The following is a 60,850-nucleotide window of genomic DNA, read 5'->3' as shown; positions in this document are numbered from 1 at the left end:
TGTGCGTGTACATGTGTCTGTATGTGTGTAAGAAAGAGGGAGAGAGAAAGGGACGCGAGCACAACGCCTCTGCACGTGATACAATCTGTTCACATGGCTATAAATACTTAATGACAGTGCTCTTGCTCGCGTCGCACGGCAATCCCGCTCGAGAAAAAGAGCTTATATATATAGTGCGGGTATCAAATATCGAACGCTTTTGTTATAAGCGATGCCAATATTGACTCGCCGTCTGGCTGTGATGGACCTGATGTACATGAGAGGCATGGGAAGCGTCCGCTATAGCCCGGCTCTGTTACGTAAGAGCGGAGAGTCTGCCGCTCTGCTCCTCACTTCGTTCATCATGGACCAGGCATGCCCTCCCTCCATGGGTCCTATAGTGCCATGTTCAGCACCACAGCACATTGAAGCGCCAGCCCCACTCATTCACGGGATCAGAAATCACTGTGGCTCTATGAAATGAAATCATGCCTCTTGATTTTACTCAGATCTTACATGTTGGCACTGCAGTCCATTACAATTCGAGCGACATTGGCCTACATGTACTACAGAGTGCCTCGAACACATGATTTCAGATTCATCCAATGTTTTGTGCGGTGCTCCGATTGTTGATTACAAAACAATGCATGGGTTCATCGTCACGTTTCATCCAGACCACACGAGTAACATGGTGGTATTTTCGCCTCATGTCAATCGCGGATTCCGTGGCGTATTTTACCATAGCATAGAGCGCACACATTGGCAAAACGCACGCCTACTCCCGGGCTCGTATCTCCTTACTATGCACACACAGACAAGCCAACACAAGCACACGCACTGTCCTACCGCCCCACTCACAGAACCTCCATGCGGAAACACGCATCTCGCCCGAACCAAGATCACTAAATCAAAATATACTACGAGAGATGACTACCATTTTAATTTGTGTGATCCATTCAATATCCCAGCGTGTGTTGTTGCACAATCAGAAGCGTATGTCTGTTTCTCGCGGAGAGACACGTCCGCGGATCATGCTGCAAGACAGTAGGCTACAATCCCTTCACATCAAGCCGATTGTAAAATACTATGGGGCCGTGGAAGGGGGGAAGAGAACACACACAACCACGATGACAATCACGAGAACGCACAGAGACAGACATTCGAGGCTGAGATTCCTTGCGTGCAATGCCAAGCCTATTTCGGTATGGCAAGCTTTATTTCATAAAGACGCTGTCCTGCCGACATCAGCACCAGGCTCAGCACCGCGGACAGCTCTTCCTCCCTCCCGCTCTCCACACGCTCGACAGCGGCAACGCGAACGTTCCACAGGACGGTGGATAAACCATTTCTCCCATTCAGCACCACATCTAATCTAATCATTCTCCTTGTTTCCACCGAGACACACATCTGGTTAACACCGCATGACACATCGAGAGGATCTCGTCGTATTTAAGCAGAGAAAATGATCCAGCACATCCCGGAGCTCTTTACCTATTCCCGGCCGTCCCCGGGCCTCCGGTACCCATCCCTCCTCCGCCCGCTGCGGTGCCGTTCAGCGGTTTGATGGGGTGGCCGGTCCCCGGTCCTCCCGCCACCATCGACCCCATCATCCCCGCGGATGCTGGGTCTCCGGGCTGACCGCCCTCCATGCTCGCCTCGTTCCCCATCTCGGTCTCGACTCAGGAGACGGATGGGACCCGGGTTGGATTGGTCAAAAGCGAAGATCTCAGGGGCCAACACTCTGTATTGTTTCCAAGTACCGTATAAAAAAAAAGATCCGAGAGAGCAAAGTCAACGATGCTCCCTCATCATCATCATCATCTTCTTCTTCTTCTTCATCACCTAGTTACCGTGATGGAGTAGGCTCCTTCCTGACGTCGTGGCGGGAGCGCGCTGCGCGGTCACAACGGCAGCACGAGAGAGAGAGGGAGAGAGAGAGAGAGAGAGAGAGAGAGAGAGAGAGAGAGAGAGAGAGAGAGAGAGAGAGAGAGAGAGAGAGAGAGAGAGAGAGAGAGAGAGAGAGAGAGAGTCGCGTGCTAGACGGCTCGGTACGCAACGGCGGACGCGAGCCTCCCCTCTGGAGGAGAGAGGAGAATCAAACGAGGCAGTCCTGGTGGTACGTGCGCGTGCACACACACCGACTCGTGTCCTGTTTTACTCGATGGAGGAAAGGAGGGTTTACGTGCACGCGCAGTAGTGTCGAAATGATGAATCGGCTGCACTGGAGTTGTGCATCACGTGTTGTTAGAGCAGCCCATGAAATTGCACACCTGGATGTCCAGAACCCACACCTGGATGGCCTAGCACCTGCGAGCGCGGTGTAAAATGTTGAATTAAACTGAATTCATTACTCTTGGTCTGTACACTTCTGTTTAAATTAGCTTTGTGTGCAACATTTTAATATTTTTTAATGAAAATTAGATTTTGGTATGTAAAAGTGATTACAATTGTATTCAGGTATCAATATTCCATCGTATTTTTTTCTGTAGGTAGATCCTTCTGTCTGTCAGGCCATTTACGATGGCAGGCAGTTGAATTTAATTAATGTTAAAGGCACCCAGTGCAACTTTCGAGGCTTAAAAATAAACATTCAATTTCTAGTCTTTTTTACACGTAGTAAGTTTCAATAACTCCATACCATTACATACCGACATTCAAGCAGCAAAGATGAGACGTCGTTGTGTGGTGAGAACTGATAGAAAATCGATAACAACAACAATGCCGCCATTTTCTTTATTTTTTGTAACCTACAATAAATAAAGCAGGCTTCCAGTCAATGGAAAAATGGCTTCTCCCCACCAGCGATTGTTGTTGTTTACGATTTTCTATCAGTTCTCACCACACAACGACGTCTCATCTTTGCTCCTTGAATGTCGATATGTAATGGTATGGAGTTATTGAAACTTACTACGTGTAAAAAAGACTACAAATTGAATGTTTATTTTTCATTGAATGTTTACATAAAGTTGCACTGGGTGCCTTTAATATTATTAATGTTGTACATGTACTTTTGTAATCAGAACATCATTCTCAGAGAGAACTCACAAGTGATCCACACCGTAGCATCAACAGCTATAACTCTTGTCGTTATTAAGTTTACAGCTAAATGCATAACCTATCAAAACATCTTGTTTCTCATTAAGAATGGAACAACAGGAGAGAGCACACTGTTGTTCATTTGAACACACTGCCGTTAGTAACCATGCATGGGGAGAGAACGAGAGTAACCTCGTGACTGGGTCCCCTGAGAGTTTGGGAACTACTGCTAGGGAGCAGGAGAACCCATTCCTTCTGACAGACTGGCACCTTGACGCCATCAGGGAGTAAATACTTAGCAGATTAAACCGAGCACTATGCCAATATTTTCCTTTCCCCCTCTCAGTAACAGCGGAGAACCCTATTGGCCGGCTCCCCAGCAATTAATGGATTTATGAGCAGGGCATGCCTTGACAGGCACAATGCTGCCCGAGTCGATGTGTATAAAAGCGATATGGCAAAGTGTTCATCCTGATCTGATTTTCACACAGGTGCTTTCTAAGAAAGAGAAGCCCAGATGCATGCTGGGTTGTCTCATCCCCAGCTGTATATGGTTGACTCCTCCTCTATAGGCAAGATAAAATAAGTCAAACTACAGTGAACCAGCCATAAGCTAGTAAGAAACGAAGCTACTTCGTTTTTATTTATTATAGAGAATTAGTAGAGTGTATAGTTCAGAGATTAATTTAAGAAATTCAAAGTTCAAGATTAGTGTTCTTGATTTGTTTTTTGTCCTTGCATTTATTACCTTATTTGCCTCAGTTATACCTTATAGTGGCCTTCAATCAGGGCTTGAAGCTACTCCTGCACAATAATGCATAGTTTGTAATCAAGAGATTGCTAATTCGGGAGATTTATCGTATTACCCACACTGCATTTCATTAATAATATTTAACTCAGGGAAGAAATAAGTTTGTTCATTGGTATATAAGCATAGATCTTCCATTAAAACGCCTACCAGCTATGGTTACAGTAAACTATAGCTTTGTTCTTATTTTGTTCTGTTGTTGTTCTGAATCCATGATTGGAGCATCAATCGGAGCATCCTGTTGGAATAATAGACCTGGGTAATGAAGAACGGGTCACTGTTCCCGCTCTGCACAGACGCCCATGCAGCAAAGTACATAGATCCCAGCAACGTGATGTTCTCAGCCACGGTGCCCCTGATTTGAAACAAAACACCAAACAATTAACAAACTCAACCGAAAGCACTGTGGGTCGCTTAACACAGATCGTAACACAGTATGAGGCTTTCGCACAAAACGGTCTGACATGGGGTGGTATCCATCAAGGCTTGTTACAACGTCCCGAGACCTCGGAGCAGTGGCCTGGTACAGCAGAAGAAGGGCAATCATATGATCAATTCATATAAATGGTAAAACATATATTTGATATCTTCTGTATTTTAGGAAACAGCACGCTGAGGTAAACAGGCGTGTATGTGTGTATGTTATGGGGCTCCCCAGATCATGCTATTGCTGCACAATCCACACCTGGATTTGGATCTTCCAATGGGCTGATCCATGGGATGCCTTGATAAATGCATCCTAAAGGAAGAACAGCCAAGGCCTCTTGGCTAGAGAGGATGGACCCTACTGACCAACGTGAGTAAAGTGGAGGGGAACACAAACCGAGCTACTGAGGCTGAAAAAACCCAAAGGATGGGCCTGCTTTGTCAGGCTACATGGTAACGCTGGCTGTCATGACCGTAGGACTCTTACTCTTAATGCCTCCAGTGGGTCATTGAATCAGAGGCAGAAAAACATGCAGATATGGAAGCGAGCCACACGGGTTGATTAAAGGTCTGATTGTGGCTGCAACGGGCAGATCATCGATGCAAGCGGACAATGTTTGAGACACCAAGATGGTGTCTCAAACATCAGACCGCTGCGTTGCTTCTCTTCGCACCGTTCTCCTGTTGCAGAGAGTTAGAGACCAAAGAACAAACACCTTGATGATGATAGTAGTTGAAAGTGTATTTCAAAGACAAGATGACCTGGTGTACATGGAATTGGTGTGCATGGAACTGCGTCACACTATTTCTGAGATTGCTGAATGACAATGCAAATAAGTGATGGTACAATTTCATTTCCAGTTTATTTGAATCCCCTGGTTGCAAAGCATGGTATTTTGATGTATTTTTCCAGGTGTAGCGTTAAGAAGCAGAAGTGGTGGACTTAAAATAAATAAATCACACTTTGGCTCGCTGTTCTCTCTTCACTGTTCTCATTAGCAAGTCATATTATGGGAGATATTTTCAGCACTTGTTTTTTTTTAGCTGACAGGTTTTGGCTGTTTTATCCGAACCAGCCGCTAGATTCCACACCCCAAAAACAAACACACCATCATGAACCTCCCAGACAGCCACTAGGGACCCTCTATGGCTAGGACTCACAATCCTCATTAGTGGCTATTGATCTCACCATAAGTTCAATTAGGTCGCCTGCTTAAAGCTTATCACTCCTTCTGGCTTGTGTTGGTCTTACAATTGACAAGGCCCTTGCAAACACAGGTGGAATGCATTATGCCATAGACCCATTTCACAGATTTGTCATCGTAGTAGAGCAAAATAATACCTAAATAATAATAATAATACATTTAATTTAGAGGCGCCTTTCAAGGCACCCAAGGTCACCTTACAGAGCATAAAATCCTCAAAAAAACGTTTAAAAACAAGACATTGTGAAAAAAAAGAAAAAAGAAAAAGTCAAGGCAATGAACAGTTAGACGTTGTGTGCGAGCACCTCTGTGGTATAGCAGGGAGCTGGCCAGCACCTCTGTGGTATAGCAGGGAGCTGGCCAGCACCTCTGTAGTATAGCAGGGAGCTGGCCAGCACCTCTGTGGTATTGCAGGGAGCAGGCCAGCACCTCTAGGCTAGCCTAGCTGCTCTAGCCTGGAGGGGGAAAAAAAGAAAGACATACTCCAACACACACACACAAAAACATAAAAAAAAATTGCAAACTGTGCAAAAACAAGAATGAGATAAATGTGGTCAAGTGGCCCAGCAAACCAGTACTCCTCCACTATGTGCTCACTGCTCAGACAGAAGTTGCTTAAATCTCTTTGTCATGTGCCCCATCATCCAGCTGAAGATTGGATTGTAAACGTTCATCCAAACTGTTGAACTCAACATCCTATTGGAATAGACACATGATTCAGAGGTGCTCTATGGAGGAACTAAACTGTACTAACAGTTGTGTTGGATGGAAGATATTGGTGATCAGCGTTCTGCTCTGTTGGACAGTGACATCTGGTGCCTGTACAAGGAATCTTGCTGACTGGTAGGGCCGGCAACATGGACGCATAAAAGAATGGACCAAGGACTGAACAATGGCCCACCATTAATTCCTATGAAAACTGCTCAATGGCGCAGGTTCATTCTCATTAACTAGCATTGTTAGCATTATAGCATCATGAGCGAGAGGTCTGAACGAGCAGTCACATTGTTTACCGACCATGGAAGTATAAGTTAATAATGGTTGCATTGACAGTTTTAGTCGCTATATTGTTTGGATGGAGGCCTACACCACAAACAATGACCCCGGGGTTATTGACGACTACCTCGTGTCATCCGCTGCACGCTGGAGGATGCCCGGAGCGTCTGCGTGCTGACAGAGGAACGGAAAATGGACAAGTCGAGATTAAAGTCGATATGATGTTTCAACTTTATTCTCGACATTTCGAGTTTAAAATCGACGCGTCGAGATTAGAGGCGACATGAAATCTCAACTTTATTCTCGACATTTCGAGTTTAATGTCGACATGTTGACTTCAAAGTCGACGCGTCAACTTTAATCTCGTCACGGCAAAAATATTTTTTTTCTTCACGTGTGGCCCTAATACTCCGTCGTATAGCTTACTAACCAGCAATACATTAATTCATTTATATTAAAATAATTATGTTTCTGGAATTTGTATCCATTATTATCAATTGTATTTTCTTCTCTTCTATTCTTCTGCTTTACCGCGTCTCTCGTGCGTCTTCGAGTAGTGTCGGTAAGCTTCGTCAGTGGCATGTTGCTTTCAATATTGCCGCCGTAAAGAATTATGGGATGCCACTATCTCCTTTCGCAAAGGAAGCTCATGTGTTGATAAGGTTTATTGGACTACGTTACCCAGGAGGCTTAGCGCCAGCGTGTATAGTTGTTGGACTGCTAATGCAATAAAACATGGCAAGGAACTAAACATGCTGCTGCGCCCGGTTTGTCATATATATAGAAAAAAACATAACAGCTCATGAGGAACTTTTGCTAAAGAAGGGTTAAAAGAAGCATTGAGGCTCCTTAGAATTCGAACCACCTTTCCTTCAAGCACTTCCGGGTCATCTCCATAGGAAAGGAAATTCAAAAATTAAAAAGAGAGAATTTGTAGAGGCTCGTGGTGTCCGTCCGAGGCATCTGGATCAAACCTTAAAACTTTCAGACCTAGTTCTTTTCGACCGCTCGTATTTTGTATTCTATTGTGGGTTTTTATCCACCACAGTATCCATTTGTTAATAAACATGTCACCGTGCGGCCCAACTTTGGAAGAACAGCTTTCGTCCATAATGGATGTACTTGCGAAAGGTGCTGTATCTGAGATTAGCCAACTGTTCTTGGAAGGCTCGGCTACGATTCGCTTGCAATTAACTCGGAGCATGAAAGAAAACCAAGCGCTGAGGAGGAGGATGAAGATGATGAAGAGTAAAATGTTTTCTTTGCGGCTTCAAACGAGATCAAATGCATCGTGTGCAGCCAGACATTTTGCCCTGGCTCGAGCCATCGTCTGCAAACCACAGACTAAACCACTGGGAAATGGTGAGTTGTGTCCCGGCTGTGAGATGGGTGGAAAACAAGACGGTTCAGGGGGCACTACTATTTTCTACATTTGTAGCAATTGGAAAAAGTCTTAATAATCATGATTCCAAATTAATAATGACGTTAATCCCATTTCCTGTCTTTGAATGGTCTTGGATGTAATGTATTCCTCGTCCTCGTCATCAGGCCTAAAGCACAAGGCGGTTGGAAATTCCACAAATCTTACAGCACCCATAAATTCTAGGCTGACTGCTAGATTCGGCCTGCGCTAAAAAGCCTGATGGTCTTTTGCAAAACATGACCAGAGTCCTGATGAAACACGAGTCAGATTTGGGAGTTGCATTTCGAAGATGGAAACAGTCAGGAGCCCAGAAGGGTTTCAAGACAGATGCCACATGAGCTGGTTTATCATTCTTATCACATAATTAGTCTTTTCAAATTCAATAGACAGGAGTATAATCTGCGTTCGAGTAGGTATATTCAATAACATGTCCACTGATAGAGACAGAATTTGGAAAGACTGATTTTACTTATAATGCACCAGTTGCTGGGAATGAAATTCAGAGATCACTCAAACGTGCCGCTTTCATTTCACTTACCGAGTTGTAATATCTCAACCAAACAATTCAAATTGTCTGCTCCTATTTTTAATTTCTGACTTTGTCAGAAATTTTGTCCCTATTGATTACCTTTGTCTGTCCTATGTTAATTGTGTGCTGCTACCTCGGCCAGTGCTCGCTTCTAAAATAGATACCTCAATGTGATTTCTGCCTGGTTAAATAAAGGTTGAATAAACAAATAATCTCAAACATCATTAAATTCAAAACGTAAAAATGTTAGCTGATCAGCCTACAGGCAATGACGCGTTGTCGCTTGTTTTTGTAAACTATAATAAGTGTGCCCGTCTTGCATGTCATGTTGTGCCCATGTGATTTTGCACTGGTGTTCGATCAGTGTCCTCAACCTGGTCACCCGCTTGGGCTTTGAGGGAGCTCCAGGAAGGAGTTGGTAGGAGGAGACATCCCTCTCAAACTCTGAATCTGTGTTTGCAGTACACAATTATACCCTCTGTGTCGATGTTACATGACGATATTTCTAAATAGTTTCGTTCAAGTGTACAAATGCACATTTTCTCCTTTTGTGCAAATAATGTATCGAAACAATTACTTTTTATCATTTTTTCCCTCTCTGCAGAAGACTGCGATGACTGTGGAGACCGCAGCACACAGCGCGGCGCCCCCTCAGATGGTCTGCATGTGGACGCCCCTGGCTCCTCCCACATGTCCAGTCACAGCGAGGAGCTGAGGATCCTGAGCGTCCACGGAAAAGGGGAGGGCCCACTGGCGCTGCACAGCCATGACGACCTCTTCACTTCGTCCAAACAGGAGGCTCTGAGGTCGCTGTCCACGGAACACAGCGTGGTCAAGAGCCTGGAGCGAAGCGAATGGCTGGTCCGCCGCGAGGAGCTGACTGGGCAGGTTGGAAATCATCTTCTCATTCACCATCCAAAAGAGAGGCGTCCTCTGCTACAACTCCAACACACACCCATAGAAAGCACCCACCTTTATGATTCAGTGTGTCGTTAACGGGGATTGACAACTATTCTGTGCTAATTAGGGGTGGGAATTGATACGTTTTTATCAATATCGATGCCATTGTCGATTCTGCCTATCGATCCAATTCCTTATCAATTCTCTTACCGATTCCTGAGTAGTTCATTGAGTGGCACAAAAAGAGTTCTACAGTCTTCTGCACCAAAAGTAACCATTTTAACCAACCAACCTGACGCAGTCTATTCGTACGCCGGTAAACAAACCCCAAGAAGCCCAATCCCTACGAGAGCTCCCCGCGCTACGGCCATCCGGAGGCGCACAGAGCTTTTGGCCGTGATCATATTATACAATTATATTATATTATATACTATCATATAAAGAGCTCCGGGAGTCGCAAACGGCAACAATCACTTTCTCCTCCATGCTGCATTTCACCCCGGACTGTACTGCACTGAGTTGGCCGGTTGAACGCTGATTGGCTGTTACGTTACACATGTCACTCAGTGGCCAGGCTGTTGAACGCCGATTGGCTGTCGTCACGAGAATTGTCATTGATAGATTGCGGGGAACATAGGCTTTCCCCAAAAGGGTCCTATGCTCCCCGCTATGTATGGCTACAGGTGAACATAGGACCCTTTTACGGAAAAACGGGGAACTTGGGACCTTTTTTTTTTTTTTTTTAAAGGGTCCTATGTTCCCCGAGCGCTGCACAGCCATGACGACCTCTTCACTTCGTCCAAACATAGGACCCGGGGAACTTGGGGATGACCCCCTTAATTCCATGCTTGGTAGACAAATGCTTTAGCATGTTGCTGGTGTTTGCACCCTTACACGAAATGATAGCATTGCACTGATTACATACGGCAGAAGTTTCATTGCGTTTGGTGAAATGGAGCCAGACTTGCGATCGCTTCCTACTCTCCACGATGCTGACTTGTTGTTTGAAGGTTGTCTGCGCGAGCAGGGTCGTCGCAATTTTTTTGCGTAAACCGGAAAACGTGTTGCGGATTCGGAATCGTTAAGAAGAATCGATAACGTTGGAGGCGTACGATTCCGATGGAATTGGTTAGTTGGAACCGGTTCTGAGTAGGAACCGGTTCTCGATTCCCACCCCTAGTGCTAATGAAAGATTATGTCTTGTGTGTGTTTCCTTCTTTCTGTGGAAAGCAGCAGACCGCAGACACCATTTTAATCAAGGATGAAGAGGATATTGGTGGAGGCATGCCCGCTGTAGGTTAGTAATACACATTGCATATAGGGGGTTTATTTGTTCATCAACACGGTGGATGCGAGCGCAGAATGATCATAAAAATAAAATTTGTTTGACCGGTTGCCATGGTTATCTCTGTGTGGTTACTTCTACTAATCATGCTTGCACTTAAAGGTTGGGTATGGATTTCGCTTTTTTGGCCATTTTTTTGCAAAATTACTTGAAATCCTTATCATAACCCACGTACAGCCACTGTGTTAGAAGTACTGACATGAAAATTAAACAAGTCAACCATCTGTGGAACGGGCAGGGCTCGAAAAACTCCAGCCAATGATTTCCAGAGCCACCGAGTTGCATTGGACAGTAAGTACGTCAATCAAACGGTCGCACTGCACTCCCCTTCTCCCCGCGCGACCCCTTCCGCACGTACTCAAAGCTTGTGACCCAGAGCAAGCTTCTATTTGTTGTTATCCTGCGGTAGCTACAGGAGCTAGCTAACTAGCTAATGACTCGCTCTCGCGCATCAGTGTTCACTCGTGCATGATTGCTCGTCAATGTACTTGGAATGGGTTGAGTCAGAGTCAGCGTTGAAGGAGAGGGGCTAGGACCATTTGAGTTGTTTATTTTCAAAATCTGCTGGCGTTTCGCAAATCCCATACCCAACCTTTAAATGCCTGGTCCTCTTTTGAAAGTGCATTATGACCAGAGCCCCGCTAAAACACAAGGACTACTTGTACAGTTTATAGTAGAATGATTTACATCTTCTTCATAGCAGACAGGTGGCAGGAATGCTCAGATCAGCTCTGATTCCCAATATAACTACAGTATTGGTAAAACAGGGGATAGAAAACAACAGATCGTCTGGGTTTTGTCTTCATGACCTCCCCACATCTTTAAAAGGGGGAGACGTAGCGGTGCTACGTCTCAAATGGATACATACTGTATCCCTTTGTGCAAATTATTAATTTAGTACAATTAGTACAATTACTTCCTGCCTTTATTCCCTCTGCAGAAGACTGCGATGAGTTTGGAGACTGCAGCGCACAACACGGCGCCACCTTGGATAGTCTGCATGTGGAAGCCCCTGGCTCCTCCCACATGTCCAGTAACAGCGAGGAGCTGCGGATCCTGAGTGTCCACGGAAAAGGGGAGTACCCACTGGCGGTGGACGGCCATGACAACATCTTCACCGTGTTCAAACTGGAGACTCTGAGCTCGCTGTCTGCGGAACACGGCGTGGCAAAGAGCCTGGAGCGCGGCGAGCAGCTGGTCCACCGTGAGGAGCTGACTGGGCATCAGGGCGGCGGCAAGGACCAGCCCGCTGTGTTGTCTGGCGAGTGTTTTCCCGACAAAACCAATATGGTCATCCACAGGCGTACCCACACCGGCGAGAAGCCGTACGGGTGCGACCAGTGCACGGAGCGCTTCAAACTGAAAGACAGCCTGAAGAGCCACATGAGGAGGACTCACTCCGGGGAGAAGCCCTACAGGTGTGATCAATGCGTGAAGTGCTACTATAGGAGCTCTCACCTGAAGAGGCACATGAAGACTCACCCCAGGGAGAAGCCCTACAGGTGCAACCAATGCGTGAAGCGCTTTATGAAGAGTTCCAACCTGACGGCCCACATGAGGACTCACTCCGAGGAGAAGCCCTACAGGTGCAACCAATGCGTGAAGCGCTTTATGAGGAGTTCCAACCTGACGGTCCACATGAGGACTCACTCCGAGGACAAGCCCTACAGGTGCAACCAATGCGTGAAGCGCTTCTTGAGGAGTTGCCACCTGAAGGTCCACATGAGGACTCACTCCGGGGAGAAGCCCTACAGGTGTTACCAATGTGGGACTAGTTTCAATCAGAGTACCCACCTGAAGGTCCACATGAGGATACACTCCGGGCAGAAGCCTTATAGGTGTGACCAATGTGTGAAGCGCTTCAATCAGTGCTCCGCCCTGAAGAGACACAAGAGGACTCACTCCGGGGAGAAGCTCTGAAGGTGCAACGCCAGCCTCAGTGACCCTAGAAATTTGCGTTGGCACATGATCAAGCACAGGGGCAATGGGACCTTTTAATTCACACCTCTAACCTGTTTTTGTTCAGATTTGTCTGTTATAGTTATTTTTTATTCACGATTATAGCTCTATAGCTCTGTTCCAGACTGTTCCCGGGAAGAAGATTCCTGCGCCAGGTTTTGTTGTTAGCTTATGCAAGTGGTAATAAAGCCTTAATCTTTCAAACCTAGTCCTTCTCGACCTCTCGTATTTTGTTACAGTATTCGATTTTTTTATTTTTTATCCACAACTGGGTAAAATATGTTGATAAACATGTCGCCGTGCGGCCCAACTTTGGAAGAACAGCTTTCATCCATAATGGACGTACTTGCGAAAGCTGCCGTATCTGAAATTAGCCAACTTTTCTCGGAAGGCTCGGCTACCCTTCGATTACAAATAACTCGGAGCCTGAAAGAAAACCAAGCGCTGAGGATGACGGTGATGAGGAGTGCGCTGTTTTCTTTGCGGATTCAAACGAGATCAAATGCATCCTGTGCGGCAAGTCGTTTTACCCTGGCTCGAGCCAACATCTGCAAACCACAGACTAAACCGCAGGGAGATGGTGAGTTGTGTCCCGGGCCGTGATGGGTGGAAAACAAGACGGTTCAGGGGTCACTATTAGTTGTTACATTTGAAGTAATTGGGAAAAGTTGATGATTCAAAATGAACAATGAATAATGACGTTAGTCCCATTTCCTGCTCTTTGAATGGTCTTTGATGTAAAGTATTCCTCAGTCATCCGGCCAGAGACACAAGGGGGCGGTTGGAAATTCCACTCATGTTACAGCACACATGGATTCTAGGCTGACTGCTAGTTTCTACCTGGTGCTCTTTTGAAAAGCATGAAGACCAGGGCCATGATGAAACACGAGTCAAACTTGGAAGTTGCATTTCAAAGATGGAAACTGTCAAGAGCCGAAAATGGTTTCCAGACAGATGCCACATGAGCTGGTTCATAATCTCAAACATCGATTCATTCAAAACCTATAAATGTTAGCTGATCAGCTTACAGGGAATGACACGTTGTCGCTTGTTATTGCCAAAATAGATTAATTATGCTTGTCTTGCATGTCATGTTATGCTCGTATCATTTTGCGCTGGTGTTCGTTCAGTGTCCTCCACCTGGTCAACCGCTTGAGCTTTGAGTTGAGGGAATCTGTGTCTGCACTAGTGCACATTTTGAACCCTCTGTGTTACATAAATTTAAATAGTTTCTTTATTGACTCCTTTTCTGCAAATAATGTTTCGAAAAGATCACTTTCTGTCAATTTTTCCCCTCTGCAGAACACTGCGATGACTTTGGAGACCGCAGCACACAGCGCGGCGCCCCCTCAGATGGTCTGCATGTGGACGCCCCTGGCTCCTCCCACATGTCCAGTCACAGCGAGGAGCTGAGGATCCTGAGCGTCCACGGAAAAGGGGAGGGCCCACTGGCGCTGCACGGCCATGACGCCCTCTTCACTGCGTCCGAACCAGAGGCTCTGAGGTCGCTGTCCACGGAACACGGCGTGGTCAAGAGCCTGGAGCGCGGCAAGCAGCTGGTCCGCCGCGTGGAGCTGACTGGGCAGGTTGGAAATCATCTTCTCATTCACCATCCAAAAGAGAGGCTTCCTCTGCTACAACTCCACCACACACCCATAGAAAGCACACACCTTTATGATGCAATGTGTCGTTAGCGGGGATTGACAACTATTTTGTGCTAATGAAAGATTATGTCTTGTGTGTGTTTTCTTCTTTATGTGGAAAGCAGCAGACCGCAGACACCATTTTAACCAAGGATGAAGAGGATATTGGTGGAGGCATGCCCGCTGTAGGTTAGTAATACACATTGCATTTAGGGGTTTATTTGTTCATCAACACGGCGGATGCGAGCGCAGAATGATCATAAAAATACAATTAGTTTTGACCGGTTGCCATGGTTATCTCTGTGTGGTTACTTCTACTAATTATGCTTGCACTTAAATGCCTGGTTCCATTTTGAAAGTGCATCATGACCAGAGCCCTGCTAAAACACAAGGACTACTTGTACAGTTTATAGTAGAATGATTTACATCTTCTTCATGGCAGACAGGTGTCAGGAATGTTCAGATCAGCTCTGATTCCCAATATAACTACAGTATTGGTAAAACAGGGGATAGAAAACAACAGATCGTCTGGGTTTTGTCTTCATGCCCTCCCCACATCTTTAAAAGGGGGAGACGTAGCGGTGCTACGTCTCAAAGGGATACATACTGTATCCCTTTGTGCAAATTATTAATTTAGTACAATTACTTCCTGCCTTTATTCCCTCTGCAGAAGACTGCGATGACTTTGGAGACTGCAGCACACAGTGCGGCGCCACCTCAGATTGTCTGCTTGTGGACGCTCCTGGCTCCTCCCACCTGTCCAGTAACAGCAAGGAGCTGCGGATCCTGAGTGTCCACGGAAAAGGGGAGTACCCACTGGCGGTGGACGGCCATGACAACATCTTCACAGTGTTCAAACCGGAGGCTCTGAGCTCGCTGGCCGCGGTACACAGCGTGGGAAAGAGCCTGGAGCGTGGCGAGCAGCTGGTCCACCGTGAGGAGCTGACTGGGCATCGGGGCGGCGGCAAGGACCGGCCCGCTGTGTTGTCTGGCGAGTGTTTTCCCGACAAAACCAATAAGGTCATCCACAGGCGTACCCACACCGGCGAGAAGCCGTACGGGTGCGACCAGTGCACGAAGCGCTTCAAACAGAAAGGCGGCCTGAAGTGCCACATGCTCACTCACTCCGGGGAGAAGCCCTTCAGTTGTGATCAATGCGTGAAGTGCTACTATAAGAGCTCTCACCTGAAGAGGCACATGATGACTCACTCCAGGAAGCCCTACAGGTGTAACCAATGCGTGAAGCGCTTCAGTCGTAGTTCCATCCTGAAGGTCCACATGACGACTCACTCCGTGGAGAAGCCCTACAATTGTGACTATTGCCTGAAGCGCTTCAGTGAAAGCTCCACCCTGAAGGTCCACATGAGGACTCACTCCGGGGAGAAGCCCTACAGTTGTAACCAATGCGTGAAGCGCTTCAGTCGTAGTTCCATCCTGAAGGTCCACATGAGGACTCACTCCGGGGAGAAGCCCTAGAGGTGTAACCAATGCGTGAAGCGCTTCAGTCAGCGGTCTAGCCTGAAGCACCACATGAGGACTCACTCCGGGGAGAAGCCCTACAGGTCGGTGTGACCAATGTGGGAAGAGTTTCAGTAAGAATTACCACCTGAAGGTCCACAGGAGGACTCACTCCGGGGAGAAGCCCTGAAGGTGCAACGCCAGCCTCAGTGACCCTAGCAATTTGCGTTGGCAAATGCTCAAGCACAGAGGCAATGGGGTGCTTTGACACAGGCAATGGGACCTTTTAATTCACACCTCTAACTTGTTTTTGTTTAAATTTGTCTGTTGGAGTTATTTTTTATTCACGATTATAGCTCTATAGCTCTGTTCCAGACTGTTCCCGGGAAGAAGATTCCTGCGCCTGGGAGTTTGCAAACCATTTCAGGTTTTGTTGTTAGCTTATGCAAGTGGTAATAAAGCCTTAATCTTTCAAACCTAGTCCTTCTCGACCTCTCGTATTTTCTTACAGTATTCGATTTTTTTATTTTTTATCCACAACAGGGTAAAATATGTTGATAAACATGTCGCCATGCGGCCCTACTTTGGAAGAACAGCTTTCGTCCATAATTGACGTACTTGCGAAATCTGCTGTATCAGAAATTAGCCAACTGTTCTCGGAAGGCTCGGCTACCCTTCGATTACAAATAACTCGGAGCCTGAAAGAAAACCAAGCGCTGAGGATGACGGTGATGAGGAGTACGCTGTTTTCTTTGCGGATTCAAACGAGATCAAATGCATCGTGTGCGGCCATTCGTTTGGCCCTGGCTCGAGCCAACATCTGCAAACCGCAGGCTAAACCACAGGGAGATGGTGAGTTGTGTCCCGGGCCGTGATGGGTGGAAAACAAGACGGTTCAGGGGTCACTATTAGTTGTTTCATTTGAAGTAATTGGGAAAAGTTGATGATTCAAAATGAACAATGAATAATGACGTTAGTCCCATTTCCTGCTCTTTGAATGGTCTTGGATGTAAAGTATTCCTCAGTCATCCGGCCCGAAACACAAGGGGGCGGTTGGAAATTCCACTCATGTTACAGCACACATGGATTCTAGGCTGACTGCTAGTTTCTACCTGGTGCTCTTTTGAAAAGCATGAACACCAGGGCCTTGTTGAAACACGAGTCAAACTTGGAAGTTGCATTTCAAAGATGGAAACAGTCAAGAGCCGAGAATGGTTTCCAGACAGATGCCACATGAGCTGGTTCATAATCTCAAACATCGATTCATTCAAAACCTATAAATGTTAGCTGATCAGCTTACAGGGAATGACACGTTGTCGCTTGTTATTGCCAAAATAGATTAATTACGCTTGTCTTGCAGGTCATGTCTATGCTCGTATCATTTTGCGCTGGTGTTCGTTCAGTGTCCTCCACTTAGTCAACCGCTTGAGCTTTGAGTTGAGGGAATCTGTGTCTGCACTAGTGCACATTTTGAACCCTCTGTGTGTTACATACATTTAAATAGTTTCTTTATTGACTCCTTTTCTGCAGATAATGTTTCGAAACAATCACTTTCTGTCATTTTTTCCCCTCTGCAGAAGACTGCGATGACTTTGGAGACCGCCGCACACAGCGCGACACCACCTCAGAGAGTCTTTACGCCCCTGGCTCCTCCCACATCTCCAGTCACAGCGAGAAGCTGAGGATCCTGAGCGTCCACGGAAAAGGGGATGGCCCACTGGTGCTGGACGGCCATGACACACTCTTCACCGCATCCAGACGGGAGGCCTTGAACTCACTGTCTGCAGACCTCAATGTGGTCAAGAGCCTGGAGCGCGGCGAGCAGCTGGTCCACCGTGAGGAGCTGACTGTGCAGGTTGGATATCATCTACTCATTTACCAACCAAAAGAGCTCTGCTAAAACTCCACCACACACCCATAGAAAGCACACACCTTTATGATTCAATGTGTCGTTAGAGGGGATTGACACCTATTCTGTGCTAATGAAAGAATATGTCTTGTGTGTGTTTCCTTCTTTGTGTGGAAAGCAGCAGACCCCAGACACCATTTTAATCAAGGATGAAGAGGATATTGGTGGAGGCATGCCTGCTGTGGGTTAGTAATACATATTGCATATAAAGCAAGCAAGAAAACGCCCTGGATCAACTGAGAATGTACTCTGCTGCTAAAAAAACAAGGACTAATTATACAGGTTATAGTAGAATTATTGACATCTTCTTCATGGCCAGGTGTCAGGAATGTTGAGATCAGCTCTGATTCCCAATAGGGGTGTACCGATACATGTTTTCGTATTGAACCGAATCACTACGGATGTCACGGTAGTGATTCGGTAGCATTTCCACCCTCTGGTGGAAATGCGCAATTTCTGTTTACTTTGCAGTTTCATAAATAAGACATGCAGAATTTTCTGTTTTATAACTGAGTCTGGAGTCTGGAGGTCAAGTTTAGTACTTATTGTTTACTGTTTAAATCACAGTTCAGGCTGTTGCAGCTAGCTTAGGGGAGAGACTGTATGACACTAGGTGGTACAACCTGAGACAATAAAAAAGAATTGCCTTCTGCATTTTTGTTTTTTCTTTCCCCTTCATTGTACGGAACTCGTACCGAACTGTGATGTCTGCACCGAGGTATGAACCGATCTGTGACTTCATTGTGCCGTTACATCCCTAATAATATTATTCCCAACATAACTACAGTTTTGTTAAAACAGGTGATAGGAAAACAGATACCATGGGTTGTGTCTAGGGATGTAACGGTATGAAAATTTAACCTCACGGTTATTGTGGCCAAAATTATCCCGGTTTTCGGTATTATCGCGGTATTTTTAGACACCCAAAATATGCCCATACTTCAGACTTAGTCCTCTTAGAAGGTAGGGATGGGCAACGATCGTCGAATATCAATAATATAATATGACTATAGTTATTTATTACACGGCTCTTCTCAATGCTGTTGAACACTCTGTTCACTTTCATGGTCCGTCACAACTTCTGGTGGTGAATTTTTTTTTAATAATTCACCGTTGCTAAGCATGTAATGACCGCTGTCAAGGAAGGTAAAAAAAACGACTTCTCTGCTGATCAAAACTACGACTGCTGGTAACAAATAAATTGTAAAAATAAATAAATAATAATCTTTTTTTGACGCGTCTAGTTCACTGTCATGCAGGCTGTGTTCAGTAAAATAAATAAATGAATAGCGATCTGTCTTCGGCGCATGTAGGCCTATCTGCCTAAGCCCACGTTGAAATAATTTGGATGTTGAATGTTGACGGGCAGTTGTTGAAATTAACAGATTGATTTCATACAAATCATAAAAGCCTCTCTCTCTGTCATTGTGTGTGCGTGTATCCGAGTTGCGTGCGTGTGTGGGGGGGGGGGGGTGTCTTGATTTTCGAATATTGAATAGTAATTTTGCCAGAAATGCACATTCCTATTAGAAGGCTGATGGATGTCTTGAGCGCTGTCGTCTCCTCCTTCCGCCATGATTCCAACTTCAAGAAACTTAAAAACATTATGTGTAGCTCCCAAGTAGTACACACAAGACCAGAGGTCTTTGTTGGAGAATAGGGTTTTATTTTCCAGGTCGAACCAACCCGTGAGAATTGGGTTTATAGAGAAAAATAATTAAAATGAATGAATACAATTGACAATATGCGAATGTAGGTTTTTACAGCAGCACATAAGGTGTTACATTTACACCAAAAAACACTGTGCAAATAATGAATTAACGCAACTACATTCTGTCATTCTTTCCCTCTGTAGAATACTGCGATGACTTTGGAGACTGCAGCACACAACACGGCGCCACCTTGGATAATCTGCATGTGGACGCCCCTGGCTCCTCCCACATGTCATTTCACAACAGGGAGCTGCGGCTCCTGAGCGTCTATGGAAATGGGGAGGGCCCACTGACGGGGGATGGCCATGACAACCTCTTCAGCGCGTTCAAACCGGAGGCTCTGAGCTCGCTGCCCGCGGTACACAGCGTGGGAAAGAGCCTGGAGCGCGGCGAGCAGCTGGTCCACCGTGAGGAGCTGACTCGGCATCGGGGCGGCGGCAAGGACCGGCCCGGTGTGTTGTCTGGAGAGGGTTTACCCGACGAAACCAATATGGTCGTCCACAGGCGTACCCACACCGGCGAGAAGCCGTACGGGTGTGATCAATGCGTGAAGCGCTTCACACAGAGCTCTCACCTGAAGGAACACATGAGGACCCACTCCGGGGAGGAGCCCTACAGGTGTGACCAATGCCTGAAGCGCTTCAGTAGGAGCTTTCAACTGAAGAGGCACATGAGGACTCACTCCGGGGAGAAGCCCTACAGGTGTAACCAATGCGTGATGCGCTTCAGGAATAGTTCCCACCTGACGGTCCACATGAGGACTCACTCCGGGGAGAAGCCCTACAGGTGTAACCAATGCGTGAAGTGCTTCAGTCAGAGCTCCGCCCTGAAGCGACACATGAGGATTCACTCCGGGGAGAAGCCCTACAGTTGTGACTATTGCCTGAAGCACTTCAGGGAAAGCTCCGCCCTGACAGTCCACATGAGGAGGACTCACCCCGGGGAGAAGCCGTACGGGTGTGATCAATGCGTGAAGCGCTTCACACAGAGCTCTCACCTGAAGGAACACATGAGGACCCACTCCGGGGAGGAGCCCTACAGGTGTGACCAATGCCTGAAGCGCTTCAGTAGGAGCTTTCAACTGAAGAGGCACATGAGGACTCACTCCGGGGAGAAGTCCTACAGTTGTGACTATTGCCTGAAGCGCTTCAGGGAATGCTCCGTCCTGAAGGTCCACATGAGGACTCACTCCGGGGAGAAGCCCTACAGGTGTAACCAATGCGTGATGCGCTTCAGGAATAGTTCCCACCTGACGGTCCACATGAGGACTCACTCCGGGGAGAAGCCCTACAGGTGTAACCAATGCGTGAAGTGCTTCAGTCAGAGCTCCGCCCTGAAGCGACACATGAGGATTCACTCCGGGGAGAAGCCCTACAGTTGTGACTATTGCCTGAAGCACTTCAGGGAAAGCTCCGCCCTGACAGTCCACATGAGGAGGACTCACCCCGGGGAGAAGCCCTACAGGTGTGACCAATGCGTGAAGCGCTTCAGGAGGAGTTCCAGCCTGAAGGTCCACATGAGGACTCACTCCGGGGAGAAGCCCTGAAGGTGCAACGCCAGCCTCAGTGACCCTAGCAATTTGCGTTGGCACATACTCAAGCACAGAGGCAATGGGGTGCTTTGACACGGGCAATGGGACCTTTTAATTCACACCTCTATCCTGTTTTTGTTTAAATTTGTCTGCTGTAGTTATTTTTTATTCATGATTATAGACGCTTTCCAACTTTTCGTTCGTTTCGTTTACTCTTTTATTGTTGTAAATAATTGATTTCTGTGTGAAGGTGAGGGGTATTGACCAACGTGGAGATTTTAGGATTGGCCAGAGGAGCGACCAAGTTGAATTGCAATACACTGTGGGTGAAGTGGAGTTGGCTGCAAGACAATTAAAGGAATCTACAACAAAAAAGTCACTAGATTGGCCAAAGTATCAGACTTGGTGGCTACAGTTGCAATGCAAACTATAACAACACCTTTCATTTAGAGAGGACAGGAGGTATATCTAGGTCCAAAGAGAATGTATAGAAATCCCTTTCAATTGGCTATATACAATATACAATTGTAAATTATAATTAGGTCATTCATGCAACGCTCAATGTAGCTGCCAGCAGAAACGGTTGCATGATTTTGGATATTATCAGAATAATTTTAAGTTTCATAAAATAATATTTTTAAAGGTCCCATAGCATGCTACTTTATGGATGCTTTAATATAGATATTAGTGGGCCCCAAATGCAGTATTTGAAGCCTTTTTCTAAATTTAGCCGTGGTGCAGAATTACTGCCACTACGAGCCAGTCGCACATTGAGCTTTCCCCAAACGCATCATTTCGGTGTCTGTAGCTTTAATGCAAATGAGGAGAGAGGTGGTTCAAGGTGGAGGGTGGGGGTGTGGCCCTGAGCAGCTTGCTGCCACGGTTCCATGCGCTCCGATTACAGTGGATGTATCGCAATGGCGAGGCGCACATAGCCTTTGGCAGTGTTCTGTAAATATTCTAGAACACTCCGGGTGCTCTGGGGGGAGTCCTGGAGCTCTACATCTAAATAATATATTATACATGGATATCTATCAAATAATATATATTATTACGACCAAAAGCTGGGCCTCCAGAAGATATTATGAATCACAAACGACTACGTTGGGTTCTCTGACCCTCTGGTTCTTCCACGTCCACATCAATCTGAAATAGACTGAACCACGACATGGAGAAGAAAGGGTTTGTTGAGCGTGGTTGTCTCCCGCTGGAGCCTCGCTGCCGAGGGACCACCTTCTCGGCAGTGGTCAGCGCTTAGGCACCACTGCCTCCTGCAGTGGGCAGCGCCGACACGGTGGTCCCTCGGCAGCGGGAAGAGGGGCTCAAGCAGGGGATATTTGCGGGCAACAATCCCTTTCTCCTCCATGTCGTGGTTCATGTACTTCAGGGAGTCGAAGCCAAAGTTCCTTTCCCCCAATTCCTTCTCAAACATGTCTGAGATAACGCCCACTACAAGTCTCGTTGTGGAAATACCAGAAACGAGAGTCCGACGTGTTATATGCCATAACAGGGTTCCCGCGGATCCTTAATGTCTTAAAAAGTCTTAAATTCATAAATCGAAAAAATAAGGCCTTAAATAGCATTAAAAAGTCTTAAATCCATCTTTCAAAAGTCTTAAAAATGTTTACATATGGTAAGTAGGATTTTATGATTGTAATTAGTCTCAAATCTAAGAAAGAATAGTTAAAAAAATGTATATATATAAATTAGGGCTGTAACCGAAACCGAAATCGCGACACTCAAACCCATGGGAGAGTGAAGGGAAAAGAAAAAAACAATAATGCAGAAGGCAATTCTTTTTTATTGTCTCAGGTTGTACCAATAGTGTCATACAGTCTCTCCCCTGAGCTAGCTGCAACAGCCTGAACTGTGTAATCGAAGATTTAAACAGTAAACAATAGGGCTGTAACGATAAGAGTATCGAAATCGCGACACTCAAAGCCAAGAACCTGTCTCACGGTTTGAGAAGGCCGAAGCGCGATACGCCCTTTCTAACTCTCCGGTCAAATTGTCCGATTTAAATTTGCTAATAAATTGTCTAAATAATAGTCTGCTGACACCGCCCCCTCTTATCGATGCCATAAGTTTGCGACGAGATGCCCAGTGATGACCGCTCTCCGTGGCTACGGAGGATTTCATTTCTCCACAGCCGTCGAAGTCCTCATATGCGATATGAACTACATTTATCCAGAGTGGGCCAAGCGCGAAAAAAATTGCCTGCCCCTGTCTCTATTGTTTTGTGTGATTTGACCGGCAGTTGGTCTGCTTATAGGTCGGAATGAAGCGGCCACCGATTATTGACAGGATGGGTACTTTATTCTACCGGACTCGTTCGCTCTCCTTGCTCGTCTACTCACTCGCTGACGTCACTCACACACACACATACGCACACTACCATTCTCGCGCACACACATACGCTACTCGTAACACTATGCCTCGTTATTTCGACGTTCATGTTTTTTCCCATCTATTGAAAGTTAGGCTATTAAACATTTTTCATTCTATACGGCTTGATTATGTCATTATTTAAGTTTCATAGCCTAATAAGAAGCGCCAATAGGATATTTGACTAAACCTCCAAACTAGTTGAGGGTTTTTGCTCCAACTACAATCTTTGGTTATTTATTTATGAATTTAGCTATACTTTAATAGTATTCTTTCTGTTCAAATCTGTTCAGTGTTCCAAATTATTTGTTATTAAATGTGACATTAAGTTAATTGTTATATAAGTGTTGTTGAAATAAAATGCTTTTTAAATTTAAAAAAATCGTGGGATGTATCGAATTGTGGGTCAAAAATCGTGATACAAACCGAATCGTGAGTTGGTGTATCGTTACAGCCCAAATATAAACGAATAGCAGTATTGTTGCGCAATCACGAGAGCGGAACCAACAAAACATTTGTTTTGCGGCCGTGACTCAGATACACGTCGTTCAGGTGCGCAAGAGGTAATTTTTGTTTCTGTCCAAAAAGCCTACTGAGAGTGGAAATATGTTCAAATACATTTTTCCACTAGTGTTTATTGTGTCGTTGGTCTTAAATTTCCTTTCAAGTGGCATTAAAAAAATCTTAAAGTCTCAAATTTAACTTTCATTAAGCTGTAGGAACCAACACCAACAGCAGACCGGTTATCCAAATAACAAAGAAGTGTACCATACTTGCGTTACAGTATGTGTAATCCAGTGGCGGCTGGTGGATTTTAAAGTGAGGGAGGAAGGACTGCGCGCTTGGTTGCCATTGGCCTGCCTGCACTGTTGGTGTATGGTGGCATAAGAATGTGAGACTCAAGTTGTTTCAGGGTGTTTTGGTGAACTACAAAATAGCAGGGAGGGAGTTATGTGAACAAAATGTCTACAAAGCCACCAGTGGCATCACTGTAATTTGAGAAGGAAAGGATGCAAAGCATATTAGTCTAATCAGGCCTACTGTTGATTTGTAAAAGTAAATAAAAAAATCTGGGCCTATTATTGGGCCTATTTTTGCCCTCACTGACTGAAGTTATTTAGCTATGTTTATTTTCAGTTACAATTGCTTGTAATGCTACCAGTAAGTCATGCGTACCTAGCAAACCATGTAGCACTCACAACACTGAAGTTGCCATTACTTCTGATGACCTTGATTTTGGGAAGTGGTCTACCTCTTTCTGAATGAATGGAATGGTTTTTGTAATAAGACGTTAACAATGTCCTCCGTTTCCAATGTTTCCATTGTGCATTTAGGATCTCGCTATCGCAGATTTCACTTGCTCTGCGTCTCTCAGACTGAGCATCGCGGCAATGCAGAACGGGTTTGTTATCGACAGCGTTGCCAGATTGGGCAGATTTCCCGCCCAATGATAATCTTTCCAGCCTAACATGGTTAAAAGTAGCCCAATTGGGTGGGAAATCGGACCAATCTGGCAACACTGCTCAACATCCAGGGATCCTGCTTATTGGTTCATAGCGCAGACGGATAGATTTTTGCGCGAATCAGACCCCTTAAGGTCCCACCCACTCAGAGGAGGATTTTCCTCCTCTCTCCCATTGAAACCCATGTTATCCACCGGCCGCCAGTACTTTCGGGAAAATGAATGGGAGTGAACGGCGGCGGAGGGAGGACGTTCCTCCCTGAAGTAATTGTCAATAGGCGATAGGGGGTGCTAATGTCCCTTTACCCAGGGAAACGAACATTATATATTCAAAGGCAATAAAGTAGTCATATTTAAGGGCATTAATTCATTACAATAGTCGGGGCAATCTAAATTTTTTATTCTCAACAATGTTAGGGAGGATTTTCCTCCCTCTCCTCAATGGAGAAGCCTCCACTGGTGTAATCACACACACACACACGGCGCTCTCACGGGCGTATCTCATTGGCGGGCTACATTTTCTGGGCTGGCAAGGCAGAGAAAGGAGGGGTTGCATCTCCCCTTATGACGACACACCGGGAAAATTCCAAAACGGCACGTCTGACCTTCGTTTTTTCAATGGCGGAGCAGAATGCCTAGTGGTCGTTTTACACCCAACAAAATTTCTAGCTACTAGGGGAGCAGGTAGGCTAGGGGATCTCATATTAATGTTAGAAAACCTCAAAGTGAAATTTTCATGACATGGGATCTTTAATAAGAATGACACCACATTTAAATATATCATATATTTATCTGCATTTCTTTTATTTTGCAATATGTTTACAAGCGGACCTGTTTATGCAATGTATAGCGGAACTCGATCCAAGCCAATCAAATGTATTCAAACTTTGTCGCATTGTCTATTAGTTTAACTCTTCCATTTATTTGTTTCCAACTTTTTTTTTTAAATGGTGTGCAGGTTTACATTGTTTACTCCATTTAGACCAGGGATGGGCAACTGGCGCCATCGGGCATGTGGCCCGCGGGCATCCTCACTCAGTCAGGCCCGCACATAATTAAAAAAAAAAAGAAGATTTTTTTTATTTTTTATAATTGATCGAGTTACAGAAAACTCGGTCAAGAAAGATGAGAAGAATTCATAGAATTCAAAGGCAAACCCATGCGTCTAGTTTGCTTAGAAAGGATATCAGTCATTAAAGATATCCACATAAGTCGCCACTACAACTACTACAACTGCAATGAATATCATGCTTGTTGGGTTTGAGTTCATTGAGTTGTTGCACTTAATGTTGGGCCACTGTTTTTCAGCTTTGTGACATCATTGAATGATGATATATGTGAGCCCTTTGCACTGATAACAATACTAACCATTCATGTGGCTGTTTGAGCATGCAAAACATGAAATGAATTGTTGGTTAAATTAACATACCGTACATAGGTTATGATTCTGGAAGATTTTTTAGGCAGTGGCCATCCCCAAAATGCACAAGAATGCAGGAAATCATATCTACCAAATTTGAAATTGTGTAGCTTCTCTCAGCTCACGTTTAGTTGAGTGTGCAGTCATGTGGCCCTCTGATGGTTATGATGAAAAATGTGGCCCTCTTTATCATGAAAGTTGCCCATCCCTGCCCTAACCCATAGGGTTAGGGCGTGACTGGGCTCTGGTAGAGCTCAGTCACGCCCCTTACGTTAGAGCCCATGGGACCTATAAAATCGAAAAACATGAATGGGTTTCAATGTAGAGAAAGTAATTATATTCTGGTCCCAGTCTTTATATGCTCCGGATTACACATATGTTGTTCGTGGATTTAAACGATACTTTTTCAGCCAAAGAAAACTAAACATTTTCGTGAAGAATTTTGATAATGTTAGGTTTTTTCCAAGGGGAGGATGAAAACATCAGAAGAGGTGAAAACCATTATAAATTGGGGCATGTGGAGAGTTTTCAGTAATGCCGATGGGGAGATTGACGGTCTTGTCCACGCCAGCGTGACGTGACGGCACATACAAGACATAGTCTTTCTCAGTTTTTTTTCTCTACAGCCTTTAACTGAACAATTACACAATAAACAATCAAACTCTTGACATGAAAAATTCAAGTTTAAATCCACAAACATCATATGTGTAATCCGGGGCATATAAAGACTGGGATCAGAGGATAATTACTTTCTCTCAATTGAAACCCATTCATATTTTTCGACTCTACCGGAAAGGGCGTGACTTCGCCACTCTATGGGTCCATGACATCCAGACTTTTCCCGGGAAGAAGATTCCTGCGCCCGGGAGTTTGCAAACCATTTCAAGTTTTGTTGATAGTTAATGCAAGTGGTAATAAGCCTTAATCTTTCAAACCTAGTCCTTCTCGACCTCTCGTATCTTGTTACAGTATTCAATTTTTTTTTGTTATCCACAATAGGGTAAAATATGTTGATAAAGATGTCGCCGTGCGGCCCAACTTTGGAAGAACAGCTTTCGTCCATAATGGACGTACTTGCGAAAGCTGCCGTATCTGAAATTAGCCAACTGTTCTCGGAAGGCTCGGCTACCCTTCGATTACAAATAACTCAGAGCCTGAAAGAAAACCAAGCGCTGAGGATGAGGATGAAGGTGATGAGGAGTACGCTGTTTTCTTTGCGGATTCAAACGAGATCAAATGCATCGTGTGCGGCAAGTCGTTTTACCCTGGCTCGAGACAACATCTGCAAACCACAGACTAAACCACAGGGAGATGGTGAGTTGTGTCCCGGGCCGTGATGGGTGGAAAACAAGACGGTTCAGGGGTCACTATTAGTTGTTACATTTGAAGTAATTGGGAAAAGTTGATGATTCAAAATGAACAATGTATAATGACGTTAGTCCCATTTCCTGCTCTTTGAATGGTCTTGGATGTAATGTATTCCTCAGTCATCCGGCCCGAAACACAAGGCGGTTGGAAATTCCACTCATGTTACAGCACACATGGATTCTAGGCTGACTGCTAGTTTCTACCTGGTGCTCTTTTGAAAAGCATGAAGACCAGGGCCTTGATGAAACACGAGTCAAACTTGGAAGTTGCATTTCAAAGATGGAAACAGTCAAGAGCCGAGAATGGTTTCCAGACAGATGCCACATCGATTCATTCAAAACCTATAAATGTTAGCTGATCAGTTTATAGGGAATGACACGTTGTCGCTTGTTATTGCTTGTTATTGCCAGAATAGATTAATTACGCTTGTCTTGAATGTCATGTTATGCTCGTATCATTTTGCGCTGGTGTTCGTTCAGTGTCCTCCACCTGGTCAACCGCTTGAGCTTTGAGTTGAGGGAATCTGTGTCTGCACTAGTACACATTTTGAACCCTCTATCTATGTGTTACATACATTTAAATAGTTTATTTATTGTCTCCTTTTCTGCAAATAATGTTTCGAAACAATCAATTTCTGTCATTTTTCCCCCTCTCTTCAGAACACTGCGATGTCTTTGGAGACCGCAGCACACAGTGCGGCGCCACCTCAGAGAGTCTTTACGCCCCTGGCTCCTCCCACATGTCCAGTCACAGCGAGGAGCTGAGGATCCTGAGTGTCCACGGTAAAGGGGAGGGCCCACTGGCGCTGGTCGGCCATGACACACTCTTCACCGCGTCCAAACGGGAGGCCCTGAACTCGCTGCCTGCAGACCACAGCGTGGTCAAGAGCCTGGAGCGCGGTGAGCAGCTGGTCCACCGTGAGGAGCTGACTGTGCAGGTTGGATATCATCTTCTCATTCACCATCCAAAAGAGAGGCTTCCTCTGCTACAACTCCAACACATACCCATAGAAAGCACACACCTTTATGATTCAATGTGTCGTTAGCGGGGATTGACAACTATTCTGTGCTAATGAAAGAATATGTCTTGTGTGTGTTTCCTTCTTTATGTGAAAAGCAACAGACCCCAGACACCATTTTAATCAAGGATGAAGAGGTTATTGGTGGAGGCATGCCCGCTGTAGGTTAGTAATACATATTGCATATAAAGCAAGCAAGAAAACGACCTGGATCAACTGAGAATGTACTCTGCTGCTAAAAAAACAAGGACTAATTATACAGGTTATAGTAGAATTATTGACATCTTCTTCATGGCAGACAGGTGTCAGGAATGTTGAGATCAGCTCTGATTCCCAATAGGGGTGTACCGATACATGTTTTCGTATTGAACCGAATCACTACGGATGTCACGGTAGTGATTCGGTAGCATTTCCACCCTCTGGTGGAAATGCGCAATTTCTGTTTACTTTGCAGTTTCATAAATAAGACATTCAGAATTTTCTGTTTTATAACTGAGTCTGGAGTCTGGAGGTTAAGTGTAGTACTTATTGTTTACTGTTTAAATCTTAGATTACACAGTTCAGGCTGTTGCAGCTAGCTCAGGGGAGAGAGTGTATGACACTAGGTGGTACAACGTGAGACAATAAAAAAGAATTGCCTTCTGCATTATTGTTTTTTCTTTTCCCTTCATTGTACCGAACTCGTACCGAGACGTGATGTCTGCACCGAGATATGAACCGATCCGTGACTTCATTGTAACGTTACATCCCTAATAATATTATTTCCCAATATAACTACAGTTTTGTTAAAACAGGTGATAGGAAAACAGATACCATGGGTTGTGTCTAGGGATGTAACGGTATGAAAATTTAACCTCACGGTTATTGTGGCCAAAATTATCCCGGTTTTCGGTATTATCGTGGGATTTTTAAACACCCAAAATATGCCCATACTTCAGACTTAGTCCTCTTAGAAGGTAGGGATGGGCAACGATCGTCGAATAGTCAGATTCGCGTAGAATATCAATAATATAATATGACTATAGTTATTTATTACACGGCTCTTCTCAATTCTGTTGAACGCTCTGTTCACTTGCATGGGCCGTCAAAACTTCTGGTGGTGAATAATTTTTTAATAATTCACCGTTGCTAAGCATATAATGACCGCTGTCAAGGAAGGTAAAAAAAACGACTTCTCTGCTGATCAAAACTACGACTGCTGGTAACAAATAAATTGTAGAAAAAAAAAAAAGTTCACCGTCATGCTGGCTGTGCAATTTTGCCAGAAATGCAAATTCCTATTAGAAGGCTGATGGATGTCTTGAGCGCTGTCGTCTCCTCCTTCCGCCATGATTCCAACTTCAAGAAACTTAAAAACATTATGTGTAGCTCCCAAGTAGTACACACGAGACCAGAGGTCTTTGTTCGAAAACAGGGTTTTATTTTCCAGGTCGAACCAACCCGTGAGAATTGGGTTTATAGAGAAAAATTATTAAAATGAATAAATACAATTGACAATATGCAAATGTAGGTTTTTACAACAACACATCAGGTGTTACATTTACACCAAATAACACTGTGCAAATAATGAATTAACACAATTACATTGTCATTCTTTCCCTCTGTAGAATACTGCGATGACTTTGGAGACTGCAGCACACAACACGGCGCCACCTTGGATAATCTGCATGTGGACGCCCCTGGCTCCTCCCACATGTCAAGTCACAACAGGGAGCTGCGGATCCTGAGCGTCTATGGAAATGGGGAGGGCCCACTGACGGGGGATGGCCATGACAACCCCTTCACCGCGTTCAAACCGGAGGCTCTGAGCTCGCTGCCCGCGGTACACAGCGTGGGAAAGAGCCTGGAGCGCGGCGAGCAGCTGGTCCACCGTGAGGAGCTGACTGGGCAGGTTGGATATCATCTTCTCATTCACCATCCAGAAGAGAGGCTTCCTCTGCTACAACTCCAACACACACCCATAGAAAGCACACACCTTTATGATGCAATGTGTCGTTAGCGGGAATTGACAACTATTTTGTGCTAATGAAAGATTATGTCTTGTGTGTGTTTCCTTCTTTATGTGGAAAGCAGCAGACCCCAGACACCATTTTAACCAAGGATGAAGAGGATATTGGTGGAGGCATGCCCGCTGTAGGTTAGTAATACACATTGCATTTAGGGGTTTTATTTGTTCATCACAAGGGCAGATGCGAGCGCAGAATAATCGTAAAAAGGAAATTTGTTTGACCGGTTGCCATGGTTATCTCCGTGTGGTTACTTACCAGAGCCCTGCTAAAACACAAGGACTACTTGTGCAGTTTATAGTAGAATGATTTACATCTTCTTCATGGCAGACAGGTGTCAGGAATGCTCAGATCAGCTCTGATTCCCAATATAACTACAGTATTGGTAAAACAGGGGATAGAAAACAACAGATCGTCTGGGTTTTGTCTTCATGACCTCCCCACATCTTTAAAAGGGGGAGACGTAGCGGTGCTACGTTTCAAATGGATACATACTGTATCACTTTGTGCAAATTATTAATTTAGTACAATTACTTTCTGCCTTTATTCCCACTGCAGAAGACTGCGATGACTTTGGAGACCGCAGCACACAGCGCGGCGCCACCTCAGATAGTCTGCATGTGGACGCCCCTGGCTCCTCCCACCTGTCCAGTCACAGCGAGGAGCTGAGGCTCCTGAGCGTCCACGGAAAAGGGGAGGGCCCACTGGCGCTGCACGGCCATGACACCCTCTTCACTGCGTCCGAACCAGAGGCTCTGAGCTCGCTGTCCACGGAACACGGCGTGGTCAAGAGCCTGGAGCGCGGCGAACGGCTGGTCTGCCCCGAGGAGCTGACTGGGCAGGTTGGAAATCATCTTCTCATTCACAATCAAAAAGGGAGGCTTCCTCTGCTACAACTCCAGCACACACCCATAGAAAGCACACACCTTTATGATGCAATGTGTCGTTAGCGGGGATTGACAACTATTTTGTGCTAATGAAAGATTATGTCTTGTGTGTGTTTCCTTCTTTATGTGGAAAGCAGCAGACCCCAGACACCATTTTAACCAAGGATGAAGAGGATATTGGTGGAGGCTTGCCCGCTGTAGGTTAGTAATACACATTGCATATAGGGGGTTTATTTGTTCATCAACACGGCGGATGCGAGCGCAGAATGATCATAAAAATAAAATTTGTTTGACCGGTTGCCATGGTTATCTCTGTGTGGTTACTTCTACTAATCATGCTTGCACTTAAAGGTTGGGTATGGAATTCGCTTTTTTGGCCATTTTTGCAAAATTACTTGAAATCCTTATCATTACCCACTTACAGCCACTGAGTTAGAAGTACTGACATGAAAATTAAACGAGTCAATCATCTGTGGAACGGGCAGGGCTCGAAAAACTCCAGCCAATGATTTCCAGAGCCACCGAGTTGCATTGGACAGTAAGTACGTCAATCAAACGGTCGCACTGCACTCCCCCTCTCCCCGCGCGACCCCTTCCGCACGTACTCAAAGCTCGTGACCCAGAGCAAGCTTCTTTTTGTTGTTATCCTGCGGTAGCTACTGGAGCTAGCTAACTAGCTAATGGCTCGCTCTCGCGCATCTGTGTTCACTCGTGCATGATTGCGCATCTGTGTTCACTCGTGCATGATTGCGCGTCCATGTACTTGGAATGGGTGGAGTCAGCGTTGAAGGAGAGGGGCTAGGACCATTTGAGTTGTTTATTTTCAAAATCTGCTGGCGTTTCGCAAATCCCATACCCAACCTTTAAATGCCTGGTCCTCTTTTGAAAGTGCATTATGACCAGAGCCCTGCTAAAACACAAGGACTACTTGTACAGTTTATAGTAGAATGATTTACATCTTCTTCATAGCAGACAGGTGTCAGGAATGCTCAGATCAGCTCTGATTCCCAATATAACTACAGTATTGGTAAAACAGGGGATAGAAAACAACAGATCGTCTGGGTTTTGTCTTCATGACCTCCCCACATCTTTAAAAGGGGGAGACGTAGCGGTGCTACGTTTCAAATGGATACATACTGTATCCCTTTGTGCAAATTATTAATTTAGTACAATTACTTTCTGCCTTTATTCCCACTGCAGAAGACTGCGATGAGTTTGGAGACTGCAGCACACAACACGGCGCCACCTTGGATAGTCTGCATGTGGACGCCCCTGGCTCCTCCCACATGTCCAGTAACAGCGAGGAGCTGCGGATCCTGAGTGTCCACGGAAAAGGGGAGTACCCACTAGCGGTGGACGGCCATGACAACCTCTTTACAGTGTTCAAACTGGAGACTCTGAGCTCGCTGTCTGCGGAACACAGCGCGGCAAAGAGCCTGGAGCGCGGCGAGCAGCTGGTCCACCGTGAGGAGCTGACTGGGCATCAGGGCGGCGGCAAGGACTGGCCCGCTGTGTTGTCTGGCGAGTGTTTTCCCGATAAAACCAATATGGTCATCCACAGGCGTACCCACACCGGCGAGAAGCCGTACGGGTGCGACCAGTGCACGGAGCGCTTCAAACTGAAAGACAGCCTGAAGAGCCACATGAGGAGGACTCACTCCGGGGAGAAGCCCTACAGGTGTGACCAATGCGTGAAGCGCTTCAGTCGTAGTTACATCCTGAAGGTCCACATGAGGACTCACTCCGGGGAGAAGCCCTACAGTTGTGACTATTGCCTGAAGCGCTTCAGGGAAAGCTCTTCCCTGAAGATCCACATGAGGACTCACTCCGGGGAGAAGCCCTACAGGTGTGACCAATGCGTGAAGCGCTTCAGTCAGCACTCCACTCTGAAGAGCCACATGAGGACTCACTCCGGGGAGAAGCCCTACAGGTGTAACCAATGCGTGAAGCGCTTCAGTACGAGTTCAAACCTGACGGTCCACATGAGGACTCACTCCGGGGAGAAGCCCTACAGGTGTAACCAATGCGTGAAGTGCTTCAGTCAGCGCTCCACTCTGAAGAGCCACATGAGGACTCACTCCGGGGAGAAGCCCTGAAGGTGCAACACCAGCCTCAGTGACCCTAGCAATTTGCGTTGGCACATGCTCAAGCACAGAGGCAATGGGGTGCTTTGACACGGGCAATGGGACCTTTTAATTCACACCTCTATCCTGTTTTTGTTTAAATTTGTCTGTTCTAGTTATTTTTTATTCACGATTATAGCTCTATAGCTCTGGTCCAGACTGTTCCCGGGAAGAAGATTCCTGCGCCTGGGTGTTTGCAAACCATTTCAGGTTTTGTTGTTGGCTTATGCAAGTGGTAATAAAGCCTTAATCTTTCAAACCTAGTCCTTTTCGACCTCTCGTATTTTGTTACAGTATTCGATTTTTTTATTTTTTATCCACAACATGGTAAAATATGTCGATAAACATGTCGCCGTACGGCCCAACTTTGGAAGAACAGCTTTCGTCCATAATGGACGTACTTGCGAAAGCTGCCGTATCTGAAATTAGCCAACTGTTCTCGGAAGGCTCGGCTACCCTTCGATCACAAATAACTCGGAGCCTGAAAGAAAACCAAGCGCTGAGGATGAGGATGAAGGTGATGAGGAGTACGCTGTTTTCTTTGCGGATTCAAACGAGATCAAATGCATCCTGTGCGGCAAGTCGTTTTACCCTGGCTCGAGCCAACATCTGCAAACCACAGACTAAACCACAGGGAGATGGTGAGTTGTGTCCCGGGCCGTGATGGGTGGAAAACAAGACGGTCCAGGGGTTTAGGGGTCACTATTAGTTGTTTCATTTGAAGTAATTGCGAAAAGTTGATGATTCAAAATGAACAATGAATAATGACGTTAGTCCCATTTCCTGCTCTTTGAATGGTCTTGGATGTTTGTAAAGTATTCCTCAGTCATCCGGCCCGAAACACAAGGCGGTTGGAAATTCCACTCATGTTACAGCACACATGGATTCTAGGCTGACTGCTAGTTTCTACCTGGTGCTCTTTTGAAAAGCATGAAGACCAGGGCCTTGATGAAACACGAGTCAAACTTGGAAGTTGCATTTCAAAGATGGAAACAGTCAAGAGCCGAAAATGGTTTCCAGACAGATGCCACATGAGCTGGTTCATAATCTCAAACATCGATTCATTCAAAACCTATAAATGTTAGCTGATCAGCTTACAGGGAATGACACGTTGTCGCTTGTTATTGCCAAAATAGATTAATTACGCTTGTATTGCATGTCATGTTATGCTCGTATCATTTTGCGCTGGTGTTCGTTCAGTGTCCTCCACCTGGTCAACCGCTTGAGCTTTGAGTTGAGGGAATCTGTGTCTGCACTAGTGCACATTTTGAACTCTCTGTGTGTTAGATACATTTAAATAGTTTCTTTATTGACTCCTTTTCTGCAAATAATGTTTCGAAACAATGACTTTCTGTCATTTTTTCCCCTCTGCAGAACACTGCGATGACTTTGGAGACCGCAGCACACAGCGCGGCGCCCCCACAGATGGTCTGCATGTGGACGCCCCTGGCTCCTCCCACCTGTCCAGTCACAGCGAGGAGCTGAGGCTCCTGAGCGTCCACGGAAAAGGGGGGGGCCCACTGGCGCTGCACGGCCATGACACCCTCTTCACTGCGTCCGAACCAGAGGCTCTGAGCTCGCTGTCCACGGAACACGGCGTGGTCAAGAGCCTGGAGCGCGGCAAGCAGCTGGTCCGCCGCGAGGAGCTGACTGGGCAGGTTGGAAATCATCTTCTCATTCACAATCAAAAAGAGAGGCTTCCTCTGCTACAACTCCAGCACACACCCATAGAAAGCACACACATTTATGATGCAATGTTTTCGTTAGCGGGGATTGACAACTATTTTGTGCTAATGAAAGATTATGTCTTGTGTGTGTTTCCTTCTTTCTGTGGAAAGCAGCAGACCCCAGACACCATTTTAACCAAGGATGAAGAGGATATTGGTGGAGGCATGCCCGCTGTAGGTTAGTAATACACATTGCATATAGGGGGTTTATTTCTTCATCAACACGGCGGATGAGAGCGCAGAATGATCATAAAAATAAAATTTGTTTGACCGGTTGCCATGGTTATCTCTGTGTGGTTACTTCTACTAATCATGCTTGCACTTAAAGGTTGGGTATGGAATTCGCTTTTTTGGCCATTTTTGCAAAATTACTTGAAATCCTTATCATAACCCACTTACAGCCACTGAGTTAGAAGTACTGACATGAAAATTAAACGAGTCAATCATCTGTGGAACGGGCAGGGCTCGAAAAACTCCAGCCAATGATTTCCAGAGCCACCGAGTTGCATTGGACAGTAAGTACGTCAATCAAACGGTCGCACTGCACTCCCCCTCTCCCCGCGCGACCCCTTCGTGCACGTACTCAAAGCTCGTGACCCAGAGCAAGCTTCTGTTTGTTGTTATCCTGCGGTAGCTACTGGAGCTAGCTAACTAGCTAATGGCTCGCTCTCGCGTATCTCTGTTCACTCGTGCATGATTGCTCGTCCATGTACTTGGAATGGGTAGAGTCAGCGTTGAAGGAGAGGGGGTAGGACCATTTGAGTTGTTTATTTTCAAAATCTGCTGGCGTTTCGCAAATCCCATACCCAACCTTTAAATGCCTGGTCCTCTTTTGAAAGTGCATTATTACCAGAGCCCCGCTAAAACACAATGACTACTTGTACAGTTTATAGTAGAATGATTTACATCTTCTTCATAGCAGACAGGTGTCAGGAATGCTCAGATCAGCTCTGATTCCCAATATAACTACAGTATTGGTAAAACAGGGGATAGAAAACAACAGATCGTCTGGGTTTTGTCTTCATGACCTCCCCACATCTTTAAAGGGGGGGGACGTAGTGGTGCTACGTTTCAAATGGATACATACTGTATCCCTTTGTGCAAATTATTAATTTAGTACAATTAGTACAATTACTTCCTGCCTTTATTCCCTCTGCAGAAGACTGCGATGAGTTTGGAGACTGCAGCACACAACACGGCGCCACCTTGGATAGTCTGCATGTGGAAGCCCCTGGCTCCTCCCACATGTCCAGTAACAGCGAGGAGCTGCGGATCCTGAGTGTCCACGGTAAAGGGGAGTACCCATTGGCGGTGGACGGCCATGACAACCTCTTCACCGTGTTCAAACTGGAGACTCTGAGCTCGCTGTCTGCGGAACACAGCGTGGCAAAGAGCCTGGAGCGCGGCGAGCAGCTGGTCCACCGTGAGGAGCTGACTGGGCATCGGGGCGGCAGCAAGGACCGGCCCGGTGTGTTGTCTGGCGAGTGTTTTCCCGACAAAACCAATATGGTCATCCACAGGCGTACCCACACGGGCGAGAAGCCGTACGGGTGCGACCAGTGCACGGAGCGCTTCAAACTGAAAGACAGCCTGAAGAGCCACATGAGGAGGACTCACTCCGGGGAGAAGCCCTACAGGTGTGATCAATGCGTGAAGTGCTACTATAGGAGCTCTCACCTGAAGAGGCACATGAAGACTCACTCCAGGGAGAAACCCTACAGGTGCAACCAATGCTTGAAGCGCTTTATGAGGAGTTCCAACCTGACGGTCCACATGAGGACTCACTCCGAGGAGAAGCCCTACAGGTGCAACCAATGCGTGAAGCGCTTCAATCAGAGAAGTCACCTGAAGGTCCACATGAGGACTCACTCCGGGGAGAAGCCCTACAGGTGTGACCAATGTGGGACTAGTTTCAATCAGAGTACCCACCTGAAGGTCCACATGAGGATACACTCCGGGCAGAAGCCTTATAGGTGTGACCAATGTGTGAAGCGCTTCAATCAGTGCTCCGCCCTGAAGAGCCACATGAGGACTCACTCCGGGGAGAAACCCTACAGGTGTAACCAATGCGTGAAGCGCTTCAGTCGGAATTCCAGCCTGAAGGTCCACATGAGGACTCACTCCGGGGAGAAGCCCTACAGGTGTAACCAATGCGTGAAGCGCTTCAGTACGAGTTCAAACCTGACGGTCCACATGAGGAGGACTCACTCCGGGGAGAAGCCCTGAAGGTGCAACACCAGCCTCAGTGACCCTAGCAATTTGCGTTGGCACATGCTCAAGCACAGAGGCAATGGGGTGCTTTGACACGGGCAATGGGACCTTTTAATTCACACCTCTATCCTGTTTTCGTTTAAATTTGTCTGTTCTAGTTATTTTTTATTCACGATTATAGCTCTATAGCTCTGTTCCAGACTGTTCCCGGGAAGAAGATTCCTGCGCCTGGGAGTTTGCAAACCATTTCAGGTTTTGTTGATAGCTAATGCAAATGGTAATAAGCCTTAATCTTTCAAACCTAGTCCTTCTCGACCTCTCGTATCTTGTTACAGTATTCAATTTTTTTTTTGTTATCCACAATAGGGTAAAATATGTTGATAAAGATGTCGCCGTGCGGCCCAACTTTGGAAGAACAGCTTGAATACACATTGCATTTAGGGGTTTTATTTGTTCATCAACACGGCGGATGCGAGCGCAGAATGATCATAAAAATACAATTAGTTTTGACCGGTTGCCATGGTTATCTCTGTGTGGTTACTTCTACTAATTATGCTTGCACTTAAATGCCTGGTCATCTCTTGAAAGTGCATCATGACCAGAGCCCCGCTAAAATACAAGGACTACTTGTGCAGTTTATAGTAGAATGATTTACATCTTCTTCATAGCAGACCGGTGTCAGGAATGCTCAGATCAGCTCTGATTCCCAATATAACTACAGTATTGGTAAAACAGGGGATAGTAAACAACAGATCGTCTGGGTTTTGTCTTCATGACCTCCCCACATCTTTAAAAGGGGGAGACGTAGCGGTGCTACGTCTCAAATGGATACATACTGTATCCCTTTGTGCAAATTATTAATTTAGTACAATTAGTACAATTACTTCCTGCATTTATTCCCACTGCAGAAGACTTCGATGACTTTGGAGACTGCAGCACACAGTGCGGCGCCCCCTCAGATGGTCTGCATGTGGACGCCCCTGGCTCCTCCCACCTGTCCAGTAACAGCGAGGAGCTGCGGATCCTGAGTGTCCACGGAAAAGGGGAGTACCCACTGGCGGTGTCTGCAGAACACAGCAGGGCAAAGAGCCTGGAGCGTGGCGAGCAGCTGGTCCACCGTGAGGAGCTGACTGGGCATCGGGGCCGCGGCAAGGACCGGCCCGCTGTGTTGTCTGGCGAGTGTTTTGCCGACAAAACCAATATGGTCATCCACAGGCGTACCCACACCGGCGAGAAGCCGTACGGGTGCGACCAGTGCACGAAGCGCTTCAAACTGAAAGACAGCCTGAAGAGCCACATTAGGAGGACTCACTCCGGGGAGAAGCCCTACAGGTGTAACCAATGCGTGAAGTGCTTCAGTCAGAGCACTCACCTGAAGATCCACATGAGGACTCACTCCGGGGAGAAGCCCTACAGGTGTAACCAATGCGTGAAGCGCTTTAGTCGGAATTCCAGCCTGAAGGTCCACATGAGGACTCACTCCAGGGAGAAGCCCTGAAGGTGCAACGCCAGCCTCAGTGACCCTAGCAATTTGCGTTGGCACATGCTCAAGCACAGAGGCAATGGGGTGCTTTGACACGGGCAATGGGACCTTTTAATTCACACCTGTATCCTGTTTTTGTTTAAATTTGTCTGCTGTAGTTATTTTTTATTCATGATTATAGACGCTTTCCAACTTTTCGTTTGTTTAGTTTACTCTTTTATTGTTGTAAACAATTGATTTCTGTCTGAAGGTGAGGGGTATTGACCAACGTGGCGATTTTAGGATTGGCCAGAGGAGAGACCAAGTTAAATTGCAATACACTGTGGGTAAAGTGGACTTGGCTGCAAGACAATTAAAGGATTCTATAACAAAGAAGTCACTAGATTGGCCAAAGTATCAGACTTGGTGGCTACAGTTGCAATGCAAAGTATAACAACACCTTTCATTTAGACAGGACGGGAGGTATATCTAGGTTCAAGGAGAATGTATAGAAATCCCTTTCAATTGGCTACATACAATATACAATTGTATATTATAATTAGGTCATGCATGCAATGCTTAATTTAGCTGCCAGCAGAAACGGTTGCATTATTTTGAGAATAATATTATCAGAATAATTTTAAGTTTCATAAAATAATATTTTTAAAGGTCCTATAGCATGCTACTTTATGGATGCTTTAATGTAGATATTAGTGGACCCCAAACGCGGTATTTGAAGCCGTTTTCGAAATTCAGCCGTGGTGCAGAATTACTGCCACTACGAGCCAGTCGCACATTGAGCTTTCCCCAACGCACCATTTCGGAGTCTGTAGCTTTAATGCAAATGAGGAGAGAGGTGGTTCAAGGTGGAGGGTGGGGGTGTGGCCCTGAGCAGCTTGCTGCCACGGTTCCATGCGCTCCGATTACAGTGGATGTATCGCAATGGCGAGGCGCACATAGCCTTTGGCAGTGTTCTGTAAATATTCTAGAACACTCCGGGAGTCCTGGAGCTCTACATCTAAATGATATATTATGCATGGATATCTATCAAATAATATATATTATTACGACCAATAGCTGGGCCTCCAGAAGATATTATGAATCACAAACGAGTACGTTGGGTTCTCTGACCCTCGGGTTCTTCCACGTCCACATCAATCTGAAGTAGACTGAACCACGACATGGAGAAGAAAGGGTTTGTTGAGCGCGGTTGTCTCCCGCTGGAGCCTCGCTGCCGAGGGACCACCTTCTCTGCAGTGGTCAGCGCTTAGGCACAAATGCCTCCTGCAGCGGGCAGCGCCGACACGGTGGTCCCTCGGCAGCGGGAAGAGGGGCTCAAGCAGGAGATATTTGCGGGCAACAATCCCTTTCTCCTCCATGTCGTGGTTCATGTACTTCAGGGAGTCAAAGCCAAAGTTCCTTTCCCCCAATTCCTTCTCAAACATGTCTGAGATAACGCCCACTACAAGTCTCGTTGTGGAAATACCAGAAACGAGAGTCCGACGTGTTATGTGCCATAACAGGGTTCCCGCGGATCCTTAAAAAGTCTTAAGTCTTAAATTCATAAATCGGAAAAAATAAGGCCTTAAATAGCATTAAAAAGTCTTAAATCCATCTTTCAAAAGTCTTAAAAATGTTTACACATGGTAAGTAGGATTTTATGATTGTAATTAGTCTCAAATCTAAGAAAGAATGGTTAACATTTTTTATATATATAAATTAGGGCTGTAACGATACGCATATCGAAACCGAAATCGCGACACTCAAAGCCAAGGGAAAGTGAAGGGAAAAGAAAAAACCATAATGCAGAAGGCAATTCTTTTTTATTGTCTCAGGTTGTACCACCTAGTGTCATACAGTCTCTCCCCTGAGCTAGCTGCAACAGCCTGAACTGTGTAATCGAAGATTTAAACAGTAAACAATAGGGCTGTAACGATACGAGTATCGAAATCGCGACACTCAAAGCCAAGAACCTGTTTCGCGGTTTGAGAAGGCAGAAGCGCGATACGCCCTTTCTAACTCTCCGGTCAAATTGTCAGATTGAAATTTGCTAATAATTTGTCTAAATAATAGTCTGCTGACAGCGCCCCCTCTTATCGATGCCGTAAGTTTGCGACGAGATGCCCAGTGATGACCGCTCTCCGTGGCTACGGAGGATTTCATTTCTCCATAGCCGTCGAAGTCCTCATATGCGATATGAACGACATTTATCCAGAGTGGGTCAAGCGCGAAAAAAATTGCCTGTGTGATCCCTGTCTCTATTGTTTTGTATCGAACCGTGGGTCAAAAATCGTGATACAAACCGAATCGTGAGTTGGTGTATCGTTACAGCCCTAATATAAATGAATAGCAGTAATGTTGCGCAATCACGAGAGCGGAACCAACAAAACATTTGTTTTGCGGCCGTGACTCAGATGCACGTCGTTCAGGTCAACACAGTCTCACTCCGAGAACGTCAAATACCGACTGTTGGCAAAGGCACTTTAGCGTCGGTGACTGACGGGAAAGGTACCCTTTGCCGTCGGTCGGTGACGGGAAAGGTACCCTTCGGCGTCTTCTGCCGACGGCATGGGGGGTGCCTCACTACGTCTCTAATATACGCTGTGAGCATCTTTCCTATTGGATAGTTTTTGGGATATCTTTCTGTGAAAATGGCGGACATACTTTTTACTCTGTGTGGAAAATATGATATTTTAGCACAGTTACACCATTAAAAGTGTTTATGTAAACATTTTTAGCGAGAAATGTGCATTTTACTTTCATAATCGTCGTTCGGCGAATGTGAAGTGTTACGTATTTTAGGAACACAAGCTGTATTTCCCTCACTTAACCAATAGGGGGTAGGACCAAATATATAAGCCGTAAATACTACACATAGCCACAAGGGAAAGCAGGACATTACTGAAGGCTGCAATAGATACTTTAGCCACAGAGGGCAGCATCACAGACCAGGCGAGGAAAACCGAGGATTACGTCACACCGGTTCCTCTCCAAGTCTTCCGGTCCTCGCTGAGTCCATAAAGAAGACCACCTGGCCACAAACTTTAGAACTCTCCCGGCAGCGATTACCATACGTGGGTTTGTGGTTAGGATCAGCTAGGAGAACACTCTCGCACGTGCTAAGGCACATCTCCAATCTCTCTTTACTTCAGAGCATCAGTTTACCATACCGAAAATACTTTATACAAATAAAGTCTCTTTAAAGCTATTCCTTTGGATTCGACCCCTCTTTCCAAGAAAAACATTGCAATTTGGTGACCCTGACGTGATTGGAAAGTTCCGGACCGAGACTTGCGACCGCGGGGCCGTCGGGAGCAGTACAAGCTACTTACAGGCGCCACAAGAAAGGTAAACAGAACCTGTTGTCCATGACTAAACTCTGTATAGTTAGATTAGTAACATTAGGTGAATAGCTTGTACTGCCTTCGACTGGTTGCGGGGACGTGTAATCTCGGACTGGTTTAAATTCATACAGCCGGTTAGACGAACGGCCTAGGATACGCTAACAGATTGAAATTGAATAACGAGCTCACGAAGTAAAGGGCTGGGAGTGTGTTTTATATGGGTTTGTAGATAGACTGTATCCAATCCTGATTAGATCTAAATGTTTGTACCAACGTGGGAGACGTATTACCTGTGGTTAAGTGTTATTTATTTGGTGATAAGCTTCGAGTTCAGCCGGGCCACCATAAGGTATATTTATTACCGACCATAAACTTCCGAACTCTTACGGCGGGGCGAGGAAAGGTCAGGTTTTTAACGTTAATCTAGCTTAGTTGCATGTTGAACCGGAGGCTTGGCCGGCGTTAGCCAAGGAGTTCAAATCTAATTGATTCCTCACAGCCCGGTTCATGTAACATCTAATGTGCAATTTTGGTTAGTATAAAACGCAGCCGTAGAGGTAGCACTTACGCAGTACAACCCATCTGCTATCAAGTCCCTCGCTAACCCGCCGTGGGGACAAACTTGCTGGAATCTCATACTTCTTATAGAGATCCAAAACTAGTTTGTTTCTGCAGCATTTTGGATGTACCACGTGGTGTACGATTTAAAGGGACAACGCGTCTTGGAAACGTGCGTTTCCTTTGTTCGTACCTCCACAGTCTTTGTAGTCGGAGCCCTTTTTGAAACAAACGCCATTGCTCAAGAGCAACAGGGGGCCTCGACTTAAGTGTTACATTCTCTCTCTCTCTCTCTCTCTCTCTCTCTCTCTCTCTCTCTCTCTCTCTCTCTAAGCACACACTTATTGAAGACAACAAGTGTCATTTTTGACCTGGGTGTTTTGATAAGGCAATGGTAGCCTGCACAAAGGGACCCCCGGTGTGCTCTGTCTGTCTGTCTCTAGAAATATGTTCTCTCTCCATAAAAATATTCCCTTAAAAATCCATCTGTTTCAAATGATAACAATGTTTTGGCAGTTACTTATTCAGCCAATTGTATATAATTGTCACATTTCACTAGTCAATAGCTGGAAGTATTATATTGTATATTTCATTCCAATATTTGAGGTATTCCGCACGCTCATTAAGTGCCCTCATCCTCTACGAATCAATAAATCCATAGCATTAAGTTGAAAACCATCGGTAAAGCAATAGTTTCTGACGCATAATATTTTGGCTATAGTTTTGTAACTAATAGAATTCAACATCTATGGGAGAACAATATTTATGTATACATGTGATAAATCTGTAAATCCACTTTGTTTGTACAGACATATTGCTTTCGGGCAACCAGGAAGGTTGTTCCACAGTTTCAATATGGAATATTGAAAAGTAATTAACGTTGTACAATCTTGTAACTCCCAATTCCTCGCTCTTTCTCTCTGTCTGCCTGCCTGTCTAAAGATAGGCCCTCCCTCACCCCTTAAATTCCTTCCCCATCCTTTAGTCCCTATCTTCCACCCCCCCCCCTCATAAAGACCCCCCCTCATAAAGACCCCCCCCCCCCCTTCCCCAGAGAATAGAACGAACCCCCACCCTTCCCACATCACCTCTCTCTATCTCTCTCTCTATGTCGCTATTTTTAACAACAATGACTTCTATTTGTAGTTCCCCTTATCATCCAAGGATCTCATAGGGCTATCTGTGTACATATAAATTTACACAAAGCGCAGAAACAGTGTATTAAGAACACAAATTGCGGTTAAGTGGTAGCCTTATGCCATAAGGTAGCACCGTTTTCAGCCGGACAGATAGAACTCTGAGAAGTTTCTGTAGTCAGCTGATACGCATGTAGTTTGCACCACAGCCATATTTGTAGTTCTTAGTAGTGAATCCAACCCCCCCAAATCCCCCCCCTTCGTAGATCTCCTCGTCTCTTCCTCCCGCCTAAACCCCCTCTCGTGAATTCCCTCCCCACCCTTTTTTCCCTGTCTCCCACCCCCCCCCCTTCCCCACAGAATAGCTTTGTCTTAAATGCCCCACTGGCGTCGTTTTGAGTACTTGTCGTTAACGATTGTTCATGGTTATGGGTGCGAGGTAAGGTCCTCTCACTGGCCTTCCATCTCTCTCTCACTCCAACCCCGTCTTTCTCCGCGTCTCCTCCTCCACTGTCTTAATGAACCCCATCCCCACCACCAATCTTCCTCCCTCTAAACCCTCATCATAAAGACCACCCCCCAGCCTCTCCCACGACACATCTCTCTCTCTGTCGCTATTTTTAACAACGATAACTTGTGTACATATAAATGTACACACAGCGCAGAGCCATAGTGTATTGAGAACACAAATTGCGGTTAAGTGGTAGCCTTATGTTATAAGGTACCACAATTTTCAGCCGGACAGATAGAACTCAAAGAAGTTTCTGTAGTCGGCTGATACGTATGTAGTATGCACCGCAGCCATATTTGTAGTTCTTGGTAGTGCCCCTACTCGTTAACACGAGATTATTCCCAATTACATCTCAACATCTCCAAATGTACCACAAAAATATAACTATTATAAGTCCCAACCACCAGACCACCAGCTTTCCAAGTAACCGATCTACTGTTTTCCCCTCATCCAGCTCAAGAATCCCCTTAATTGTCTGCCCCACCAGACGAGACCAAATTTACCTTGCAACAATAGAATCGCACAGCCCTGCAACATAAAGAGGAACACACCTAGGCTGTACCTTCAAACGCTCTCTACCACACACTACCTTATTTACATTGCTTAAAGGAGGAGACTAAACCCCTTCCTATTGTCAGTTAAATTGAAGTCTTATCTCATTGTTCTTCCTCCCCCTTGCCCCCTCCCACCCCTAACACCTGGTAATATGTTGGAACCAGATGTGAATTTGGTATATGTGTTTGTATATTTGAGGGTCTGGGTGCTGAAATACAAGAAGCCAGTCCCTAATTGATATCGGCAAAGCACGCAAATATTTGTGTAGGTTGTAATCAATGTTTTTTAATTCACCAACATTAATAGGTTAAACGATCTATAAATGTCTTGTATTTGTACTAAATTTGTTTTCTTTTCTCGTCAGGCTTTTGCAACCCGAGCAGTAATGGATGCCCGTCATCCATCATTTTAATAGTTAAACATTACTACAAATATTCTCTTTTCTAATCAGGGAGTGGCAACACAACGATCAGTTGCCCACGATCATCATTTTACTTCTGTGCATAAAATATTAATTCTTTTTTTTTTTTCTTTAGGAGGTGGCAACACAAGCATTATAGTTGCCAAACACTCATCTTTTCACTTCTCTGCATTGATCTTAATTCTTTCTCTCTCCAGGAAATGGCAGTATAAGAACGAATGCCAAACACGGACAGCAATTATTATTATTATTATTTATTTTTTTTTCAGGTTGCTGAGCGCTTCTGTCTATTCAACATGCGTTTTGTGTAGCAAGACAGGTAGAGAACCAGTCTGGTTCAAATAGACACGGGGTTCAACTTCTAGAATAATATGTCTAATTAATAACTGGTACACATGGTTTTAAACGGTGCCCAAGGAGGGAGTTAGCTCAACTGCGGTAGACACAATTACAATACGTTTTTTGCGAATATTAAAGGTACATGGGTTAAATTCTACAATAATCAGCTACTACAGACGAATAGACTGAATAACACTGCGTGAGGTGTTCAAGGGTCAACTATTGCTTCCATTGGAGCGATTGCAATAGATATAATATCATACCACCAATATGCATGCAATATCTTGTATTCAACAATTAGGAATGCCGGATTCCAGAACCGAAAGAAGTCCTACAAAAGGACACCAACCCAGGGGTCTTGCATCAAACCAGATCCCTGTACGACAATTACACGGTGATCTTAAGATAGGAATAATTATCTAAACTCCGCATCATGAACGGTTAGCCTTTAAAGTTGTCCATAGCATGCATACCGCTCGTCCACAGAAGTCCGGGGATTAACCAGGCCTGGGAATTCTTATTAGAAGAGTTTTGGGATAACCTGCCTCATAGGAGAGCAGAAGAGTCCCCCCCAATAGAGGATCCTGAGGACAAGCGGTAGAAATGCATAGTTCAACAAACCTGACGAGGTCCAAAAATACCAAAATAAGAACGATTAAAATATATATTTCATTACAAACTATAAAAAACGTTACGGTAACAACAGAATGCCTAATATTGAAATGCAGATTTTTAATATTAAGATATTTTTGATAATGTTCAAATTTAAGTTTTGTATGTTTGTACTTTCCCATGTGGTCTTGTCACCCTGTTATTCTGCAGGGTCGTTCAAAATCCTTTGAGGTTAGTGGAAATCAGTTCTCACTCTGTTCCTTTGTTGTCCGGTGTTGGTTTGGGCCCGTTATCCTTGATCCCCAGAGAAGCGCAGAGACGCAAGTGATAAGGAACGGCCAACCCCATATTTATGACATCTTAAGGAATGATGACTTAGGTGACCATATGGTTAACAAAGGCTTTTGGTTTGTGGTGAGGCAGCTGTCCTCAGCAACACTTCTGAATGTGTAAGAACTCCTGGCCACTCAGCAGACCTCTCTGCGGACCCTTTAGAAAAAGAAGGGCTCCGCAGGAAGAAATCCCATCTGAGGTCTCAAATTGTTGAATAATATGCTTATTTTTAGGTCTGTTGATGCATGTTATGATGCATCTTCGTTCGTGCTTTTCTTACGAATGTGTATATAGAGATAAAATGAAAATAAAAATAAGTAAAAATATAGAATGAAAACAAATGGTGGATTCATATACCATGTGTAAATGTCCTCTTGTGTGTGCCAGAGCCACCAAAATAATGGAGGTTACTCGACTGTTACATACACGAGGGGATATTGAAAAAGCATACCACATATAAAACTAAGATAATTAGAAAATGGTTCATTATAATTAACTTTGCTTTATCCAATAACTTCTGAATATTTATTTTAGGTTCAGGTTTTGTTTTGTTTTAGAATATCACCCTATATTTAATGCCCAGATGTGCATATAGTGTAGGACAATCGGGTAGTATAATGAAGGTAGCTGTTGGAACCAGATACGGTTACAAAGAAGTGATATTGAACATACAAATTTCAACTTTCTAATTTCCCTTTTTTCATCTTTTTAGGTTTATAAGATAGGAAAGGGCTTAGCAATACATCTGCTCGCCAGGGACAACATAGGCTCAATTTAGATTCAGCAGTAGAGGGTTAACCTTTCAAATGCCACTGCTACTGCTGTAACGCTTTGATACAACGTCAGAGTCTCATAGTCTGATATTTATTTTTACTCTGATAAGTTACGGCGCATCTGACTTATGAAACATTTATGGTTTACTGCATTTAACAACAGCGTGGTCTCAAGACGGCTGCATAGACCCACAACTATCGACCTTTGGTTTTGTATGTACTGGTCTTCATATATCTTCATAATGGATTGGTTTAGGTACAGATGATTAAGGAAAGGAACTTCAACTTGATTGCACTACACCGTTGTTAGGATTGGTTAATTCTAATGCGCATGGCTGAAGCAATGCGCAAGGAGGGATGTAGTGTGAATATTAAATCAAGGTTGAAGGTTGAAATCAGCTCAGAATAAGGAATGGGACACTCAAAACAAAAATGTAAAATCCGCACAAGCACTAAATAGATCAATTATAATACAAACATGTTTGAAACGCATACAATTTTCAGGTCCTATGTTTCCAGAAGCAAGGTGAGTACAGTGTATCACTCTGACACAGCTAACTTTGCACCTAATGCTTACGGTTAGATTCATGCTTACACTTACATTTCTAGGGTCCCATAATGGACTTCCATTAGAACAATTAAAAATAGAATTATAGGAAATGTTTTTGAACAACTAACTGCTGTACTTGAGTTTGTATTTCTACAATAGAAACAAAAGTTCCAGAACCAGATGCAGACACACCCGGAGCCGATAAACTGCCTCCGCCGAGCAAGGAGCAGTCACATGAGATCAAATAACGGCAGGAGTTGAATTGGTTCTGTTTTGCTTGTCCACCATATAAAAATTATGTATATATATATTGTTTAGATAAATTACATGTATCACAATCAGCAACACTTCGTTCAGTTTAACAGATAAAGTTAAAAGGAATATGTATATATATGGAAATGTTATTGACAGAGCAAGGAGGGATAAATGCGATAGGCACAACGTGTTGTAGGCCAACTTTATCCCCAATAACACAGCTCTGGATGGGTTGCTGGCATAATTACAATCCCTCAGGTTAGAATTGGCAGAGAACTCCGGCATTAATGACCCTTTCACAGGTTGGATGTAGAATATGTTTGGGAGATGGAAAAGCATGATCCAGTTAGTGCCCGTCGCGGGAATAAATGCAGAGACCGTGTTAATTGTCACCGGCTGCCGTTGTATTCCCTGCGCACGAGGGCTACTGCATCTGCTGATCCCCACAGCAGTGGGCGCTACAGAAGCGCCAAGTGCCATTCAGGCTTACATGGGGATCAGATATGATCCGATGAAAGTGAATGATACATCACCTGAGGGGCCCGACCATATCCAGCTGTAATATGTAGAATAGTCAACACCTATACTATTCTAGTAGAAGCGCCTGTATATAAGATAATCAATATCCCGGATTTACTTGAATAACACATTTCCAACAACCATACCAGGCTGTTTGTTATTGTATAGTGTTGCGAATGCAACCCGTTATTTCTGAATCGCTGCATTGATAATGGTACTGTTGATCTTCCTTGAGACGATTGTTTTACAGGCCACCTGTTGCTGACACGACGACGGAGAACCTGTGGGGAGGCTCCCATAGTGTAGGAGTAACCTCTCTGAGATGAGCCCTTGACAAGGAGGGACGAGTCTTGGGTTCATGAATTACAGACCCGACGGCGACAGAAAAAACAATGACTACAGTAATAACATCGCCCAAAACCACCCACAGGAACCGGCACACCAATACACGAAGATCACCTGAACCCCCCAAATCCATGTTAGCTTATCAATCCTTTTGAAATTTTAAAAATTGTATTATGACCACCAATTTTTACGTTACTTTTGCACCTGTTGAATATTTTATGACCTTGTAGCACATGACCAAAAGTATTACCTCAGGATTTCTATTGATAGTTTTGTTTGTGTGCTGTTTGGCCATGTGATTGTATGATAACAAGATTCATGTTCATTGTTGTATTGTTAAATAATGACCTGTATTTTCAACAAGACCCACAACGTGAATGCCGTCTCAGTATTATGGGGACGCGTAGTGGTTTTTCCCCTCTCTTCAAGAGGTCTTTCCGCGACGGTTGATGGTGTTGATGATAGATTCTACTTTGACTATGTTTTCGGTGTGGTAAATGGTGTTTATGATCTAAAATATTATTGTATGGTCATCTAAGATGACCAAGGAGGGACTGTTACGTATTTTAGGAACACAAGCTGTATTTCCCTCACTTAACCAATAGGGGGTAGGACCAAATATATAAGCCGTAAATACTACACATAGCCACAAGGGAAAGCAGGACATTACTGAAGGCTGCAATAGATACTTTAGCCACAGAGGGCAGCATCACAGACCAGGCGAGGAAAACCGAGGATTACGTCACACCGGTTCCTCTCCAAGTCTTCCGGTCCTCGCTGAGTCCATAAAGAAGACCACCTGGCCACAAACTTTAGAACTCTCCCGGCAGCGATTACCATACGTGGGTTTGTGGTTAGGATCAGCTAGGAGAACACTCTCGCACGTGCTAAGGCACATCTCCAATCTCTCTTTACTTCAGAGCATCAGTTTACCATACCGAAAATACTTTATACAAATAAAGTCTCTTTAAAGCTATTCCTTTGGATTCGACCCCTCTTTCCAAGAAAAACATTGCAGAAGGATGTTTGGTTTGATAGTTATGACGAACAATATTTCATTCGTCTCCACATAATTATAATAACATGGTTGATATGTTACTGAAACCAGCAGCTCGCATGCCGTTTAAATCATGGGTATAAAACCATTGTCATTGCTGGTTATGTAAGGGATAATGTATAGAACGCCGGCCATTATCGGGCGATAATGGCCGGCGTACAGGCATCCCGGGCTCACGAAAATAGGGAGTAGGGTCCGACTGCGTCCGGCAAGACGGGGGCGTGTATTTTGAGGAGGCGTGTCTTGTAAGGAGGGCGTGTATTTAGTCGGCCCTGATTGGTCTGATTCACGACGGCGTCTGGCGTCACACATAGCCTCGTGCAGAGCCATAATCTATTCTATTTGACATTTGCGGATCTCTTCTCTTGTCGAACCTACTCCGGAGATGTAACGAACTGGTCAACAGCAGTTAGATAGCAGAAAGATGATTGCCTCGATTGATTTGGTAAGTGGACTGCATTATCAGTCAGAGATCGTATACTGTCATTGTTCTTGGTGTAGTTCTACTTTAAATTTTCATGTACACTCACAGCGTAATAATGTGTCGTCAATCCAACCACAAATTGGCTGCGTTTTTGGGATGTCTTTGCTAACTTTCCTCTCTCTCTGGGCCCCCGAAATATTGTAGAAGGGGCCCCTGCGAGATGTTTGGCTGCGCCCCCCCCCCCACACACACACACACATCTGCTCTGCCTCTGGGTCCCAATTCTGGGGGCCCTCTTCTCCGTCCCCTTAATTTTGTACTTTTTTTTGTGTTAACTTATACCTGCCAATGCCTCTTGTGTTTCCCATTTTTAATAATAAATGTATCCCTTAATGTTATTGCACATATTTTGTATTTACTTTTTTATTTACTTTAAATGCTTTGTGTAATGACCTTCCCTTTCTCTATAATAAAAAAATGTAGCCTACCCTAATGGCCTGAGTCATGTTTCCCTTACTAAGAATTCCCTATCGTATGCATAAGTATTGTCTGTAAACAATACAAGTGGAATAGGGGCGAAAATGTACAATTCTAAGGCTTGTATCCTTTAAGTAACTTTACTTTGTACCTCTGTAAAGCCAAGTATATGCATTTGACATCACAGTTATCAGTAAAGGCAAATTCGGTTTCTCTTCATTACTCTTTGGTCAGCCTGACATTTTCAGAGTAAATTCCAATCAATATTTTTGTGAATATTAAGAGCCAGAATTTAAATGACACCGCCCAGGAGCAAAATATTACACTAACTTTTTAACTCCACTGTTACAGTAAATTGACTCCCTCCCGTAGCCTACAAACACCAGGCAATATCTGGACTTACAGAAGTTAACTGAAATATTGAAACCCCATTTTGTGTACCTATGGTGTGGCAGGCTGTGTAGCTGTATGGCAAAGATAACTACTTTTGTAGGTTTTGACAAAAACGGAACAGCTTCTTAACAGAAGAGTTAACGATGTTGTTGCTCAACAAGACAACTGCTCCCGTCTCTGTGCTACGTTGGAAAATTACTCCCCGATCTCAGTAGGAAATCACAATCCTACGTATTACGTCATCACGCAGAGAGGAAATCACAATCCTACGTATTACGTCATCACGCTGAGATTGGTCAGTCGTTGTATACGGTTGTATAGGCGTGTATTTCACACGAGGGGCGTGTATTTCACACGAGGGGCGTGTCTTTGTACACGGGGCGTGTCTTGGCAGGAGGACGCAGGACGCAGTCACGGTAACGCGGAAGCAAATCGCTCCTGTAAGTTACCCTGCGCCACTGAGCAGTTTGCATAGGAATGAATGGGCGGCCATTTTCCAGTCTGTGGTCCATCCTTTAATATGTCCATGGCCATAACAGGGTTCCCACGGATCCTTAAAAAGTCTTAAAAAGTCTTAAATTCATAAATCGAAAAATAAGGTACGGTGGCGCATTGCATTCACATCACAAAAAAAAAAAATCTGGTTATCCCGTAATTATGAAATAAAGATCTCATAATTATGAGAAAATATAATTAGGCCCCTACGAGATCTTTATGTCATAATTACGAGAAAAGTATCTCATAATTACGAGATCTTTATCTTTCTAATAATTACGAGATAAAGATCTCGTAATTATGAGATATTTTCTCATAATTATGAGATCTTTATGTCATAATTACGAGATAACCTGATTTTTTTTTGTGATGTGACTGCAATGCGCCACCGTACTTACTAACCAGCAATAAATGAACTCATTTATATTAAAATAATTATGTTTCTGGAATTGGCATCCATTATTATCAATTGTATTTTCTTCTCTTCTATTCTTCTGCTTTACCACGTCTCTCGTGCGTCTTCGGGTAGTGTCGGTAAGCTTCGTCAGTGGCATGTTGCTTTCAATGTTGCCGCCGTAAAGAATTATGGGATACCACTATCTCCTTGAGCAAGGTACGTTTTATTACTCTGTTTTCTGGGAATAATTGACGAAAGCAGAAACCAGAAAACAAGCCGTTTTTTCGTTTTTTCGTTTTGACAAGAAAACGAAAATCAAGATTTCAGTTCGTTTATTCGTTTCTACGTTTTGTCAAAAAAACGAAAATCAATATTTCAGTTCGTTTATTCGTTTTTTGGTTCTTACTGAGCGAAACGAATTTACCACTCAATATCTGGTTTCCGCCGGTGGGCGGGTCCTCTTATTGGCTAGCGTGCTTCATTGACCTGTGCTCTTCATAATAAAAGTTCTTCCGTTTGATAATGTCGACAAAAATATTACTTTATCATAGACACTAGCAGACACAGAGGACCACACCACCCACAGTCAAGACTGACACGGCTTCAAATAACAATAATAGTGTACATAATCATTTGACAATGAGAACTTATGAAGTTATGATGACTTCAGTGCAGTTGATGTTTATCCACAGTTAATACATGCAGAATAGACCTGAGGGCTTTACTACGACATCATTGTCCGGCTCTGAACTATGCGCTCTGTACGCGTTCACATCAAAAGGAGCTGAGATCGCGGACTGCTGATTTCCTCACAGCCTGAGAGCTATGAGGAATCCAAGTGATTACAACACATTTCTGACAGCTGCACATTGCGCAGGGCTGTCCGTGAGACGCACGCAATTCAACCCATGCACACGCTCACACGCCACACAACTTGCGCCGCTATTTGACAGTGGAAGGGTAGGAATCAAATGCGTCCGGGTGAAATTTCAGGGATTTTAATAAAGCCTCAATACATGTTGACATTTAATTTGCGTTGCGTTCCTCTGGGTCTGTCACAAACTAGTTGGGCTACGCCCTCCCATACTCAGTTCTGTTCGCTTTGCATTGGTGGAAGTGAGTAGGGGGAGTGGTTAAGTAAAGCCTTCAGATTGGACGGTTTGACTTTAGAGTTACCGGCATGTTTTGTATTATATTTTTTTACCATTATTGTTTTATAGGGACAAACATTAACACATTTCTCCTGCAGGGGATTGATAAAGTTCTATCTATGTAACAGAAGGGAACACTTACTCATACTCCATGAAATATTCATACTCATACTTCACACTTTACCACAGCATTGGCCTACTGAATGCCACAGATATATTTTTAAGCATTGGACTGAATGCCGCGTAAATATAATATATGTTTTGCACGTTTGCAACGTTTAAAAGTTCAGGGAAAGTATATGCCTCTACTGGTGTTGCTTAGACCAATATCCTTTTGAGGCAGTGTTGTTTCTGAATATTAGTGTTAAGGGCCAATAAGGCCTACTATCATACATAGCATTAGTCACCATGTCTGTGAACAAATTTGTATATTAATATATCCCCCCCCCCCCCTGGAGAGCCCTGCATTGCGCATCTGTTGACCTTTATCCATTTACCTTAAACAGATAATTTTTTCTTGCTGGAAGATATTTTATATTGTTTTCATATTATTATTTACTGACAGTGATTACAGAATGCGAGTGTGTGTTATATTGAAAGCGAGGCTGGGTGTGCCTATGAATATAGGCTACAGTGAGTTTTTTAAGGTGCTGTACAAGCAAATCATATTGACTACAGTGACAAAGAGTGTACAGTAACCTACTTCATTCAATATTGAATAGGCTACTGTAGCCTACACTATGTACAGATGGTTTTGCTCTTTGCTCATGGCAGTTGTGGCAGTCATTTTAACATGTCAGCAGGCAAGCTTCACTCATTCAAGGATGTATAATGCTTTGTCCTATAGCCTACTTGGAACGTGTTTTGAAATGGATCTATAGTAGCCTATAGAAATTTGCCAGCTGGAATACAAAGCAAACTCCTTCAAATGCACATTCATGGAAGTCTTGTATTGTCATCCCCAAATAATGCTGCAATGTAATAATATACATCTTTAAATGAACAATAATGAATCATTACCTTTATTATGACTTATCCAAGATTTTTATTGGCTCCCAGAATGCAGGTCTGTTAGTGACTCCCATTATCTCTAAAAACCGACTGGGAAGTAGAGCATTCAGTTACTGGGCTCCTTTACTGTGGAACCAGCTCTCCCCATGGTTCAGAGAGGCAGACCCCCCCCCCCCCCCCCCCCCCCCTCACCTTTCGCACCTTGTAGTTTGGCCTTGGCGTCTCGCAGTCTCTCTGTGTTTCCATATATTCTCCACAGCTCCACCTCCAGTCTGAACCAACTGCAATTTTTCCCCTTGATTTTCCTGGGAGTTTTTACTCAGTCGATGTGAGGGCATAAGGGAAGAGGATGTTGTTATGATGCTCATGCTATGTAAAGCCCTTTGAGACAAACTGTTTGTAAAAACGGGCTATAAAAATAAAATTGCCTTGCCTTGCCTAACCCGCTTGGACTGTAATTCATATTCATGCTACTAGTTTGATCATTGACTGACTACATGAATAGAGATTCTTATAGAGGTCTTATAGTCAAACGGTATAGGGTATATACAAATTTCTATGTGTTTAGGCCAGTTATGAGATCTAGTTAACATCATTAAAAGTCATTTCCAAACACATTAAAGAAAAGAAAAAAACAAAAGCAAAGAGATTTTGCAGCAGTAGCACACTTTTACTTAAACAGAGTGGGATAGGAATCACGTTAACAAAACATAACATATAAGTTGTCTAACACATTACCAACGCAACATTGAAACATCATAAAACATCACAAAAAAAACAGCTGGAATACAAAGAGTTTGCTTTGTATTCCAGCTGGCCTGTTATGAGCAAATTTCTATACGCTACTATAGATCCATTCCAAAACATGTTCCAAGTAGGCTATAGGACAACGCATAATGCATCCTGGAATGAGTGAAGCTTGCCTGCTGACACGTTAAAATGACTGTCACAACTGCAATGAGCAAAACCATTTGTACATAGTGTAGGCTACAGTAGCCTTTCTGCTTGTGTCAATTATTCCCAGAAAACAGAGTAATAAAACGTACCTTGCTCCTCCTCCTTTCGCAAAGGAAGATCATGAGGAACCTTTGCTATAGGAGGGTTAAAGAGGAGCAAGGTACGTTTTATTACTCTGTTTTCTAGGAATAATTGACACAAGCAGAAACCAAAAACCAGCCGTTTTTTCGTTTTTTCGTTTTGTCCAAAAAAACGAAAATCAAAATTTCAGTTCGTTTATTCGTTTTTTGGTTCTTCTTACCAAAACGAGTTTACCACTCAATATCTGGTTTCCGCCGGTGGGCGGGTCCTCTTGTTGGCTAGCGTGCTTCATTGCCCTGTGCTCTTCATAATAAAAGTTCTTCCGTTTGATAATGTCGACAAAAATATTACTGTATTATAGACACTAGCAGACACAGAGGACCACATCACCCACAGTCAAGACTGACACGGCTTCAAATAACTAATAGTATTCATAATCATTTGAAAATGAGAACTTATGAAGTTATGATGACTTCAGTGCAGTTGATGTTTAGCCACAGTTAATACATGCAGAGCAGACCTGCGATCGCTGGCTGCTGATTTCCTCACAGCCTGAGAGCTATGAGGAATAGGCCTACAAGTGATCACAACACATTACTGACAGCTGAAAATTGCGCATTTGTTGACCTTTATCCATTTAAAGTAAACAAATTATTTTTTCTTATTGAAAGATATTTTATATTGTTTTCATATTATTATTTACTGATGGTGTTTACAGAATGCGAGTGCGTGTTATATTGAAAGCGAGGCTGAGTGTGCCTATGAATATAGGCTACAGTGAGTTTTTTAAGGTGCTGTACAAGCAAATCATATTGTCTACTCTACAGTGACAGGGAGTGTAAAGTAACCTACTTCATTCAATATCGAATAAGCTACTGTAGCCTACACTATGTACAAATGGTTTTGCTCATTGCAGTTGTAGTCAGTCAATGATCAAACTAGTAGCATGAATATGAATTACAGTCCAAGCGGGTTAGGCAAGGCAAGGCAATTTTACTTTTATAGCCCGTTTTTACAAACAGTTTGTCTCAAAGGGCTTTACATAGCATGAGCATCATAACAACATCCTCTTCCCTTAAGCCCTCACATTGACTGAGTAAAAACTCCCAGGAAAATCAAGGGGAAAAATTGCAGTTGGTTCAGACTGGGGGTGGAGCTGTGGAGAATATATGGAAACACAGAGAGACTGCGAGACGCCAAGGCCAAACTACAAGGTGCGAAATGTGAGGGGGGGGGGGGGGGGGTGGTCTGCCTCTCTGACCCATGGGGAGAGCTGGTTCCACAGTAAAGGAGCCCAGTAACTGAAGGCTCGACTTCCCAGTCTGTTTTTAGAGATAATGGGAGTCACTAACAGACCTGCATTCTGGGAGTCAATAAAAATCTTGGATAAGTCATAATAAAGGTAATGATTCATTATTGTGCATCTAAAGATGTATATTATTACATTGCAGCATTATTTGGGGATGACAATACAAGACTTCCATGAATGTGCATTTGAAGGAGTTTGCTTTGTATTCCAGCTGGCAAATTTCTATAGGCTACTATAGATCCATTTCAAAACACGTTCCAAGTAGGCTATAGGACAAAGCATTATACATCCTTGAATGAGTGAAGCTTGCCTGCTGACATGTTAAAATGACTGCCACAACTGCCATGAGCAAAGAGCAAAACCATCTGTACATAGTGTAGGCTACAGTAGCCTACACTATGCATTCAGTCCAAAGCGGCATTCAGTCCAATGCTTAAAAATATATCTGTGGCATTCAGTAGGCCAATGCTGTGGTAAAGTGTGCAAAGTATCAGTATGAATATTTCATGGAGTATGAGTAAGTGTTCCCTTCTGTTACATAGATAGAACTTTATCAATCCCCTGCAGGAGAAATGTGTTAATGTTTGTCCCTATAAAACAATAATGGTAAACTAGAACTGCAAGCAGTTATGCAGGGGTCCAAGAAGTGTGCATTTCGCCGGCACAATGCGAAGCATGTGTTCGAAATTGAGGAACGGCGTATGCCAAAAGATGCAGCTGACTCCAGTGAATCTGTGGATATAACGTTTTTGACTGTGGGAGCTTCGGTGTGGGAGTTATAGCCTAAAACGCGTTTTCAGAACATTCCATTGGCCAGTTAGGAGATATATTATTTCGTCGTTTATTTGCGCCCCCTTGTGGCGAGATTTTCCAAAGACAATTTTCCTTTGCCAAATAACTCCCGCCCACATTAATAATTCTTGGCCATATTTTCTATATGGACTCGGGATTGCCCCTTGATGGTTTCCTTATAGTTTGAAGAACATTCCTTAGGCCAATTAGAAGATATACAATTTCCTCGTTTATTGCGCCCCCTAATGGCGAAATTTTCCGAATTTTGTATTGAACGCCATTAAGGTTAGCACCGACATTTGTCTAAAATTTAGACTTGATCCGATGTCTAATTTTGGTATTATTTGAATTTTTGCGTTTCGACGTAAAACTAAGCTAATAAACAAATATTCAAAACTCTACCGTTTCGTCGTCGAAAGTCGGATCAAAAAACTGTCTGAGGGTTTCTTTGCGTGTGCGTCTGAAGATGCCGTGTGCAAAGTTTGGTGTTGATTGGTCGAGAAATGTGGGAGGAGTAGCGAAAAAACAGTTTTGCGGTTTTCGCGATTTTGCGAAAAAAAATTCTAGACGCAAATGGGCGTGGCCTATGCCAAAAGATGCAGCAGACTCCAGTGAATCTGTGTGTACAAGGTTTTGAATGTGGGAGGTTCGGTGTGGGAGTTATAGCCCCAAACGCGTATTCCTTGGTATAGCGCCACCTAGTGACCGGCGTGTCTGGATTTGGTCGTCTGCATTGTCCGAAGAGATCTGGATCTAGTCATGCAATTGGCGTGTCGGCACCATTTACGGTTTGGGCTGTGGTACCACTTCTAGTGAGGTAAGTATAACAACTAGAACTGCAAGCAGTTATGCAGGGGTCCAAGAAGTGTGCATTTCGCCGGCACAACGCGACAAGAAATGTGCATTTCGCCGGCACAACGCGAAGCAAGTATTCAAAACGCTACCCTGAACCTGTGGATACAAAGGATTTGACTGTGGTAGGAGTAGCGAGAAGTCAGTGTGGCGTTTTCGCGGCGAAATTTTGTAGAAGATATACAATTTCCTCGTTTATTGCGCCCCCTAATGGCGAAATTTTCCGAATTTTTTATCGAACGACATTAAGGCTAGCCCCGACATGTGTGTCAAATGTGGACTCGATCCGATGTCTAATTTTGTTTTTTTTAGGATTTTTGATTTTCCACGTAAAATTTAGCTAATAAACCAATATTCAAAACGCTACCGTTTCGTCGTCGAAAGTCGGATCAAAAAACTGTCTGAGGGTTTCTTTGCGTGTGCGTCTGAAGATGCCGTGTGCAAACTTTGGTGTTGATTGGTCGAGAAATGTGGGAGGAGTAGCGAAAAAACAGTTTTGCGGTTTTCGCGATTTTGCGAAAAAAAATTCTAGACGCAAATGGGCGTGGCCTATGCCAAAAGATGCAGCAGACTCCAGTGAATATGTGGGTACAAGTTTTTGACTGTGGGAGGTTCGGTGTGGGAGTTATAGCCCCAAACGCGTATTCCTTGGTATAGCGCCACCTAGTGACCGACGTGTCTGGATTTGGTTATCTGAGTAGCGGTGCCGGACCTGGATCTAGTCATGGAATTGGCGTGTCGGCACCATTTACGGTTTGGGCTGTGGTACAACTTCTAGGGGGAGGTAGTATAATAAAAAGAAAAATCCTTACAAAAACAATAGGGATCCAACCTGTTGGCTTGGACCCCTAACTAGAACTGCAAGCAGTTATGCAGGGGTCCAAGAAGTGTGCATTTCGCCGGCACAACGCGACAAGAAATGTGCGTTTCGCCGGCACAACGCGAAGCATGTGTTCAAAACGCTACCCTGAACCTGTGGATATAAAGGTTTTGACTGTGGGAGCTTCGGTGTGGGAGTTATAGCCTAAAACGCGTTTTCAGAACATTGGCCAAATAGGAGATAGACAATGTCGTCGTTTTTTGGCGCCGCCCTGTGGCGAAATTTTCCAAGGACAATTTTCCTTTGCCAAATAACTCCCGCCCACATTAATAATTCTTGGCCATATTTTCTATATAGACTCGGGTTTGCCCCTTGATGGTTTCCCTTGAGTTTGAAGAACATTCCTTTGGCCAATTAGAAGATATACAATTTCGTCGTTTATTGCGCCCCCTAATGGCGAAATATTCCGAATTCTTTATTGAACGCCATTAAGGGTAGCACCGACATGTGTCTAAAATTTGGACTTGATCCGATGTCTAATTTTGGTATTTTCTGAATTTTTGCGTATCGACGTAAAACGTAGCTAATAAAGCAATATTCAAAACGCTACCGTTTCGTAGTCGAAGGTCGGATCAAAAAAGTATATAGTTTTTCTTTTCGTGTGCGCCTGACGATGTCGTGTGCAAAGTTTGGTGTCGATTGGTCAAGAAATGTGGGCGGAGTTGGGAAAAAACAGTTTTGCGGTTTTCGCGATTTTGCGAAAAAAAATTATAGACGCAAATGGGCGTGGCCTATGCCAAAAGATGCATCAGACTCCAGTGAATCTGTGTGTTCAAGGTTTTGAATGTGGGAGGTTCGGTGTGGGAGTTATAGCCCCAAACGCGTTTTCCCTTGGTATAGCGCCACCTAGTGGCCGGCGTGTCTGGATTTTGTCGTCTGCGTAGTCCGAAGAGATCTGGATCTAGTCATGCAATTGGCGTGTCGTCACCATTTACGGTTTGGGCTGTGGGCACACTTTTAGGGAGGTAAGAATAATAATAATAATAATCCTTACAAAAACAATAGGGATCCAACCTGTTGGCTTGGACCCCTAACTAGAACTGCAAGCAGTTATGCAGGGGTCCAAGAAGTGTGCATTTCGCCGGCACAACGCGACAAGAAATGTGCATTTCGCCGGCACAACGCGAAGCATGTGTTCAAAACGCTACCCTGAACCTGTGGATACAAAGGATTTGACTGTGGTAGGAGTAGCGAGAAGTCAGTGTAGCGTTTTCGCGGCGAAATTTTGTAGAAGATATACAATTTCCTCGTTTATTGCGCCCCCTAATGGCGAAATTTTCCGAATTTTTTATCGAACGACATTAAGGCTAGCCCCGACATGTGTGTAAAATGTGGACTCGATCCGATGTCTAATTTTGGGTTTTTTTGGATTTTTGATTTTCCACGTCAAATTTA

The 60,850-nt window shown here is 44.4% G+C and overlaps 2 protein-coding genes across 2 annotated transcripts; both read left to right on the top strand.

The window, feature by feature from the left end:
• The first annotated feature begins 7,183 nt into the window (after positions 1 to 7,183).
• Positions 7,184 to 33,791, top strand: LOC115547110 (zinc finger protein 91). The gene is made up of 10 exons (XM_030361078.1): positions 7,184 to 7,812; positions 9,007 to 9,290; positions 10,533 to 10,599; positions 11,588 to 11,867; positions 14,371 to 14,438; positions 19,472 to 20,867; positions 27,133 to 27,440; positions 28,154 to 28,431; positions 30,586 to 30,649; positions 32,606 to 33,791. Exons 1-10 carry the CDS (start codon positions 7,518 to 7,520, stop codon positions 33,499 to 33,501), a joined length of 3,936 nt encoding a protein of 1,311 aa, XP_030216938.1. The 5' UTR covers positions 7,184 to 7,517; the 3' UTR covers positions 33,502 to 33,791.
• Positions 33,792 to 33,835: 44 nt separating this feature from the next.
• On the top strand, positions 33,836 to 38,367 carry LOC115547370 (zinc finger protein 25-like). The gene is made up of 4 exons (XM_030361560.1): positions 33,836 to 34,169; positions 34,903 to 35,186; positions 35,370 to 35,433; positions 36,415 to 38,367. Exons 1-4 carry the CDS (start codon positions 33,863 to 33,865, stop codon positions 37,479 to 37,481), a joined length of 1,722 nt encoding a protein of 573 aa, XP_030217420.1. The 5' UTR covers positions 33,836 to 33,862; the 3' UTR covers positions 37,482 to 38,367.
• The last annotated feature ends 22,483 nt before the right edge of the window (positions 38,368 to 60,850 follow it).

This window comes from Gadus morhua, chromosome 7 (genome assembly GCF_902167405.1).
Source record: "Gadus morhua chromosome 7, gadMor3.0, whole genome shotgun sequence".
In the NCBI taxonomy this organism is placed as follows: domain Eukaryota; kingdom Metazoa; phylum Chordata; class Actinopteri; order Gadiformes; family Gadidae; genus Gadus; species Gadus morhua.
Note: the sequence above shows the minus strand (reverse complement) of the source record. Positions and strands in the feature narration are given on the sequence as shown.

Coding starts and splice junctions, on each gene's coding strand:
- LOC115547110 (XM_030361078.1), top strand. CDS start 7,518: ATGTCACCGTGCGGCCCAACTTTGGAAGAACAGCTTTCGTCCATAATG. Junction 14,439..19,471: donor TGGAGGCATGCCCGCTGTAG/GTTAGTAATACA, acceptor TTCCCTCTGTAG/AATACTGCGATGACTTTGGA. Junction 28,432..30,585: donor GTGAGGAGCTGACTGTGCAG/GTTGGATATCAT, acceptor TGTGGAAAGCAG/CAGACCCCAGACACCATTTT.
- LOC115547370 (XM_030361560.1), top strand. CDS start 33,863: ATGTCGATAAACATGTCGCCGTACGGCCCAACTTTGGAAGAACAGCTT. Junction 34,170..34,902: donor GACTAAACCACAGGGAGATG/GTGAGTTGTGTC, acceptor TCCCCTCTGCAG/AACACTGCGATGACTTTGGA. Junction 35,187..35,369: donor GCGAGGAGCTGACTGGGCAG/GTTGGAAATCAT, acceptor TGTGGAAAGCAG/CAGACCCCAGACACCATTTT.